The 69391-nt window shown below is 45.5% G+C and overlaps 2 protein-coding genes across 4 annotated transcripts; both read right to left on the bottom strand.

Annotated features, from left to right (window-relative positions):
• Positions 1–20412: 20412 nt before the first annotated feature.
• LOC143788886 (protein shisa-4-like) lies at positions 20413–49758 on the bottom strand. Of its 3 annotated transcripts, none has more exons than XM_077278808.1 (5): positions 49598–49758; positions 41331–41493; positions 40815–40936; positions 37995–38135; positions 20413–22336 (listed from the first exon to the last, which is right to left on the bottom strand). In XM_077278808.1, exons 1-5 carry the CDS (start codon positions 49653–49655, stop codon positions 22302–22304), a joined length of 519 nt encoding a protein of 172 aa, XP_077134923.1. In that variant the 5' UTR covers positions 49656–49758; the 3' UTR covers positions 20413–22301. The 3 variants fall into 3 exon arrangements, with proteins under 3 accessions (XP_077134923.1, XP_077134922.1, XP_077134924.1); XM_077278807.1 differs by having other exon boundaries at positions 37953–38135; XM_077278809.1 differs by having other exon boundaries at positions 21462–22336; positions 37953–38132.
• Positions 30190–35679, bottom strand: LOC143788166 (uncharacterized). The gene is made up of 6 exons (XM_077277593.1): positions 35635–35679; positions 33105–33164; positions 32950–33024; positions 32433–32628; positions 32117–32279; positions 30190–31360 (listed from the first exon to the last, which is right to left on the bottom strand). Exons 1-6 carry the CDS (start codon positions 35677–35679, stop codon positions 30346–30348), a joined length of 1554 nt encoding a protein of 517 aa, XP_077133708.1. The 3' UTR covers positions 30190–30345.
• Positions 49759–69391: the final 19633 nt, after the last annotated feature.

Here is a 69391-nt window from a genome sequence, read left to right on the forward strand (position 1 = left end):
CTCGAGATAAATCAAATTCTTGTGATCAGTCAAGACCACCACACGATGTTTAGCTCCCTCGAGCCAATGTCGCCACTCCTCAAATGCCCACTTCATAGCCAACAGCTCCCGATTACCGACATCATAATTCCGCTCGGCAGGCGAAAACTTTCTTGAAAAGAAAGCACATGGCTTCATCACAGAGCCATCGGGGCTTCTCTGCGACAAAACAGCCCCCGCTCCAATCTCGGAAGCATCAACCTCCACCTGGAAGGGAAGTGAGACATCTGGCTGACACAAGACCGGAGCCGAAGAAAACCGGCGCTTCAGCTCCCGAAAGGCCTCCACAGCCGCAGGAGACCAATTAGTAACATCAGAACCCTTCTTGGTCAAATCCGTCAAAGGCTTAACAACGCCAGAAAAATTAGCTATGAAGCGACGGTAAAAATTAGCAAAACCCAAGAACTTCTGAAGACTCTTAACAGATGTAGGCTGCGTCCAGTCATGAAGAGCCTGAACCTTGACTGGGTCCATCTCAATAGTAGAAGGAGAAAAAATGAAACCCAAAAAAGAAATCTTCTGGACTCCAAAAAGACATTTTGAGCCCTTCACAAATAAAGCATTGTCACGCAGGACCTGAAAGACCATCCTGACCTGCTTAACATGAGACTCCCAATCATCCGAAAAAAACAGAATATCATCCAGATACACAATCATAAACTTATCCAGATATTCACGGAAGATGTCATGCATAAAGGACTGAAAGACTGAAGGAGCATTAGAAAGTCCAAAAGGCATCACCAAGTACTCAAAATGGCCTTCAGGCGTATTAAATGCAGTTTTCCATTCATCACCCTGTTTTATACGCACAAGGTTATACGCACCACGAAGATCTATCTTGGTGAACCAACTAGACCCCCTAATGCGAGCAAACAAATCAGTTGACAATGGCAAAGGATACTGAAATTTGACCGTGATTTTATTCAAAAGGCGATAATCAATACAAGGTCTCAGGGAACCATCCTTCTTAGCCACAAAAAAGAATCCTGCACCAAGAGGGGATGAGGACGGGCGAATATATCCCTTCTCCAAAGACTCCTTTACATAACTCCGCATGGCAGCATACTCCGGCACAGATAAATTGAAAAGTCGTCCCTTAGGAAACTTACTACCAGGAATCAAATTTATAGCACAATCACAATCCCTATGAGGAGGTAGAGAATCTAGCCACAGCAGCTAGACACACGGCAACAACAAAAAAAAAAAAAATTTCTCAAGGCTTCTTTTCTCCTGCCATGCAATTAATACTTTAGGGGCCGGCTGTACTGTTATGATCCTTAATGGCCGAGGATCACGAATAGACCAGCAAGTGAATAAACTAAGGACAAGCTCTAGGGAGATGGTAACTGGACTGATCGCAAATCTGAACCTATCCAACACAACTAGAGGTAGCCGGTGAACGTGCCTAAAAAATTCCTAGACATCTCGAGCCAGCCTGAGGAACTAGCTACCCCTAAAGAGAAAGAAAGACCTCGCTTGCCTCCAGAGAAATAATCCCCAAAGATATAGTAGCCCCCAACAAATATTAACGGTGAAGTAAGAAGAAGGCACATACGTAGGGATGAAATCAGATTCAGCAAAAGAGGCCCACTAGTACTAGAAAGCAGAAAATAGAGCAGGGGTCTATGCGATCAATAAAAAACCCTTACAAAATATCCATCCTGAGATTTCAAGAACCCACGCACCAACTAATGGTGTGTGGGGAGAAACTCAGTCCACTAGAGCATCCAGCAAGCGAGGGAATCACATTTTAGCAAGCTGGACAAGAAAACATGATAAACACTGCTGATCAAAAAATGAGCAAACAAAACTTAGCTTGTCCTGGATGGACTGGGAGCAAGGTAGTCAGAAGGAATCTGAGCAGCACTGATTACATCGACAGCCGGCAACAAGTGAAAGCAAAACAGAGCTATATAGGAACCTCCCAGAGGATAATGAACCAGCTGATAGCCAGAGACCAGCAGGATAACAAACAAAGCCACCAGGGGGAGCCCAAAGCAAAAGTCACACCATACCACCAGTGACCACAAGAGGGAGCCTGAAAACAGAGTTCACAACACATAACTGCCCGTGTGATGTAATTATGCAAAATGGGCAGCATATGCACAGCACATTAATAATGACTTTCATTATTCATTTCAAGTCAATGAATAGACAAAAAAAAGAGATCACACATGGATTATCACCAGTATGGCTTCTTTTTTTTTTTATGGATTCATTACAATTATTATGATAGAAAACTGTAAGTGGCATTTTATTACTTAAAATGTTGATGTTCAAAAATGTCATATGGATGTAACAAAAACAGATATACAGATGACATGCGGATTGCATGAATATGACAATATGGTCGAAAACTGGTCTGTTTTTTCTAGAAGAAAAATGGCCGATTTTGCATACATTCGTCTGAGCTTGGTCTAATATAACATTGGCACAATATAACATCAGGTCCATGATAAATGGTGAATCCGCATACATCTCAACCCCATAGAAAACCTTTGTAGGGAGTTGAAAGTCCGTGTTGCCCAGTGGCAGGCCCAGAACATCACTGCTCTAGAGGAGATCTGCATGGAGGAATGGGCCAACATACCACCAGCAGTGTGTGCCAACCTCGTGAAGACTTACAGAAAATGTTTGACCTCTGTCATTGCCAACAAAGGATGTATAACAAAATATTGAGATGAACTTTTGTTAATGACCAAATACTTATTTTCCACCAAAATTGGCAAAATAAATCTTGCCAAATCAGACAAGGTGATTTTCTGGATTTGTTTTCTCATTTTGACTCTCATAGTTGTGGTCTACCTATGATGTCAATTACAGGCCTCTCTCATCTTTTTAAGTGGGAGAGCTTGCACAATAGGTGGCTGACTTTTTTGCCCCACTGTGTGTTAGTTCACATCGCGGCACTTCAGTCTGACATTCAAAACACATCTTCAGCAGCGTTTCCTCAGGCTGCCACCCATCCTGACACTGAACTGGGTTGGGATGCCGTTTGAAATGTGTGATAGCGGCCATATTCATCCCATTCTAGGAAAACCCCTCTAACAAGACTTGTTTTGAAACCAGAATAGCCAAAGCAAAATATCATTCTTATCCCTTTACTTATACTGTATTTTAGGCTGCATTCACACATCCATATATATTGTCCGAGTACTGTCCAATTTTTTTTAACCCAAAGATGGTCACTTATCCATTCATACATTTGTGAAAATCATGGATCCATGAAAAACTCAGAGCATGTCCTATACTGATCTGATGTTGAAGATCAGAGTAGTGCACGGTCCAATGTTAAAAAAATATATATATATGGCAACCCACTGACATTTACAAGGGGTGTGTGAATGCACCTTTTTCATGGAGGCATATCTTCTGTGGAAAGAGCAGACATAGCAAAAAGATAATTATTAATAAGTCATGATGATTATTTTGAAATGCAAAGTGCTTCAGAATTTGCAGAAAATGTTGATGTTTTATAAACAGATCATTATTATATGTGTAGTAAGTCTGGAATCAATGCTTCTAGTGGAAAATGCAACAAAACAAATCAATTTATTAGAAATTTAGCATAAATCCATGAGAAAAAAATTGCCCGCCCCCTTTATAAAATGCAAGGCATGTAACATTACAATCTAGGTCCACGGCAGGCTATGGAGCGTGTTTTGCTGATCGGTACAACGAAACATTGTAATTCAGTCCTGTGAATGAACTATGGTGACCAGACAGGTGGTTTTCAACTAAGACATGGAAAGTGAAAAAGTTTGCAAACAGGAAATAGTTGATTGCCAAATATATTCTTAATAAAGTAAAGAAGGGGGAGGGGGGTGTTTGTTATGCTGAAAGTAGCAAGAGCGGAGCAATCTAAAGCTACATTGTGCAGGAAGTGGTGAAGCCGTGCACTGAAACATTGTAGACACAGCACATTGAGGCTTCATAACTCGGGCTTCTTCAGCCCAGCACACATCCTGGGCATTGCCAAGTGTCACCCATGGTGGTATAACGCTCAACTTCAAGTTGTGAACACCCAATTCTTTGTAACATTGAACCAAACCTCATTTTCTGATCTCGGCTTTCCTCCAGAGTGCACGGTGCACTGCAAACTAAAGAGAGCATGTCAGCTCTTGCCATGTATGCAGAGGCGTAGCTAGGGTTTCGGTTCAGGGGGGGCGAAGCTTCTGAGTGGGCCCCTAACCAGGTGACGCGCCCTAATAGTGGAGAACCTCAGCAGATGATGGCGCTATTACTGAAGATAATCTCTATATAACGACAAACATGGATATTACAGCCATATGGTCAGTGGTAAATACCAGCCCTACAGAACATATAAGAGATCACTGCAGTTACAGATAATGACTTACCGCTGACGTCCTTTCTGATGGAATCATTCACTTTTCCCGTCTTTTTCATCTGGCCCAGACCAACATGACAACTTCTTCCAGCCAGGACTTGTCTGCAGAGAATACAACAAAGACACGTTTCACTTCTCATATTCCAGCCCCATCACCATCTATACCCAGCCTGCACAAACTCCTCATCCTGCTGATACCCCAATACTGAGCCGCTGCTGCTGTATGTGTCCCTATTACTGCACCTGATACCCCAATCAGGGCTGCCACTACAAATTTCGGGGCCCCATACTGGCAAAATTTTCGGGGCCCCCTTGAGACTCCACCCAGGCTCCACCCCAGCCCCACCTCCACGCTCCACCCCTCAAGCTGTCCACAGTCCCACCGCTCTCTCTTGGAAAAACTCCACTTCTCACCTATCACACATTAACAGTTCCCATCACCAGATCACACATATAGCTGGCAGCTTTTGTTTTGGCAAAAGGTTTTTTAACCCGCCACCATAACACGGTAGACACTTTTGGCCGGGTCCTACTCTACTGTAACCTACTAAATATTTGTTAAAATATGCAATACAATTTAGGTATATTTTTATTTATTTTTCAATTTTTAAAATGACCAATAATATCACATACAAGGAACAAATACCGCTACACCATGACCAGACCACATATTACCACAAAGTGACCAAATAGCGCATACAAGGAACAAATACCACAACACCATGTCCAGACCACATATTACCACCACATAGTGACTGAATACTACAATTCTGATCAGTAATAATAAAAAAACACAATACTATCACCATCAGTGCCATTATACACAGGAGATCTGTACTTAGTATGCAGTGTCTGTGTACAGGTAATACAGTGATCATTGGTGATATTATACATAGGAGCTCTGTATATAATGTATAGGTAATACATTGATTACTGGTGACTTTATACACAGGATCTCTGTATATAGTATACAGTGTATAGTGTCAGAGTATAGGTAACACACTGACTCACCAGTGACGTCTCTAGGTGAAGTCTTTCATCTTTCATCCAGCACAGACCACCATCACTTTTTCCAGCCAGGGATCATCTCTGCAGGAAATAACACAGTTATCTCGAGCTCCGCTTGCAGAACACATTACTTAATTTTTCCCAACTTCTACATGACACCACATAAAGAAAAAGAGGCGACATAGTATCACTCTACACAGTAACAGGCCTGCCCCCCCCCCATTTAAAACAGTATACTAAAAAAATAAAATAAATACATCACTGCAGTAATAATATACCTTAATTAGCCCCTATGGTAATATTCCCCATCCTGGCCCCAGGTGTGTCTCATTTCTGGTTCCAGCCGTATGTTCTCCCATCCTGCCCTCATGAGTATCCATTCTGCCCCATATGATCTTCCCATCCTGCCCCATCTGTCTCCATCGTATCCATCCTGCCCCATGATCCTGCACGATCTGTCTCCACTCCTGCCCCATCTGTCTCCAATTTTGCCCCCCGTGTCTCCAATCATGCCCCCATGTCTTTCATCCTGCCCCGTGTCTCCATTCTGCCCCCTATGTCTCCAATCATTCCCCCATGTCTGTAATCCTGCCACGTGTCTCCAATCATGCCCCCAGTGTCTCCATTCTGCCCCATCTGACTCCAGTCATGCCCCCAGTGTTTCCAGTCATGCGCCAGTGTCTCCAGTCATGCCATGTCTTTCATCCTGCTCCCTGTGTCTCCATTCTGCCCCGTGTCCAGCATTCTGTCCCCGGGTCTCAGTCTGCCCCCGTGTCCAGCATTCTGCCCGTGTCCAGCATTCTGCCCCCGTGTCCAGCATTCTGCACCCGTCTGACAGTCTGCCCCTGTCCAGCATTCTGCCCGTGTCCAGCATTCTGCCCCCCGTCTCACAGTCTGCCCGTGTCTAGCATTTTGCCCGTGTCCAGCATTCTGCCCCGTGTCCAGCATTCTGCCCGTGTCCAGCATTCTGCCCCCGTGTCTCAGTCTGCCCATGTCCAGCATTCTGCCCCTGTATCCAGCATTCTGCCCGTGTCCAGCGTTCTGCCCCCCCGTCTCACAGTCTGCCCGTGTCCAGCATTCTGCCCCTGTGTCCAGCGTTCTGCCCCTGTGTCCAGCCCCCCCGTCTCACAGTCTGCCCCGGGCCCCCCGGATCGCCGCTCTCAATAAATAATTAAAAAAAACCAAAGTTCTTCTTATCTGGCTGTGCTCCTGCGGCGAATCTCTCTCCACGCAGCTGAAGCGCACACTCGCCGGCGACTGACAATGACGTCAGACGTAGTCGACGTGCGCGCTGCAGCTGACATCAGCTGCCAGCGTCCGATTGGCTGGCGGCTGTTAACTATTGACGTTCGGGCGCGGGCCCGCACATCAATAGCGTAAAAACTGCCGCAGCACTGCTAAGGGCCCGTTTTATCATGCCGGTAGGGGCGCGGTGAGCAGATGAGACAGGGCCTGATGCGGGCCCCCTCTGCTCACCGGGCCCCATACGCCAGTCAGGGCAGTAATGCCCTGATGGCAGCCCTGACCCCAATACTGAGCTGCTGCTGCCGTATGTGTCCCTATTCTTGCACCTGCTGTGTGGTTCTCTGTGCCTTCTAAATTCTAAAGCACCCCTCTATAATATAGTACTGCCGCGTGCAAGTGCCCAAGAAAGCAGTGCTCACATTTTGCTCCCTAGAAAGTAATATTGCCCTGTGTGCCCCTTTGATAGTCACAGTAACCTGAGATCCCCTATAACAAGAAGTGCCCACTTTACATTTAATAATGTCCCGAGTCTGCCCCCTGTACAGCATAATGCCCCCTCACTGTATAGTACCATCCACACAGTATACTGACCCCTTAGTAGCCCCCAAACTGTTTGATGGCTCCAACACTGTATGATGGCCCCTTCACTGTAATCTCCACACTGTATGATGGGGCACTAGATGGCATCCATATAGTATAGTGCACCAGATCATCCTAAATATAGTATAATGCACTCCCCATAGGTCTCCATATAGTATAATGCACTCCCCACAAGCCTCCATATAGTATAATGCACTCCACATAGGACTCCATATAGTATAATGCACTCCCCATAGGCCTACTCTATAGCACAAGGCAGCACCCATAGGCAGACCCTGTAGTATAAGACAGCACCCCATAGGTAGACCCTTTAGTAATAAGACAGCACCCCATAGGCAGACCCTGTAGTATAAGGCAGCACCCATATAGGCAGATCCTGAAGTATAAGCCAGCCCCCCATAGGCAGATCCTGAAGTATAAGGCCGCCCCCCTATAGGCAGATCCTGAAGTATAAGGCAGCCCCCTATAGGCAGATCCTGAAGTTTAAGGTAGCCCTTTTATAGGCAGATCCTGAAGTATAAGGCAACCCCCTGTAGGCAGATCCTGAAGTATAAGGCAACCCCCATGAAAAAAAACAATAAATACCTCTCTTCCTCCTTGTTCCAGCGGTGCTCCGACCTCCCGCTCATCTTCTGACAGCGGGCGCCGGGTGGTGACGTCATCACGCCCACTGTTAGTGTCGGCGACGCCAGACAATGATAGGGGAATGATGGGAGGAGTGCAGCGCTCCTTCGCTCATCAGTGCGGTGACAAGCGGGGGGCCCACTACTGGCACCGGGACCCCCCCCGACCTGCTCAGGGGCCCCATAGTGGGCGGCAGAGCAGGGAGCTCGATTCTCCCTGCTCTGCCACAGAAGGTATCGGCGCGCTGCGTGCGCCGATAGTTACTGTAGCGTAGCTCCGGGTAGGCCCCCTCTGAGCACCGGGTCCGTACATGCAGTAGCGTAGCTACCAGGGGGTGCAGAGGGGGCCATCCTCTGCCCCGATAGCTACGCTACTGCATGTACGTCTTGTTATTTCTTGGGTAACACAAGTATTTACCAACCATGGAAAATATTTTCATCCTGCTTTTCTTCCAGGAAATCTATGAATGAATTGACATGATCATTCTTCTCAACGAGGGGTGTCCTGACCAAATCGGGCACAGCCCAATCAAAGCAACGTCACTCAGTGTAGAGACACGCCTTATGGACAAGAATAGGAGAATCCAGTTGTCAATCTATTCATCCACCAACATGTGAAATAATAGAGTAACGACACGGACGGAGAATTTAATAATGGCTTTATGCTATGGGATCACAGCAGATTCTTTCTTTAAAGGTAAAACAGTTCTTAAAGAATAACTTTCGATCCCCAGCTGTCCGGTCTGTATACTCTTTTTCTTCCTCCTCTGCCCAGGAGATGTGGTATGATCAGACCATGCTCCTGTACGGTCAGACACAGCCATTACACAGTACACAGCAGGGGCACATTTATAAGATTATCACAGCACAGGAACATTTTTTTAATTTTTAATTACTTCCTAGTGTGAACCTTATTTTCATTCCAAGATCTAGTGAATAAAATTTTAACTTTTGTTCCTTTGAAAACCCATTTAAGAGTGGTGTATGAAACACCAATCTTCATACAATGCCTACAGATTTTTAAAGGGACTCTGTCAGCGTAGAATGACTGTTCAAACCAAGCACCAGAGCTTGGTGCACTATCCCACCTACTGGTTTTTCATCTATCTCTGCCCTTCTCTTGCTCTATAAAGAGAGAGCTGTCAATCAATGTAGAATAGGCGAAGATAGAAAAAAAACAAGTAGTTGGGAAGGTGCACCGAACTGTTTGGCCGCACGAAGGGTGCATTGAGCGCTTGTACTTCATTTGAACAGTCATTCTGTGCTGATATGAGTCCCTTTAAGAAAAGATGCTCCGGATTTATTATTTTAAGGGAATACAAGACATCGCAGGAGAGAAAACAGGCCAAAAGTCTACGAGAAATTCTTTCCAGAAGGGTAAAATAAAAAAACCAAGATCAATTGTGGATTCAGAATAACATCATGTCTGCAAATTGAGATTTGGGTCTTAAAAACAGATGTACCCTCATCAGACTGTTGGGCTGCTTCTTTATTTCATTTTTGCCAGTTTTCTGGCTTTAAAAAGTTAAATACTTTGTGACTTTTTACCCTGGCTACTTTTCAATAATATGGCAATACTCAGATGAGTGCGGCAAACATACAAAAATGTCACTACAATTTCCTCCAGAAAATGGCATAAATTATAACAATCAGTACAAAGCACTTAATAAATTTGACTTACTTTAGTGGACTTTTCTTCAAAACTGACTTAAAAAGGTGTTGTTGCCTTCCAGGGAAGTTGGCCGCAAACTGTGTAAAACACTTAAAAATACTTAGCAGGTAATCACCATTCCTGGTGTCAGAGCCAGTTCCCACCACCCTTCACTGGGTCGCGCACCAGCTCCCAGCCACTGCTCGAGTCCTGGTGATTTTGCTGAAACAGTGACCTCACAGCAGCACACATCAATGCTCTAATCAATCACTGAGCTCAGAGGCTGTGCCAAGGTTAAGATCATCGCTACACCAAAAGCACCAAGACCGTAGCAGTAGTTGGGAGCTGGTGATTGACCCAGAGAGGAAGAGTACTTTAGGTATTTTACAGTCTGGGGCCCACTTTTCTGAAACTGGGCAACTCCTTTAAGAAATGACAGTCTTGATGAATGTTCACATTGGTTTAGCATGACAAAAAAGAGAATTAATCACTGTAACGACACAGCATTTAATCTTAGTTAGGCCAGACGTCCATTTTCAGACGGCCAAGAGACATATGCTATTGCCTGAACGTTGATTATTGAATGTTTTTCTTCGGTTGGTCAAACAGACTGTTGTCATACGAGTCTGAACGTTGACTATTAAAATTGATGTTTGTGAATGGCTGCTGTTTACCTCTTATATAAGCTCCTACAAGTTATCGTGTTGATATCCTTGGAAGACAAGGACAAAGGGTCATTGAACAATCAATGTTTGCTAATATGTTGATTACCCATTGTACCAGGCCATGCAGTTTGTTGACTGCAAACATTGTGGGATAAACTATGAACCCTCGAACAATGAGAGATGAGCTCCTGCCACCTTCCCCCAATCCTGTGGAAAAATGCCTGAATAAGAGCAGTGAACTGCCTGTTTCCAAAAAACATTCTATAAGACAGCAGCCAGGACACCATGGCTCCATCAAGACTCTCTGCAGAACAGCAGCCAAAGCACCATCAAGGGGAACACAGATTTGACATTCTACAGGAAGCCAGCTTAAGGGACCATGGCCCTAGCTGAAAGAATACAGATCTGTTTAATTTACTATCAATGAACCCATGCAGATGTTTGGGGAAGCCAGGATTGGGACCCTCCAGTCACTTGGCCCCATGGATACATTTGGAAAAGCGAAGATTGGGACCCACCGGTCTACATGGAGATGTTCAGAGAAACCAGGTTGTGATCCTCTGATCAATTGGCCACTTGCCTCAGTGAACTGTTAGCTTCCTAAGATTGTCGTTATCTCCTCTCAGTGCCAACCAAACTCAGGATGCCACTTCAACGTCGCTATCCAAGCAAAGGATTTTACAAATGTGCTGGTGATCGTTGCAACACATGTGAATTTGCTGCAAATAAGAAAAAAAAAATTGTCTTCCATAAGGCACAGTACACACTCGTTCATCAACTGCAACTCAGGCCAAGTTGTTTATTGCATCGAGTGCCGTGCAGGCAACCTCAAGTACACTGGTTGCACAGCCAGAAAATGAGCAAAAAGGATTGCTGAACATATTGCAAACATCAAAAATAACAAGTCAGTAGCATAGCTACCGAGGGGCAGAGGGTGCGGGCGCCCCGGGCCCGGAGCTCTGAGCGGGCCCACCCGGAGCTACGCTACTGTAACTGTACATTATGCGGCAGAGCAGGGAGTATCGATCTCCCGTCTCTGCCGCTATGGGGCCCCTGAGCAGGCGGGAGGGCCTGGTGCCAACAGTGGGCCCCCCACCGTCATCGGAAGATCAGCTGTACCGGCATTCAGCCGATACAGCTGATCGCATTGATGGGAGAAATAGCGCTGCGCTCCTTCTCCCATCATCCCTCTGTCAGTGTCGGCGTCTGACGTCGCCGACACTGACAGCGGGCGCGATGTCACTGCCCGGCGCCCGCTGTCAGCGGGAGCAGCGCAGGAACCAGGAAGAGAGGTATTTATTTAGGGGGCTGCTGCCTTATTACAGGATCTGCCTATGGGGGCTGCCTTTTTACAGGGTCTGCCTATAGGGGTGCTGCCTCATTACAGGGTCTGACTATGGGGGTGCTGCCTTATTACAGGGTCTGACTATGGGGGCTGCCTTTTTACAGGGTCTGCCTATAGGGGTGCTGCCTTTTTACAGGGTCTGACTATTTAGGCTGCCTTACTTTTCTCCGCGGTATCCCCATGGGGTATGGTTCTGATAAAATAAAGTAGCTTTTTTAATATGTATGTTTATCTGTTTCTATTTTGTTCTCAATAAAAGAAATTGAAATTCTATTCATGGTTGGCTTCTTTAAGATGGCGGTAATTTGACCGTCATCTTTGGGTGTTTTTCTTACTACAGGGTCTGACTATTTAGGCTGCCTTATTACAGGGTCTGACTATGGGTGCTGCCTTATTACAGGGTCTGACTATGGGTGCTGCCTTATTACAGGGTCTGCCTATAGTGGTGCTGCCTTATTACAGGGTCTGACTACAGTGGTGCTGCCTTATTACAGGGTCTGACTATATAATATCAAAATGGCGGTATTGTATGGCAACATAACGTGAGTAGAATAGTTATATACTCTAACTGTTGCACACTTGCCGGACTAAAACCAGTCGTTGCTATCAAATGCAAGGGGGATGTGGAAACCACAGAAAAATGACCAAAAGAGGAAGACTATACTCAAAAAAACTCTTTATTAAATGCAAAATACATATAAATAATGACAAAAACCAGACAAAAATGGAACAAAATGGAGAGATGGTGCAGGTCACAAAAGAAATGCTACGGTGCAAACACACGACGTGCAGACCGGGAAATGACCCCAAAACCAGGGAGAACCAAAGTGGTACCACCACAACCTGCACGTCATTGGGTGGTTGCCATGGTTTGGCGATGCCCCTGCATGACGTCGCCACCGCTGCGAGCTACGAGTTGCCTTGGTGATGCCTGCGTCACTTCCGGAGCGCGCTGCCGCTGGTACTGGCGGTGCTGTATATAAACCCCGGCATATTGGTCATCTGACACGCCCCCTGACGAAGGAGTTTACCTCCGAAACGCGCGTCGGGCTGACGTGCAGTCCGTGGATCTGGTACACATCCGTGAGCCACCCGGACCAGGTAATATATACCGAGGCAGCTTTGTCTGCCTAACATGGAGGTTGTGGTGGTACCACTTTAGTTCTCCCTGGTTTTGGGGTAGTGGCTCCAGCGATGGCTGGTAGTAAACAGTAGCATAGGCAGTCTGGTCTTTCATAATTGGTTACCCTGGACATTTAGTACCTTTTTGTCCTCCATATACATTTGTGTAGTATTTTAACCCACTGTGGTATCTATATGGTTGAATTATGTGTCCTAGGGTACAACAAAATGACAAATTGGTATGTGCTACATAGATATCAGCCACTTCGGCTTGTTTGTGGTATCCCCTATACTAACACCTTATAATTATAACAGGGAACCATTTCCCGGTCTGCACGTCGTGTGTTTGCACGGTAGCATTTCTTTTGTGACCTGCACCATCTCTCCATTTTGTTCCATTTTTGTCTGGTTTTTGTCATTATTTATATGTATTATTTTGCATTTAATAGAGTTCTTTTGAGTATAGTCATCCTCTTTTGGTCGTTTTTCTGTGGTTTCTACATCCCCCTTGCTTAGGGTCTGACTATAGTGGTGCTGCCTTATTACAGGGTCGGACTATGGAGGTGCTGCCTTTTTACAGGGTCTGCCTATAGGGGTGCTGCCTTATTACAAGGTCTGCCTATAGGGGGCTGCCTTATTACAGGGTCTGACTATGGGTGCTGCCTTATTACAGGGTCTGACTATGGGTGCTGCCTTATTACAGGGTCTGACTATGGGTGCTGCCTTATTACAGGGTCTGCCTATAGGGGGGCTGCCTCATTACAGGGTCTGACTATGGGGGTGCTGCCTTATTACAGGGTCTGACTATGGGGGTGCTCCATTATTACAGGGTCTGACTATGGGGGCTGCCTTATTACAGGGTCTGCCTATAGGGGTGCTGCCTTTTTACAGGGTCTTGACTATAGGAGTGAACCAAAACCCTAGCTACGCCTCTGACAATAGTATATACTTAGGAGCGGTAAAACATTTCACCTTTATACACAAAGGAAATCTTATTTATTTATTTATTTTTAAGCCCTTTAAAAACAAAATTCAAACAACCAATTCGTGGAGGAAATTGGCTAAAATCTTTAGCCCTCAGGGGCATTTTGGATTCTTCACTTGGACACTAAGCTTTCAGAAGGAATGAACTATAAAAACGACTTCTTGTATTAACTAATCAATTTCATATTAATTAGCAATGTCAATACAGTATATATATATCTAATTGTCTAAGGGTCACTCTGTCCTGTCTCTGTCCTTCTCGCTGTCACGGATATTCATTGGTTGCGGCCTCTGTCTGTCATGGAATCCAAGTCGCTGATTGGTCTCGGCAGCTGCCTGTCATGGCTGCCGTGACCAATCAGCGACGGGCACAGTCCGATTAGTCCCTCCCCTACTCCCCTGCAGTCACTGCCCGGCGCCCGCTCCATAATCCCCTTCCCCTCCAGTCACTGCTCACACAGGGTTAATGGCAGCGGTAACGGGCCGGGGTGTAACGCACTCCATTACCGCTGCTATTAACCCTGTGTGTCCCCAACTATTTACTATTGACGCTGCCTATGCAGAATCAATAGTAAAAATGTCATATTAAAATAATAAAAAAAAACCATGCTATACTCACCATCCGCCGCCTTTCACGCTGCTAGTGACGCTACGGTGACCGCTCCATGCAAGCAGCAGGTTCCGGTCCCAAGGATGGTATGCCAGAAGGACCTTCCATGACGTCACGGTCATGTGACCGCGACGTGATCACAGGCCCTCCGAGAAGGACTTTCCATGACGTCGCTGTCACATGACCGTGACGTCATGGAAGGTCCTTCTGGCATACCATCCTGGGACCAGAAGCTGCCGCCTGCGGTCGTCACGGTCATGTGACCGTGACGTCATCACAGGTCCTGCGCGAGAAGGACCTGCCGTGACGTCACGGTCATGTGACCGCGACGTCATCACACCCTGGGACTGGAAACTGAAACCTGCACCGCACACAGGGCCAGGACTTCAACGGGCCTTCGGAGGGTGAGTATATGTTTATTGTTTACTTTAACTCTGTATACTACGTGGCTCTGTGCTGTAAACTCCGTCGCTGTGCAATATACTATGTGGGCTGTGCAATATACTACGTGGCTGGGCAATATACTATGTGACTAGGCAATATACTACGTGGACATGCATATTCTAGAATACCCGATGCGTTAGAATCGGGCCACCATCTAATATATATATATATTTTTTTTTTATACACCGCATCAGTTTTAACATCCCAGCAATTGCTTTACTTAATATTGACCATGTGATTATTATATTTTCTTTACTTTATTGCATCACTGAAATCAGTTTGGTAAAAATCGTTCTGAAATCACACACACCAAAATGGAATCAGGTTTAACTAACAGTGATTGGTCTTCTCTATGTATATAACTAAACTCTTTATAAATTGAACTTTTATCATCTGGATGGCAGTTCTGGACTTTAATCCCCCCCCCCCCCTTCCAATCCCATGTTTGGCTGCAATCACCAGCAGGATCGGCACGTTCCGGATATCTCCAACCGAGATCTCCAATTGCAATGGTGTGGTGAGCTAATCCCTACATTTTTCCTTTCACAGTTGGGGTAGTCGGCCCTGGAAGCCCCGTAGTTGCAGCTGATCTAATCCCAGGGAGTCAGCGGAAGGGTGTCATTTTGTACCATCTTAGGTATTGTGCTAGGACTGTTCTATATGTTATCTGTTGGTGGTTCAATAAAGTATTGCCAAGCTGTGTTGTCTTACCATTCTGCCCGTGGGAAAGCAGAGTGGGCGTTCAGTGGGATGAGCCCTGGTCCATGCGATCTCAGGCACCCACTGATCCTCATTTCTCCACAATCACTCTTATATAATGATCGGAGGGACATGAAAGGAATGACGAGTATGTAACATTTATATTTTAGGCTCCGAAAATAAATAGGACCATATAGGCATGAGAAACAAGTTTGTGCCCCAACTGTAATAAAACTGGTGCAAAAGATTGTAGTCAATTTCCAAGTACCCATTGCCTCTGAGCTGGATTTTTTTATGATATGACAGATTACATATTGAGATCTCTGGCCGAAAAATTTTGTTCTGGTTACTGACCATTCAAGCATTTAGTAGTCGATACTAGACTTCATTAATAGGACCTTCCAACATGTCTCAAGTCTTAGGTCACACGATTTTCAATATCAGTGCAGCATTATTCATTTTTGATCCATCGTTCATTACATTCATAGTAGGTGTGTCGAATGGGGGTATTTAGTGATATCTGAATGTAATGACACCTATACAAGAACAGCAGGGAGTCCATCTTGTTATAATAAAAAAAATAGAATTCTTAGACGATAGTAGTATATCGAATAAAAGAACCATCCACATTTATTGTCAAAAAACTAGTTTAACAGAAATAAAATCATATATAAATCAGGACACAGAAATTCAACAGAAAAACAAACTAATTTCCAGCAAGGTGAATAAAAACTTATTTACAAAACTCTACGTCATACAGAGACATTTTGCTTCAGGCGCTTCTCCAAAGTTGCTTCCGTTTAGATCTCCTGTCAGATGTTTAACCCCTTCATGACCCAGCCTATTTTGGCCTTAATGACCTTGCCGTTTTTTGCAATTCTGACCAGTGTCCCTTTATGAGGTAATAACTCAGGAACGCTTCAACGGATCCTAGCGATTCTGAGATTGTTTTTTCGTGACATATTGGGCTTCATGTTAGTGGTAAATTTAGGTCGATAATTTCTGAGTTTATTTGTGAAAAAAATGGAAATTTGGCAAAAATTTTGAAAATTTCGCAATTTTCACATTTTGAATTTTTATTCAGTTAAACCAGAGAGTTATGTGACACAAAATAGTTAATAAATAACATTTCCCACATGTCTACTTTACATCAGCACAATTTTGGAAACAATTTTTTTTTTTGCTAGGAAGTTATAAGGGTTAAAATTTGACCAGTGATTTCTCATTTTTACAACAAAATTTACAAAACCATTTTTTTTAGGGACCACCTCACATTTGAAGTCAGTTTGAGGGTTCTATATGGCTGAAAATACCCCAAAGTGACACCATTCTAAAAACTGCACCCCTCAAGGTGCTCAAAACCACATTCAAGTAGTTTATTAACCCTTCAGGTGTTTCACAGCAGCAGAAGCAACATGGAAGTAAAAAATGAACATTTACCTTTTTAGTCACAAAAATGATCTTTTAGCGAATTTTTTTTTATTTTCCCAAGGGTAAAAGGAGAAACTGGACCACGAACGTTGTTGTCCAATTTGTTCTGAGTACGCTGATACCTCATATGTGGGGGTAAACCACTGTTTGGGCGCACGGCAGGGCTCGGAAGGGAAGGAGCGCCATTTGACTTTTTCAATGAAAAATTATCTCCATCGCTAGCAGACACCATGTCACGTTTGGAGAGCCCCTGTGTGCCTAAACATTGGAGCTTCCCCACAAGTGACCCCATTTTGGAAACTAGACCCCCCAAGGAACTTATCTAGAAGCATAGTGACCACTTTAAACTCTCAGGTGCTTCACAAATTGATCCGTAAAAATGAAAAAGTACTTTTTTTTCACACAAAATTTCTTTTAGCCTCAATTTTTTCATTTTCACATGGGCAACAGGATAAAATGGATCCTAAAATTTGTTGGGCAATTTCTTCTGAGTACGCCGATACCTCATATGTGGGGGTAAACCACTGTTTGGGTGCACGGCAAGGCTCGGAAGGGGAGGCGTGCCATTTGACTTTTTGAATGGAAAATTAGCTCCAATCATTAGCGGACACCATGTCGCGTTTGGAGATCCCCTGTGTGCCTAAACATTGGAGCTCCCCTACAAGTGACCCCATTTTGGAAACTAGACCCCCCAAGGAACTTATCTAGATGCATAGTGAGCACTTATAACCCCCAGGTGCTTTACAGAAGTTTATAACGCAGAGCCGTGAAAATAAAAAATAATTTTTCTTTCCTCAAAAATGATTTTTAGCCCAGAATTTTTTATTTTCCCAAGAGTAATAGGAGAAATTGGACCCCAAATGTTGTTGTCCAGTTTGTCCTGAGTACAATGATACCCCATATGTGGGGGTAAACCACTGTTTGGGCGCACCGCAGGGCTCGGAAGGGAAGGCACGCCATTTGGCTTTTTGAATGGAAAATTAGCTCCAATCATTAGCGGACACCATGTCGCGTTTGGAGAGCCCCTGTGTGCCTAAACATTGGAACTCCCGCACAAGTGACCCCATTTTGGAAACTAGACCTCCGAAGGAACTAATCTAGATGTGTGGTGAGCACTTTGAACCCCCAAGTGCTTCACAGAAGTTTATAAATGCAGAGCCATGAAAATAAAAAATAATTTTTCTTTTCTCAAAAATGATTTTTTAGCCCACATTTTTTTATTTTCCCAAGGGTAACAGGAGAAATTGGACCCCAAAAGTTGTTGTCCAGTTTCTCCTGAGTACGCTGATACCCCATATGTGGGGGTAAACCACTGTTTTGGCACACGTCGGGGTTTGGAAGGGAAGTAGTGACGTTTTAAAATGCAGACTTTGATGGAATGGTCTGCGGGCGTCACATTGCATTTGCAGAGCCCCTGATGTGCCTAAACAGTAGAAACACCCCACAAGTGACCCCATTTTGGAAACTAGACCCCCCCAAGGAACTTATCTAGATGTGTGGTGAGCACGTTCAACCCCCAAGTGCTTCACAGAAGTTTATAACGCAGAGCCGTGAAAATAAAAAATAATTGTTCTTTACTCAAAAATTATGTTTTAGCAAGTAATTTCTTATTTTTGCAAGGGTATCAGGAGAAATTGGACCCCAACAGTTGTTGCCCAGTTTGTCCTGAGTACGCTGGTACCCCAAATGTGGGGGTAAACCACTGTTTGGGCGCACGTCAGGGCTAGGGAGGGAGCACCATTTGACTTTTTGAACGCAAGATTGGCTGGAATCAATGGTGGCGCCATGTTGCGTTTGGAGACCCCTGATGTGCCTAAACAGTGGAAACCCCTCAATTCTAACTTCAACACTAACCCCAACACACCCCTAATCCTAATCCCAACTGTAGCCATAACCCTAATCACAACCCTAACCCCAACACACCCCTAACCACAACCCTAACCCCAACACACCCGTAACCCTAATTCCAATCCTAATCCTAACCCTAATCCTAACCCTAATCCCAACCCTAACCACAACTGTAACCCCAACACACCCCTAACCCTATCCGTAACCCTAACCACAAGCCTAATCTTAACCCTATTTCTAACCCTAGCCCTAATTCCAACCCTAACTCTAATTCCAACCGTAACCCTAAGGCTATGTGCCCACGTTGCGGATTCGTGTGAGATTTTTCCGCACGATTTTTGAAAAATCTGCAGGTAAAAGGCACTGCGTTTTACCTGCGGATTTACAGCAGATTTCCAGTGTTTTGTGCGGATTTCACCTGCGGATTCCTATTGAGGAACAGGTGTAAAATGCTGCGGAATCTGCACAAAGAATTGACATGCTGCGGAAAATACAACGCAGCGTTTCTGCACGGAATTTTCCGCACCATGGGCACAGCGGATTTGGTTTTCCATAGGTGTACATGGTACTGTAAACCTGATGTAAAACTGCTACGAATTCGCAGCGGCCAATCCGCTGCGGATCCGCGGCCAAATCCGCTGCGGATCCGCAGCCAAATCCACACTGTGTGCACATGCCATAACCCTAACCCTACCCCTACCCCTACCCCTACCCCTAGTTCTAACCCTAGTTCTAACCCTAACCCTAGTGGAAAAAGAAAAAAAAATATTTTCTTTATTTTATTATTGTCCCTACCTATGGGGGTGATAAAGGGGGGGGTTTATTTATTATTTTTTTTATTTTGATCGCTGTGATAGAACCTACCACAGCGATCAAAATGTACTTGTAACGAATCTGCCAGCCGGCAGATTCGGCGGGCGCACTGAGCATGCGCCCGCCATCTTGGAAGATGGCGGCGCCCAGGGAGAAGACGGACCGACTTCGGGAGGCTCGGTAAGTATGAGGGGGTGGTGGATCAGAGCACGGGGGGGGGAATCGGAGGACGGGGGGAGCGGACAGGAGCACGGGGGAGCGGACAGGAGCACGGGGGAGCGAACAGGGGGACGGAGGGGGGTACCGGACAGAACGGAGGACTGGAGAGGAGATCGGGGGCGGTGGGGGGGCCAGAACATGATTTCCAGCCATGGCAGATGCTATTGCAGCATCGGCCATGGCTGGATTGCAATATTTCACCATTTTCATAGGTGAAATATTGCAAATTGCTCTGATTGGCTGTTGCACTTTCAACAGCCAATCAGAGCGATCGTAGCCACGTGGGGGCAAAGCCACCCCCCCTAGGCTGAAGTACAACTCCCCCTCTCCCTGCAGATCGGGTAAAATAGGAGTTAACCCTTTCACCCGATCTGCAGGGATGCGATCATTCCATGACGCCACATAGGCGTCATGGGTCGGGAAGGGGTTAAATAGAATTGGGGAAGATGTAAGTAGCAGATTGGGCACATTTGATGCCAAAAGTGCACGTGGGAGTGTTTCCGACCTCATACTATTACTTTGTTAAGCATTTCCACTAATTTGTCATCTGCATCTCTGCCATCATATCTGGGTAACAATGCCAGAAAAGTTGTTTGGGGACCCCTTAACATGCCCCATGGCTACGTATACATGAAGTCTTATTGCTGAGTTTTTGGAGCAGAAGCTTGAAGTTTTTGAAATTTGGGAGGAAGATTTGAAGAGTTTTATCTAATTAAAAAAAAAAAAAAAAAAAAAAAAACTTAGGGTATGTGCACACAGTTTGTTGCATTTTTGCGGAGCAGCTCCTCATCAAAAAACCTTTGGAAACTTTCTCCAATTGAAAAGCTTTTTTTTAATTTTCCTGAAAAAGTTTTGAAAAACATCTGGTGGAAAATGGAAAGTGTATGTCACTTCTTTGAAATGGATCCTTAAGGAAACCTCTCTAAATTAGGTACTGTCAAATCAGTAGGTTCCAAAAAAACTTCAAAAACTCTTCAGGAAAAAAAAATATATAGAAAAAACACCTTCAAAAATTCCCCAAGGGTATGTGCACTAAAACATCTATTGCAGGCAGGTTCCACCCAAAATCTGCCTGAAAAAAAAAAAAAATAAAAAATGCTGCAAAAGTGCCCCCCAAAAATTAACATAATGCCAAACAAAATGTCAAAACGAAGTTGTGCACGTTACTCCTTTTAACCACTTCAGGGATTGGAAAAGTTGAATGTTAAAAAATGACACACATTCTTCTAGCACCTTCTTACTTAACATTAAAACGTGAAAACTCGTCCAAAACAAGAGAATTTTCTGAACCAGTTTCTGCTTAAAAACTCATGGTTTTTGAAGATCTCAAAAAACTATATGCTTTTACCACTCAACTCTACGCGAACACTGTGGCCGGTTCAACATAGACAGTATGGCCACCGATTTCCTGTCCTCCAGCAAAGTCCAATTCAGACATGTGAATGGGAATCCAAGAAAAGGACATTAAGGCACATTTTTATTTCTACAACAAAGCCACAACTCGCCACATTCCCTGACAACTAGAGATTGTCAGCTCATGCTGAAAGTTGTGGTTTCTACCAAGGTCAAAGGAGACTACTGCTCTTATCTTCTCAAGACAATAGCAGAAGGAACAGCAAATCAAGGTCATACTCATCTCTTTCTGCAGTAAAAAAAAAATTCCCTCTAGATTATTTGGTAAAAGGCAAATATAAAAACATTCTTTTCTAGCCATTCCTTATCCAATGGTTTCTTCCTACACCAAAAATAAATACACCACTTGAAAAAAATCTTAACGTTGATAACTGCTGCTATAAAACATCAAGAGAACACATCATGCTACAATTATGGTGCAACCAGCAGCATGAAGGTCACGAAACGTGTCATGGAAGATCACGACCATTAGTGGCTATAATGTATTTCACACGTAATACTAAATACATGGAACGCTATAGGGACTGATTTGCAGTAAGAAAACAAAATGCTATCTATATAGTAGCTATTTTTGTGGGGTTTCACTGCGTCGTTCAATTTTTTTAATGTTTTTATCCCTACAAATTTAGGTATTTTTATCTTTAGTTGTAATTGGTCCACAACAAGCATGTCATCCTGATCATAGAAAACTAACCACTATCCAGCTGCAAGAAAGGTAAACTCAATTTCTTGGGTTATGGTCCCCTTGGGCTATGACTCCCCCATTTTTGTTCTTCTACTCCAACTTCTATCTGACACCTACCGTCCATTATCAATCTTTAGTTTTTCCCCACCAGCATTCCTCCCCCATTCCAAAGCTGTAGAAGAATTCTTTGCAGTTGTGTTATTTAATGGCGGAGACCCTGTATCTCCTGGGATAAAGGCGTCCAATACTGCCAATATCTGGGTACGTTTCCTCTACATTCATGGCTTGTTGCATTATACAGGTTTTACAATTTTTTCCCCCCCAAGCGACACGTTAAAAAAAAATATTTGAGACAAAAGAATTGTGCAAAAGGGCACAGAAACAATAAAACAATGGGTACAATAATTATTGCACTCAGGCAATCCTGGAACCAACTAAAAGATGTAACTTTTGTCTGAGTGAAGATGAAGTCGTATCTGTTGTCCATCCAGAGTACAAGTTAGCTCTGTTTATGGCATTTCTTCAAAAGCCTTGTTATCTGCACCTGTAGGAAGAAGATGGAGTTAGGCAAGTGAAAGCTCAGGAGATGTTAAAAAAAACAACAAAAAAAAAAAAAAACACAACACGGAATATTTCACTTGTCCAACATTAAAAGGTCCAAGTATCAACCGAGATGTTTGGACTTATATGCCTCATGACCCAAAATCAATAGCCTCACATATACCTATGAGGATGTTGAGTTTAGGACCGCGAGGCCCGATACAGGACCATACTTGGACCATGAATGTTGGATGTGTTAGGCTAAGTTCCCACTATGAGTTTTTGCTGCCGCATATTTTTGTTGCGCAAAAAAAAAAAAAACCCGCAGAGTATTACAGTTCCAGCAAAGTAGAGGCACAGCATAAATTGACCTGCGGTACGCGCTTGAAACCTGCAAACTGTCAATTTCTCTTGAGATAAATATGCATTTTATTTGCGGATTTCCGGATAGACTTCTATGAAATGAGGAAAATCCACAGGTAAAAAAAAAAGTGCAGTAAAAACCTATGTAATCTGCACATGACTGTATCAATAAGGTTTTAGAAAAACAAAGTAATATGAAGTTTCCAAAACAAAGTTTTATTTAAAGTATAACATACGACAAGAAGACAAAAACTGCATGTAAAAAAAGAAAATGCACTAAAAAACGCAATTAAAAAAACAAAATTTAGCCAATTGGTGCAGAAATGCTGTAGAAAATATGCAAGATAAAAAAAAACCAATTACTTGTGGGAACTTAACCTTAAACTGACCTGTGGGTAAAATCCCTCCCTGTATGATCTCTGTTATTTGGATGGAATGAACACCACAGCATGAGATACAAAACAAGAACAAAACAAACTTAAAACAAAAATACAGCGGTGTACAGGGCATCATCTGGTTAACGTTCAGAACTTAAAGGGGTTTTCTCACGAACAAAGTTAATGTTGAAATTGATATTAATCAATAGATTTTGGAATAATAACAACTTCCACAATTGGATGTGTTTATTTCAGCACAGGAACATTTTATTTAATCTTATACATGTGCCCCTGCTGTGTACAGTGTACTGTCTGTGTCTGACCGTACAGGAACATGGTCTGATCATACCACAGCTCCTGGGCAGGGGAGGAAGCAAAAGAGTATACAGACATTAAGGCAGGGGACCACAGCTGATTCTTTCGGTGAGATAACACATTTTTTAAATCAGGCAGCGAGATGCTTTATTTAAAAAAAAAATATATGTATATTTGCGATTCCATGCTGCAATGACTGTATACTTTTTTTTGCATCCTCCCCTTCCCCGGAGCTGTGGTGTAATCAGACCATGTCCCTGTACATCAGACACAGCCATTACACAGTACACAGCAGGGACACATTTATAAGATTTAGGGTATGTGCACACGTTGCAGATTTCCTGCAGAACTGCAGCTTTTTTTTCCACGCAGAAACGCTGCAGATCCGCAAGTGATTTACAGCACAATGTAAATCAATGGCAAAAAAAATGCTGTGCTAATGGTGTGGAAAAAACTGCATGGAAAACGCAGCAGATTCAAAAAAGGACCATGTCAATGCTTTTTGCAGATCTGCTGCGTTTCTGCACCCATTCCATAATAGAAATTTGCAGGGGTAAAAAAAGGAAGAAATCCGCACAAAAATCTGCAACCTGTGCACATACCAAAAAAAGGCGCAGATTCTGACCTGCGTTTTCTGCCAAGAAATTCAGAATCTGCACAGAAAATTCCACAGTCACATCTGCAACGTGTGCACATAGCCTATCTCAGCACAGGAACATTTTATTTAAACACATCCAATTGAGGAAATTAATATTATTCCAAGATGTATTAATTAAAATGTAACTTTGTCGTTGGGTAAACCCCTTTAAGGCCACGTGCACAAGGCGTCTTTTAGACAAGGTGGTACTCTCATAGTCTTTGAAGTAGAAGACCAAGAGTGTTTTTTCTAAAAGTCCCTCTCTTTTTCTTATACATTTTATATATCAAATAGTGATGCCTGAAAAATGGACCGATCACAGATTTTGAAGGCTGAAGCAGTTAAGACGTTAGAAACGACAGAACATGTGCACAGCAAATTGTTTTGACATTGCAGTGCGTATGTACATTATTTTTCATTGCTATTGAGCGCTTTTTCAGGTGTGGAAGTGGAATCTGCCCGAAAAAGATGCCTGTGCACACGCCCTCACAGAATAAAGGATTTTTGTTTCGCCCAATGATGCACGCCCTTTGGTCTTTGCTGTAGTATGTGCTGAACCAAGGCAGAGCCCATGCATAAGAGTCCGACAATCATCTTTATTTTCAGTGAGACAATTTTTCTTATATTAAAATGGAATTTGTCAGCAGGTATTTGCTATGTAATCTGAGAGCAGCATGATGTAGGGGCAGATACCCTGATTCCAGCAATGTATCACTTAAAGCAGTTGTGATAGGATCACGATTTTCTCTGCTGCAGATCTAGCAGAGCTCTGAATGTCGAGCCCTTTATAATCCCGTCTACACCACTGCTTAGCAGCTGTCAATGCACAGTGTTCACAGAAAACTGGTGTGGGCTGGACCAGTAAGCACGAGATATCTAGTCCAGTAGCAATAATCTGCTGATAAAACACTGATTTTTTTAAAACAGCAAAACCCAGCCTAGTAAGTGACACATCGCTGGAATCAGGGTCGCTGCCCCTACATCATGCTATTCTCAGATGACATAACAAAAACCTGCTGATACCTTACCTTTCCATAGGGAGAAAAGAAGAGTTCATTTGGGTATGAAGGAATAAAGCGGAATTTTATTGAAAGTTCACGTTACATTTAAATACCAACAGTATACATAAAAAGATCCAATAAAGTGACACATGTGCAAAGCAAGAAAACAGTTCACTTGATACTCTGCTTTTTGCGGAGGTTTGCGCCATACCAACCTGCCTGTGCCGTACTTTGCTATATATGCACTTTATACTTGGATAGACTACTAGGCACTAAGGGGTTGAAGCAGTTGGAGGTTTCTGGGTGCCCTGTTTTCTTGCTTTGCACATGTGTCACTTTATTGGATCTTTTTATGTATACTGTTGGTATTTAAATGTAACGTGAACTTTCAATAAAATTCCGTTTTATTCCTTCATACCCAAATGAACTCTTCTTTTCTCCCTATGGAAATGTTGCTTTGAGTGGGTATACTGCTTCCTTGTATGGGCTAAATGGTAGCCTATCAGGTGGTTTAAATAATGTTTAAGAGGTTTTTCTGGCTATTAATATTTTCTGTGTTTTTCACAGTCATCCTCTATGTCGATATGGACTTCCGTGCCCGTGACCAGACGTGGCGCGCATTAATTAATGACACTGTGCAGGACGATATACAGGGGTGTTCTGTAGGAACTGACAGGAGTACACAAGATACTATTAACAAATTTAAGGACTTGATTAGGAAAAGGACACGTATCTGGTGGAATCATGCATTTTTAGAGCAATACATACAAAAAGATCTGATACCCCGTGGTTTACGTGTACAAGTCTTCCCATCTTTTCCTGTTGAAGACGAATTATTTAAAAACAAATGGGAGATGTTGACCAACACATGTTCCAAAGGTTTTTTGGAATTATTAAAAAACCTGAACCAGGACTCCCTTATTTCCTTGGAGAGTGAGATTGAGGAGCTACAGGTAGTCTTACGTAGGGATATGACGTCTGATGCCCTCAAAAAACTCAATGAGGAAATGGACTCCCTCTGTCAGAAATGGGCGAATGAAATTCAGTCCACTAAAAGTAAGAAATTTCAGAGGGATGTGGAAGACAAAAGATTATCACGGGTCTACCGATGGCAGAACAGCAATGATCGGTCAAGGTCTCGATTTAGAAATGCAACGTATTCTAGGTCACGATCTACTTCCGCCAGATCCAATTTGTCTGGAGACGATGAAGTGATGTCTAAGAATGCCAAACAGAGTGGAGCTTCAGGAGGCACAGGAAATAATAAACGAACAACTAGACAGACTGCCAAATCTAAAACTAATGTAGCAGCACCATCCGACTCCCAGGGGGGGCTCCAGGTAGTCAATTTATCCTCGTATCAACTTACAGATGCCCAGTTACAGCTTTTGTCTAAAGGATTTTCTTTTTCCCCTACTAATTCATTTCATTATTTTACAGCGATAAAGGATCTGCACCTGTTCTCCCGGAAACTGCTATTGAAAAAACTACATCAGAAAAAGAATCTTTGTGAACAGATGAGTGAGGCCGAGAGAGAGACACTCCAGAATTTGGAGGACCTCCTTAATGAGCAGGTTGGTCCACATACTAAGAGATTCCCTACCTCTTCCCTGCCCAGATCTACCAAGTTCCCCCCCTTGTCTCTGAGTCCGGCGATTGAGGTCTTCACCAAATGTGTTGGTGAGGACTTCAAAAAACTCTCAACAAGGAGACGCCATGATAATTTGACTCACAAAGAACGTTTAGCTTTATCTCAATTACAATCGTTACCAGATATTGTCTTTAAACCAGCAGACAAGGGGGGGAACATCGTGATCTGGCCACAGGAAAAATATGAGCGTGAGGCCCTCAGACAGCTGAGGAATCCCGAAACGTATTCTAAATTATCTTATAATCCTCTGGCTACTTTCTCTCTCGACCTACAAGGTATTTTGGTTCGAGCTCTGGATAGAGACATTATTACTAAACAGGTATTAGAGGGCCTAACGGTCAAATTTCCTAAAATTCCAACATTTTACCTGCTCCCTAAGGCTACGTTCACATTTGCGGTGTGCGCCGCAGCGTCGCCGCCGCAACGCACAACGCAGACAAAAACGCAACACAACGCATGCACAACGCTGCGTTTTGCGCCGCATGCGTTCAACGCATGCGGCGCAAAACGCAGCGTTTTTTGTAAACGCAGTTGCGTTTCCAACAAAAAACGCAGCGTTTTGCGCCGCATGCGTTTTTTGTGCAGTGAGTCATTCTTCATCCCACCCACCAAAAAAAGTGTCTACACAATAGATAAGGGCCACCAATGGCTAGAAGAGGGTTGGTGTTTATGTAATTGTGTATATATACCATGGCAGACATGAATTCCTCCCATTTGCTGGTATTCATGATGGAGCGTCCCTTGGACAGTGTTATCATGGATATGGAGATGGATTTAGCCTTGGCTCATGCCTATGCTGTCGCCTGTGCTCATCAAAGAGAAAGAGAAAAACGGAGATGGATTCATCGCAGATTTTGGATACACCCTATCTTGGAAGTCCGGGAGAGCCGTGGAGCATACCATAGCTTGTTTGGCGAACTGAATGAGAACCTGGAGAAGTATTTCGAGTACACCAGGATGTCTCAGGAGAGCTTCCGGTATCTTCTGCGTCGGGTGGAAGGAGCCATCAGCAGGCAGGATACTCAGCTCCGGAGAGCTATATCCGCAGAGGAGCGGCTGCTGGTGACTCTACGGTATGTAGCTGTTTGAATGACTTGAGATATGTTCGGCTACGTTCACATCTTCCCTTTTTTTTTTTTTTTTTTTCTTAATTTTTGTTGGGGGTGGTATGGTCAATGTACTTTTAGGCTGTGTTTCTACGGTCAGTAAGCTTGTTTGACGCTGCAGCGTCAAACAAGCAGCGTCCAGATGTTCCAGCATAGTGGAGGGGATTTTATGAAATCCCGTCTCCACTATGCGTGGAAACCCGCACGCGGAGGCCCTGCGACTCCGGACATGCTGCGCGTCTTTTCAGAACACAGCATGTCCGTACACCTTGCGGGGACGCAGCGTCCCCGCAAGGTATATCACAGGGCCCTACGGCGAGGGGTGCGATGATCCCGGATGTGTACTGTACACATCCGGCACCATTGCGTCCCAGGAAGGGGGCGGGGCTTATCGCCGACCGGCTTCGCCGCTGCAACGATAGCGCCGCGTCTCCGGACAGTGGAGACATACCCTTATAAATTGCAATGTACTAATGTAATTTCTTTATCTTCTTGGCAGTTTCCTGGCTACCGGAGAGACCTTGCGATCCCTTCAATTTCAGTTCCGGATTGGAGTCTCCACTCTCTCGGGAATTATTGCTGAGACCTGCCGCGCTTTGTGGGATAACCTCCGGGAAGAATTTTTACCCGTCCCTACAAGCGATATCTGGTTGGCCAACGCCGAGAAATTTGAGGAAGTGTGTTCGTTTCCAAACTGTATTGGCGCGGTGGATGGCAAGCACATTCGTATTACCAAGCCAGGGAAAAGTGGATCCCTTTTCTATAACTACAAAAAATATTTTTCCACTGTGCTGATGGCAATTGCCGGTGCGGACTGCCGTTTTCTGGCAGTCGACATTGGTGCTTTTGGCCGGTCAAATGACTCGCGCACATTCAAAGAGTCTGATATGGGCCAAAAATTATATGGCAACAATTTCAATTTCCCCCAGCCACGACCTCTTCCCCACACCGAAGGCCCTGCGATGCCATTTGTTGTGGTTGGGGATGAGGCATTCCAAATGTCTGCCAACCTATTGAAACCCTACTCAAGTCGGGGCTTGGACCACACGAAAAGGGTGTTCAATTACAGACTGTCCAGGGCCAGAAGGACTGTGGAGTGCGCCTTTGGCATCCTTGTCTCTAAATGGCGGATATTAGGATCCGCCATTAATCTGAAAACTGAGACAGTGGATGAGGTGGTGAAGGCGTGTGTGGTTCTCCACAATTTTATTCTGTCCAAAGAGAGACTGAACGTTGATCTGGATGAAACCATAGCCAACCCATTGCCCAATTTCCATGATCATCCTCTGAGGTCAAGCGTGGAAATTGCGCAGATGAGGGACCGTTTTGCGGCCTATTTTGTGTCAGATGTTGGCCGTCTGTCATGGCAAGATTCAATGGTGTAATAAACTGTTGGACTGTATTCTGGTGTGACTATGCTAAAAATAGTTCACCAATGTAAATGTGCCTTATCTAAAAAACTTGTAAACCTTTGTTTTTAAAATGTTGTGTTTTAATAAAAAAAATTTCTTACGTTTTCTACCATGCTTCCAAGACAAAATTTATACCATACCATATTTATTTGTTTGTCAGATCGCCGTGTATCGTTGTGTTTGACAGCAAAATCAACGATACCAGCGATGTTTTACACTGGTAACCAGGGTAAACAACGGGTTACCAAGCGCATGGTCGCGCTTATGTTTACCGTGGTTACCAGTGTTAATTGTAAACTAAAAAATAAAAATAAATATACTCATCTTCGCGTCCCCTGGCGTCCACTTCCTGCACTGAGTGAGCGCCGGCCGTAAAGTGAATGCACAGCACAGCGTTGCTGTGAGGGACGTCACTCAGTCAGTGCAGGGAAGCTGACGCCGGGGGATGCGATTGTGAATATTTTTTTTTTTTTTTCATTTTACACTGGTAACCAGGGTAAACATCGGAAGTGCGCCCTGCGCTTAGCAACCCGATGTTTAACATGGTTACCCGGGGACCTCGGCATCGTTGGTCGCTGGAGAGCGGTCACACAGACAGCTCTCCAGCTCCCAAATAGCGATGCTGCAGTGAATTGCATCGTTGTCTGTTTTGCTGCAGCATTGTTAAGTGTGAAGGTACCTTTACAGTATGTGTCCACGTTCAGGATTGCATCCTGAATTGCTCAGGTTTTTTCATCAATATTTGTAAGCCAAAACCAGGAGTGGAACAATTAGGAAAAGTAGAATAGAAACATATGCTCCACTGCTGTATTTATTACCCACGCCTGGTTTTGGCTACAAATATTGAATTAAAATCCGGACCAAATTCGGATGCAATCCTGAGCGTGGACACATACCCTTTTTCTTTGAAAATAACTCATACACTTTAGTGTTTGGAAACACCTCATACAGCAATGAACGACACCCAAAGAAACGGTCAAATTAAAAAATCCAAAAATACTGTCTGACATTGCATATATGAGGCGTTTGAAGCACAAATAAACGGCGCACGGAGTGAATTACCGAGCATTGTACTTGAAAAGAAGACCAAATATTGTATACAAAAAAATAAATTTTTATTGGGGGGAAACAGAAAAAAAGGGAAAAGCAAATTAGGGGGTATCAACATCCGAGGGTGGATCAACATCCGCTACCAGCGGTGACCGGTAGCTTCGAGTTCTGGACCTGAGAGTGGGAGTGGTAGAGGAGGAGGAGCCGCCATACTGAAGGAGGCTTGAGGGCAGGTCCAAACCCCCCGCAGGGTACACTGGGGAGACCGCCTCGTCAGTGGAGGAGGGAGGAGGCAACACAAGCCGCCTTCTTTTTTGGCTTGGTTGGCCCTGGCTGCTCCTGCTGTGGCTAGAGCCACGACGAGATGGTGTGTGTCCTGGAGCAGCCAGAACCTGTGCCTCTGGGTGTGTGTCTGTGTGCCTCCTCTTATGTTTTCTTTTTTTTTTTTCCCTGCCTTCGGCGGCATCTCCCCCAGAAGCACTCCTACGGGAGGATGAGGGCCTGGCAGGAGCAGGAGTGGGCCGCACACTGGTATGGTGGCTGTGGTGGCGTCGCCCGGCACTTGGACCAGGGTGGGGTGGCTGGAGTGACTCTGCAGCAGTAGTCGGAGTCACGCTAGCCAGCGACGGCACTACGGGCAGTGTCGCTGACTGCGCGACCCGAGACTGCTGCAGAGCCCTCACGTAAGAATTGTGGCAGTCCTGCATCACCGAAATCTGGAGTTCCGGCGTAAGGTTTTCCACCATGCCCTTAGCAATTGTGCTTAAAAAATGTTTTGCCGGATTTGTGAGCTCGGCTTCCAGGATTTCAAGGCGCCGTCCCATACTGGACATTTCATCTCTCAACGCCTTGAAACCGTTCTGGAACACCGTGCCCAAGTGCAAAAATTCAGGCATGACTGACCTGTCCGAGGCCCGCTGGCGCTGTCGGGAATTCCCGAACGAAGGTGCGCCAGAGGCCTCGGGCAGGGGAAAACCTGACGTACCGGCAGCCGGTTCTCCAGATGATGGTGGTGCAGGCCTGCTGTCGCTGTGGGATGGCTGTGACGGCTCAGATGGCGATCCATGAAGTTCCGCTTCACAGGGGGGAGCTCGCTGGAGGGTGCTGCTGTGTGTCCTGTGAAAAGATAATGTAAAAATTAGTCTTCAATTAATAAACTATCACATACGCCAACTCCTGTAAAAAAATGTTCATTACATGACACAACAAAACATTACAATCCCCTGTCTCTCACTCTGTGTGGCCTATAATAAATTGCTGATTGTTATCGCCAGCTGACCATTAGGGCTCACGATAACAATCATGGACATACCGACGGCAGAAAATGACTGTACATTCCCTCTGCCAAAGGCAATGCATACCCCTGTCATATTTTGAAAAAATTTTGGTGTGAAATAATAATTTCAAGATGCCGTCTATGTCTCAAAAATAATAGAAAATTTAAGGTCTATAAAAAAAAAATTTAAAAAAAAAAACAAAAAAAAACTTTGCTGATCTGATCGCAGGAATGTCCATGACGTTAGGATCTTGTGATCGAGACGTCATCATTATTCCTGCGATCAGAACTACACTGACTCAGAACGTAACCTGTCATGGACTACAAGGACTCTCGCTTAACCTAAAAAAAATACCGTGGATGGCCAATATGCTACGCTGACTACATTGATGGCCAAGACACTATGTGCCTGGGAAATGTACTATGTGGATACGTGGCTAGAACGTGTACTATGTGGCTGCGATATAGTGGCCTGCAAACATACTATGTGTGTGGATGCACAATGTACGTGGCTGGGCAATGTACTATGTGGCTGTGCAATATATGTGTCTGGGCAATGTCCAATGTGCAATATGGTATGTGGACAAAATACTTACTGTCGGCGGCCAAGGATTGGTCTTAGGAACTGTAATTGTCGGTTGTATTTATATGGAACCGACTTGGCCGCAGCAGCACCACTCCTCGATTGCTCCTCCTCAGCACGCAGCCCCTTATTGAAACGGTCCTTCATGGATCGCCATCTGGTCCTCAACTTTGTCACTGTGAATGCAAAGAAAAAAAAAGGTTACATATGTAGCATTTTAAAATGATAAAACAACCGTGTGTGATGCAAAGTTTAGGCGTTGATAGCATCACACACGGTTGTGTTTATCCTGGCAAGATGGGTCATAGCAGCGTATCAGCAATACTCACTAAAGGTGCCTTTGTCCTTGGCGGAGGCACTGTCAAAGCCATCCCACAGCGACTTTGCCACCTCTGCCCACAAACGCCTAGAAACCACCTGGTCCATGTGCCGGGGGTCACGGCTGTCCCACAACGGGCCACGCTCCTGGATGCTGGAGATCAGGAGCTCCACATCGATACTGTCCCTGTGGTCCCGTTGTGAAACCTAGAAAAAATAGAAAACAAAAAGGTTACAAATAGGCAAATATAAACAACCATCATCAGCACCTGGCATGATTTGTACCTTTGCCCTATCCTTTGCCATTTTATGTATGTATATTGATGGTTTCTAAACCTGTATTTTTGAATGTTTTTGTGCAGGGAGTTCAACTGTATGTTACCTTCCCCCAAATACTTGCTGCCCTGAAAAGCTATATGTAATTAAGCTTAGTAAACAGCCCTAGTGAAACCAGGTTGCTCCTAATGTTCCTCCCAGCAGGATGCCACAAAAAAAAAAAAGATAAAAAAAAAAACAACAAATACTCACTTGCCGGCCTGACGACCCATCTTGGCACCGATCTCCCTGCTCCCGCTGTGTGCCTTCCCCCTCACTTGAAGAAGCCTGTAAAAAAATGTATACAAAAATTAGTGACAATGCTACAAATGGCAGCGAATAGTAAGCAACTGGACATAATTACTCACCGCACTCCCCCTCGCCGATTGGCCAGATGCTGGAGAACTCGCCATTATTGCAAGTTTGCTCTGCAATGAAAAAATGAGCAAAAAATCACATTCAAAGCAATGCCACATACAATAAAACATTAAAACAACCACAATTGACTGTTGACTGATAGGACAATGCAAACTCAAAAAGCGACACCACAACGCCATACATTACAAGAGAAGACAATAGAAGAAACAATACAAGAATAGACCCAAACAAAATTAAGCAAAAATAGACACCTATGTCCAAATTTAAAAAAAAAAAAAATACAAAAATAAAGAGGAAAAAAAAAGGCACAATGAAATAGCAAACTGCACGCCATACTTTACAATAGCAACAAGACATGATCCAAAACAACACCATCTGGTGACATCTACCACAGAAATACATCTGAAAAAGGCGATAAATACCATTATAGATAATAAGCAATAAACATTACAGGACAATATACAGCAACCCAAAGAAAAACCATAGTCAAATAGAAAAGAGAACACAAGAAATTTTTAAAAAAGGGCCCAAACTAAAAAAAAAAAAAAAATAAATACTACACACTTGGCTATGGAAACATTAAAGACAGGAGATATATATATGGAAGCCATACAGAAAACGAATGGCATATAGCAGCACGGAACAATACAATACAAATGAAACATCATAAATGTAGCCCCCCACCAGCAAGAAAAGACACTCAAGGAAAGAAAAAAAAATGCCAACAGCATAATAAAACCCAGCAAGACATGAGCCTAGAAAACGCCATACGGTTACCCCAACAATAGAAGCCAGAAAAAGACATGCACCACAAATTTTACAATAAAAAATCTTACAAAAAAAAGGCATTGAACATCCGCATGACACAAGAACAACCAAAATATAAATCCAAAACCAATCCAAACCCAGCAAGGCCGCACACAAGAAACGCCAGCATATATCAGAAACACATTAAAAAAAAATGTTATTATTCAATAACAACCTACAGTGCCATAACCGTACAATATCACAGAGCAAACATTGCACAAATTAAATCAAAAAAAAAAATAAAACACAGAAAAAAAATTATGCAAAGAGAAATATATACTTACAGGTTTGGAAAGCAGGTTGCTCCTCTCAGTGTCTTGTGTGGATAGCCTGGTGAAAGACAATGGCAAACCCCCACCCCTTTTTTTATATATATAGTGCTTTTTTTAAGTGTCTAGACAAAGTCTAGACAATGTTTTGCATTTTTGTAAGAAAAACGCATGCGTCGTACAACGCATCACGACGCAAGTACTTGCGTCGTCTGCGTTGTCAATGCAAGTCAATGGGAAAAAAGGCGCATCGACGACGCAAACACGACGCAAACACGACGCATGCGTTTTTTAAAAAGTCTGCGCCGCCCAAAAAATGCAACATGTTGCGTTTGCCGCGCCCTGGCAGGTGCGCCCTAACGCCGCATGCGGCGTACGACGCACCACAACGCATGACAACGCATGTACATGCGGCGCCATGCGGCCCCAATGTTAAAGATAGGGCCGCACGACGCATGCGGTGCGTTGCGGCGGCGACGCTGCGGCGCACACCGCAAATGTGAACGTAGCCTAAGATCCACAAGAATGCCCTCGACCCCCCTGGACGTCCCATTGTGTCTGGTATTGGGGGTCTTTGCAATCCGATCTGCCAATTTATCGACTTTTACCTTAAACCACTAGTCGAAACATTACCGTCATATGTACGTGACACAACGGACGCCTTGGCGAGGGTCGACGGCATTCTTGTGGACCATAATACCCCGATGGTAACGGCCGACGTGGAAAGCCTGTATACCTGCATTAACCATCAACATGGCCTAGATGCGGTCCGCCTCTTCCTGGAGGCCTCCGACCGTGATGGCCCGTTATGTGATCTCATTCTGGAGCTGCTGCACTACGTCCTGACCCACAATTTTTTTGTTTACAAAGATCATTTTTATCTACAGAGGCGCGGCACAGCCATGGGCGCGGCCTGTGCGCCCTCGTATGCCAATCTCTTCTTGGGTGCCTGGGAGAGATCTATCTTTGGCGACGAGGGCCCACGGGCCGCCTCCCATGTGCTGTGCTGGCATAGATATATAGACGATGTTTTTTTCTTGTGGGACGGGACGGTGCAGCAGCTGGGAGAATTTATGGGGACGCTGAATCAAAACTCTTTAAACATTTTTTTGACTTATAATTATGATCTCAAAAAAGTTAATTTTCTAGATGTCAGCTTCGAAGTGGACCTGGATAGGTCCATACAGACAGATGTATATAGGAAGCCAACATCTGTGAATTCTTTGATTCATGCGTCTTCAGCTCATATTCCATCCACGATACGGGCCGTCCCGGTCGGACAGTTCCTCCGGATGAGGCGGATCTGTTCATCAGACGCAAAATTTGAAATGCAGGCCTCCGATCTTAAATCTAGGTTTGCTGCGCGGGGTTATTCAAACCGGTGCATCAAGCAAGGATACCGGAGAGCACGGGCGACTCCACGTGGCAACCTTCTCAGAGGTACCAGAGCTCGACCAACCACCACTGATAATGGACCAATTCGGTTCATATCGACGTTCAATCACGAATGGGAGGACATGCGGCAGATCCTATTAAAACACTGGTCCATCTTGAGTGTTGAGCCCTCCCTGGGAGAATGTTTGGGTGATTTCCCTTTGATGACTGCAAGAAGATCCAAAAATTTAAAGGATCTTCTTGTTAGCAGTCACTATGTGCCTACTACGAAGCATCCATTCTGCACTAAAGGCCCAACGTTAGGTTGTATACCATGTGGTCGCTGTCTTGCCTGCTCAAATGTCCTGCGCTGCTCCTCTTTTCAGTCGTCCGATGGTAAAAAAAATGTTGACATAAGACATCGGATTTCCTGTAGCAGTACAAATGTGATATATTACGCTACATGTGGGTGCCACAAAATTTATGTGGGACTCACATCAAGGGAACTTAGAGTCAGGGTACGGGAGCATGTGCGGGACATTTGTGCGGCCAAGACAGCGACCGATATTACCCTCCTTAAAACCATCCCCCGGCACTTTAGGCAGTATCATAACTGCGAGCCATCTTCATTTAAGGTGAGGGGGATAGATTTAATCCACCTTGGCATTAGAGGGGGGGGATTATAAGAAAGTGTTGGCGCAAGTCGAGGCAAAATGGATCACGCTACTAGATACGTTGACCCCTAGGGGTCTAAATGAATCTCTGTCCTTTTCCTCCTTCCTGGGACCTTGATTGTCCTTATGTCCTTGTGCTCCTGTCTTAGTCCTATGGACTGTTGCTTAGGGTGTTTTATTTTATTTGTTTTAATTATTTCAACTTGTTTTTATATGTGGTGTAATGTTGGTTTATTTATAATCCTTGCAGCAGGACCTAGCAGTGGGGGCCACTCTCTCTACCCTCTTAAGGGATGTGACAGGGACATCAATCCAGACCTCTGCTCTACTTTCTTAACTGACCGAAGGTGCCTGGGAGAATCATTGGCGGATACTGATGGAGAAAGGATCTATTGCTGATGACTACGCGATTTATGATCCTGTATGACAATGATCCGTCGATTCCCATCGTTCCGCTCGTATACTTACAGGACGTTTATACCTTTGTATTCTCCTCTTTACCCTTCCTCTGTCCATATTTGTCTTACCCTATATTTGGGTCCGAGTGGTTGTGCGCATGCGCTCTGCTGCCTGGGATTCCTGTGGTGCGGCGGTGCGTCTCTATGCCTTCCTCGCATGCCTGGGGCTTTCCTCCCCACGCATGCGCAGTTATGCATGACGCTCCCCGGCACTTCTAGGACCTGTGGCGTGCAGCGCGCATGCGCCGGTTTTGACCACCCGTGATTGGCCCTGATTACACATGTGATCAACCCTTTGACCTCAAAAGGTCCTCTTGCATTGATTTTTTCACCTCCCTTGAGAAAGCGGTCTGTTGGGGACGCGAAACGTGCGTCGGGGGGCTCTTTCTACACCCGGCCCCAGAAATTCCTCCAACCTATACCCGTGGTAAGTGCTGGCTGGCCCTATATGTTGTTACTTAGTACTTTGTTCACTTGATACTCTGCTTTTTGCGGAGGTTTGCGCCATACCAACCTGCCTGTGCCGTACTTTGCTATATATGCACTTTATACTTGGATAGACTACTAGGCACTAAGGGGTTGAAGCAGTTGGAGGTTTCTGGGTGCCCTGTTTTCTTGCTTTGCACATGTGTCACTTTATTGGATCTTTTTATGTATACTGTTGGTATTTAAATGTAACGTGAACTTTCAATAAAATTCCGTTTTATTCCTTCATACCCAAATGAACTCTTCTTTTCTCCCTATGGAAATGTTGCTTTGAGTGGGTATACTGCTTCCTTGTATGGGCTAAATGGTAGCCTATCAGGTGGTTTAAATAATGTTTAAGAGGTTTTTCTGGCTATTGATACCTTACCTTGTATAATTAAAGGGAATCTATCTAAAATACAGTTGCTCACCCTAAAGAATCACACTGAAGGTGCACACCCTATAAATGGCATTTAATAGGGGAAGCTGGTGTGATGTATCCTTATTTATTAGCATTTTCATGAGTTCCCTAGGGGGACTACATGGGCAATGAGATGGGAGCATTTCATGAGCACATTCAGAAGTTGTTTCCAGGTGTCCAAACGTCATGTAAAACTAAAGATTATTAACATAGGCCTGAACGTGGACGTTTTTGCATCATCATGCTTGTGGCTGCAAAATATGGACATACAGCATGCAAATAAGAGAAGCCGACACAATAACGACAAATAGGGAAGGTTATCTTTGGCCATGCTTGGAAATACTGCATACTGACTAAAAAGCCTACTTACCACCTTATTTAGTTGGATAGCTGGCATAGCCACTTGGCTCACCTGGATATGGTGGTGGACCTTGTCCAGCATACATAGATTGGTTTGCCACCGGCATGTATCCTGTAGCCGGTGTGGAAAATGGCATTTGTACCATGGGCTGCTGACGAACATTAGTGACTGTCATGCTAGTCACATGAACTGCTGAAAAGTCAAGGGAAAATGTATTATTGTAAAAAAAAAAAATTATTAAAATTACAGAACTAAGGTTTCATTACATAATGAACCTGACGGCTGTTTAATAATGCCGAATGTACGGGCTTCAAAAAATACTGACAGGCTCTCATTACCAAAATCTCTAAGCGTTGGAGCACCAGAATAAGAGTCCACTGAGCTTAACTATGTGCAAGGAAGGCTCATTCACACATGCGATATTCCATATACGAGAAAAACTGACAGAGTTTCATCAGCAAATTTTGGTCAGTTTGATCCGTTTTTCTCGTCAAAAGGAAAAAAAGAAAAATATTCCTGATTCTTCTCATATATAAGAGTTTGTGAAAATCAGACCACAAACGGATGACATCCAAGAGCGGTTCGATTAATTTCACAGATCTATAGACTCGCATTGCCATTTCCTATTCAACACTCGGATCAAAATCTGACAGGTCTACGTGATTTTGCACAGACCACTTGGTATGTGGAAAATCACAGACATGTGAACAACCCCATTCACTATAGTAGGAGAAATACAAATACTGTTCGCACATGAAAAACAGACATCTGAAAAAAAGTCTTCCTCTTTAGACCTATCAATCAAGCCAAGCTGTGGAAGGAGAAACTGGAGGAAGCCACCCAGTGGACAAATCTATGAGAGCCCGACACTTATGCTGAAGGGGTTTCCGGTTTCAGAAAATCCAAATCCCCTATGCTTTATATCATCCTCAAGAGGTCCAGCTCAGAGTTTCTCCCGGTGTTTGTTATCGACAGCGCTGCAGGCCACATCGGCGGCGCTGCAGGAAACACTGACAGCGCTGCAGGACACATCGGCGGCGCTGCAGGAAACATTGACAGCGCTGCAAATGTAGCATCAGTGCTGCAGTCAGTGGCAGAGACTCAGGGTTGGACCTAGGGAGATCGAGTAACCCCTAAGGACAGAGGGATTCTGAACCCGAGAAACCCTTTTAAAGCTTTAGTGCTCAATGAAGAAGTTGTTTGTCTTTAGTTCCTGACTTCTGTGGTTTTAGGCAGCAAGACATAGCATAGTTGAAAGGTTCCCCATCCATGGGATTGTGTCTGTCAAGTAGTAACCTATATACACTCACTGGCCACTTTATTAGGTACACCTGTCCAACTTCTTGTTAACACTTAATTTCTAATCAGCCAATCACATGGCGGCAACTCAGTGCATTTAGGCATGTAGACATGGTCAAGACAATCTCCTGCAGTTCAAACCGAGCATCAGTATGGGGAAGAAAGGTGATTTGAGTGCCTTTGAATGTGGCATGGTTGTTGGTGCCAGAAGGGCTGGTCTGAGTATTTCAGAAACTGCTGATCTACTGGGATTTTCACGCACAACCATCTCTAGGGTTTACAGAGAATGGTCCGAAAAAGAAAAAAAATCCAGTGAGCGGCAGTTCTGTGGGCGGAAATGCCTTGTTGATGCCAGAGGAGAATGGGCAGACTGGTTCGAGCTGATAGAAAGGCAACAGTGACTCAAATTGCCACCCGTTGCCACCCGTAGGCCTAAGAGCATCTCTGAACGCACAGTGCGTCGAACTTTGAGGCAGATGGGCTACAGCAGCAGAAGACCACACCGGGTACCACTCCTTTCAGCTAAGAACAGGAAACTGAGGCTACAATTTGCACAAGCTCATCGAAATTGGACAGTAGAAGATTGGAAAAACATTGCTTGGTCTGATGAGTCTCGATTTCTGCTGCGACATTCGGATGGTAGGGTCAGAATTTGGCGTAAACAACATGAAATCTTTGGGATGTGGTGGAACGGGAGATTCGCATCAGGGATGTGCAGCCGACAAATCTGCGGCAACTGTGTGATGCCATCATGTCAATATGGACCAAAATCTCTGAGGAATGCTTCCAGCACCTTGCTGAATCTATGCCACGAAGAATTGAGGCAGTTCTGAAGGCAAAAGGGGTCCAACCCGTTACTAGCATGGTGTACCTAATAAAGTGGCCAGTGAGTGTATATGGAATGCTAAAAATATATATATCACAAAAGACACCTTTCTTAAAGGAATCCTTTATTTATCAGATCCGTAATAGCGTAGTTCTATAAAATGCCTCTCGTGCGTCAATCCATTTACCACTGTGTGCCACTAAAACTACTAGTAATAGCAAAATCATGTGTTTCATAAAATCAGAAATATGTCAGGACTGTTTTACCATTGAATATACTGGTATGATTATATATGCCTTAAAACAATAATAAAAAAAGTCGAACTGTCCATTTTGTTTATATAGCTTTCCATAGACAGTCGGGACCCAGATCCTGCTCGGCCCTCATCTAATTGTATGTCTGCTGACACATAGGAAGGTGAACTACAAGAGTTAGGTACACCTTGTCGTGGTGAGATGGCTTTTACACTTTTTTGATCACAGCAGTGTTAACCAACTACCCCAATGTTATTTACATGTAGTATTCATTTACTACAGAGTATTTGCTCATTTTGTTTTCACCTTCAGTTCTGTCTTACATGGCCAGTGTGAATGTGCGCTTATGCATTGCACTTATGAGCCAGAGCATATGTTGGTATTTTTGGGGTTTTCCATTACATACATTTTCTCTAAGCTGTGTCTTAAGTCCAAGCTTTGTAACGTACAAGCCAAGCAGCTCTGCTCTACATTCAGATTAGATTTACTTACGCTGTGAACGCCGTGGACAGCAGAGTCCAAAGCACATGCAGAGAGATTTACAGCAACAGGCGATAACGCCGGCAACAAGAATAAAGAAGAGTACGATGCCACATCCAACCACAAAGTAAAGGCTATTGAAAAAGGGAAAAAAATAAATAAAAGCTTAATTCATTTAAATACAATTATATATGCTCCGCCCTACTCAATTCTCAGTTTATTTATATACTTCATTATACATGCTTCGTCATATTCAATTAAATTTCTCATTTTTAATATTATATAAAAAGTATTAAACCCATCAGAAGAAGAATTATTCATGAAAAAAAAAAAAAAAAAAAAAAAAAAAATCACAAGTATGGAAGAAACACACACTAAAAAGATACCCATAAGGAATTTAGACTGTGAGCCCCAATGGGGACAATGATGATGAATGATGTCAGTATAGTGTACTGGAATTAATGGCGCTATAAGAGTAAAATAATATTAGAAGACCATAAGTCTTGATTGCAAAAGAATGTAAATTACTTGTTTAAAATGCACATGAATTGGGACTGGTCCAGTTGGGTGCCCGGCAGAATGTTGCAGTATCGGTTTGTGCAGGTTCCGGCGCAGAATGAAAGGACACAAGTCTGCCCTCGATGGAGAGTAAAGTCAGATCCCACGTAAGGTGCGCAGTCATCACCGATAACTAGAAAATTAGAAAATATACAAGAATTACATAAAGCTTCACAAGTATTACATCAACGGACAGCATTTGTGGTTACCGAGAGCCCACATATTACTTTTATTTCTCCAATTTACAGCGGGTGCGGTGCGCAGGACAGAAGAAAATGTTTTTACTTCTCCATTTTCTAAATTTAGAGAATCCTGCCACATAACAGATGTGAACAGACGAAAGGGAAACATCTGTGCCCCCAACCCTTCAATCAAGATTAAATATTGGATCATATCAATGAAGGTAAGGTCAGAAGACAAATACCGGGGGGTCCACTCATACTAGATTACACACCATGGGTTGTATTGATCTTCGCAAACTTGAGTCACTGCTGCACATAAGCCATTTCAGAAGGTATATATATATATATATATATATATATATATATATATATATATATATATATATACACATATATATATATATATATATATACATACACACACACACACACACACACACATACATACACCGTATTTATATTTTGGAAGCTATATGTGGGAGGTGCATATGGGGTTGCAGGCTATTTGGGAGGGTAAATGTGGGGTTGCATGCTATAAGTGAGGGTGGGGTTGTAGGCTGTAGCTGTGGGGGTACATGTAACATGTGAGGGTACACATGTAGTTGTAGGCTATATGCGGGGTTGCAGGTTATATGCTCCCTTTAAGAAAGAAGAGAGCGGTAGTGTGCATGATCCAAGGCTCTTCAGATCAGCAAGGCAGTCGGACCCCCCAAGCAATTGTCCCCTATCCAATGAACATGAGAACAGCCCTTTAAGCAATAGAACACTATAGTACTGAAGCTGGGCTGCAACCGAGAATGCAAGAGCTAATATTTCATTGCCTCTCCAATGTGTCCACCTTTAGGCATGAGTTTGACTTAAATCATACCCGTTGGAAGTTCAATTTGCATATTTTCCCCTGCAAAATTGTGATTATTGGCAAATATACGCCAACAAAGTCCCCCTCCATTATCATAGTGATGCCACACAGATCACTTCCCCAGTGACAGGGAATGAGAAGACAGCAACACAATAGCCACAGCTCGGTATCAGTAGCCATTTCTCCATAATTTTTTAGGTCTTCACATTCTGCTCACTCAGTTTAGACAGCACTTAGGATTACGTTTTTTATTTTCTGCAGCTCCCTATTAATGAAAATTAGGCTTTTATTCTAAACACTCTTTTTTTATGTTATTTTTTGGCAATCCATCTACTTCAAAGGGTTAATCCTGGCCTCTAACTTCAGGAGCTCACTGCTCCCCTGTCTCCAGGCTTCCTGTTTTCTGGTGGGAGGTTAGGCTTCTGAAGACTGACAGTACAGGACAGCAGCAGAAGTCTGAACTATGCACTCCTCCATGCAGCAACCTACCAGCTTCAGAGCAGCGCTTACAAGCTCTAACACAAAGCTTTCACGAGCACGCTCTTTAAATAGGAAACGGACCACCTCTTAGTAGACTGCAGAAATAGCCGAAAACCTAGCTAACAAACTGTACATGAAAGGGGGTTGTCCACTACTCAGACAACCCCCTACTCAAGCCATACCCTTCCCCCTTTTAGAATAACAATACCCAATCATTTCCAATGTAATTCCGGCGGTGTCGATGCCATCTCTCCTGATCGTGTAACATCATGCGAACCCTGCAGCCAATCAGCGCTGCTTCACTTTCTTCGCCTTCAGACAAATCGCTTACTAAGGGACTAAGAGACACTGCTGCTCTCTTCCTCCGGATGTATGAGATACGTCCGAAGGCGGGGAGAGTGAAGCAGCGCTGATTAGCCGCATGATCCGCGTGACTTCACACTTATCGCCAGGAGAGAAAGCATTGACCCTGCTGGAACTACAGTGTTATTTTAAAAGTGGGCAACGTATGGACTTAGAAGGGGTTGTCCGAATTGTAAAAATCCCTCCATTCTTGAAAACAGAAAGGATTTTTAATAAGAGAAATTGTAAAGTTTCTTGATTTTACAAATACTTTGCAATTTTACTCATTTTACAAAGTGAGAGAAAACCCCTTTAACTTTATATTTATCAGTCACGATTCAGCTTGGATGAATATTTACAGAGCTCACACTTTACTTTTTATTTTGCCATAACAATGAGTTCAGACAAGGAATAATTTTGAAGTGCAAATTAAATTGCAGTGGTGTCCTACAGAAAACATGCTGAAGGCCATGATAAAATATCAGTCATCCTCAAATATTCGCAGTTTCTGCCCTGTGAGAATAATATGCAGTCCCAATAAATGTAACCATATATTTGTACTTGTATGAACACGTTGATTTTCCAGGTCATATTCATAAAGACTAAAGACTGATACTCACAGACACCAGCTTTAATAAGATAGGTGCACCGAATTTATTCGGAGGCAAAAACCTAATAAATTTGGTGCATCTATTGACACCCACAAGCCAAATAGTAAAATCGGCGTCAAACAAAGGGTAGTGTACATTTGGGAAAAAATGTATACCAATTTCTGGCATAAATTATAGTGAATTTTCTTAGCTATGAAAAGCTGCGAACCTTCAATTTGCCAGTAAGTTGTTGAGAGACGTGAAAAGTTGGGAAACGTTGCAACCGATGAAAAACCCTGTCCACCACAAGTGGTCGTGGATTCAGCCGCATAGAGAACCTCAACATGGGGATGTACACCAAGCCAAAGCCAGCACAAATTTACACCTGCTCATTGGAGCCATAGGTATAATTTTCAATCCAAATTGCACATTTTTTTTGTTTTTATTTTTGTTGAGACAAGTGGCTTTTAAATAAAAATTGGTGCAATTAGCTACAACAAAAATAGGTTTAGACTTGCTGCTGAAACATCAGTCTTCATAAATGAGGATCTAAATATTCCAAGACTACAAACTTACTTGACACCAGTAATGAATTTGCTGGCAGTGTTACAGATACAGTCCCAGAAAATCCTGAGTGGTTCCACATTAAAAAAAAAAAGATGCTAAAGTTGCACGAGTTCACTAAGGGCTCATTCACACGTCAGTCTTCTTTTAAAACACACAAGAAAAACTGACCGAGTTTCATCAGTGATCTTGGCCAGATTTTCATCAGAGTTTGATCAGTTTTTCTTGTACGTGGAAAGAAGAAGAAAAGTGACTCCTATCTAACATGGCATGGAGTGCCGTCAAAATTTTTCACGGACCCATAGACTTGCATTGCCTATTTTGAACCCACACTCTGATCAATATCTGAGATAAGAGATTTTGCAAGGACCAATCAGTCCTCAAAAAAAAAAAAAATCAAGGACATGCGAACAGTCCTATTCATTATTACAGGCACGAATGTCATCTGTGACAAACACTGATAGCACACATATGCAAAAAAACAGAAGTCTGAATGAGCCCTAAATTGGGATATTTCCAGGTGGGTTTGGAGCCACTCCAGGGTGGGATTTAGAGGGATTGTCCACTACTTAGGGTACCGTCACACAGTACCATTTACATCGCTACGACGGCACGATTCGTGACGTTGTAGCGATATCGTTACGATCTCGCAGTGTCTGACACGCTACTGCGATCAGGCACCCAGCTGAGAATCGTACGTCGTAGCAGATCGTTTGAAACTTTCTTTCGTCGCTGTATCTCCCGCTGTCATCGCTGGATCGTTGTGTGTGACAGCGATCCAGCGATGCGTTCGCTGGTAACCAGGGTAAACATCGGGTAACTAAGCGCAGGGCCGCGCTTAGTAACCCGATGTTTACCGTGGTTACCAGCGTAAAAGTACAAAAAAAAAAACCGTACATACTCACCATCTGATGCCCATCAGGTCCCTTGCCGTCTGCTTTCCGCTCTTACTGTCTGCCGGCCGGAAAGTGAGAGCAGATCACAGCGGTGACGTCGCCGCTGCGCTCTGCTCTCACTGTACGGCCGGATCTCAGTGAGAGCAGGAAGCAGACGGCAAGGGACCTGACGGACATCAGATGGTGAGTATGTACGGTTTGTTTTTTTTTACTTTTACGCTGGTAACCACGGTAAACATCGGGTTACTAAGCGCGGCCCTGCGCTTAGTAACCCGATGTTTACCCTGGTTACCCGGGGACTTCGGCATCGCTCCAGCGCCGTGATTGCAACGTGTGACCGCAGTCTACGACGCTGGAGCGATAATTATACGACGCTGCGACGTCACGAATCGTGCCGTCGTAGCGATGTAAATGGTACTGTGTGACGGTACCCTTAGACAACCACTTCTTGATCTATAGATAGATAGATAGATAGATAGATAGATAGATAGATAGATAGATAGATAGATAGATAGATAGATAGATAGATAGATAGATAGATAGATAGATAGATAGATAGATAGATAGATAGATAGAATCTATACTCCCCTCCAGCCTTGGGGCCATTGTGGCCAAGATTTCTGGTGGTGCTTAAAAAGGTTGTCCACTACTTTTTCCACTGATGACCTATCCTTTAGATTGATGATCTGCCGGGGTCTGACACCCGGCACCCCCGCTGATATCTGTGTTGGCCGCAAGTACTCACTTGCGGAGCATGCCGTCTTCTGATAATGGCCGCCGCAGGGTACTGCACATTCATCTCCTATTGAGTTGAAAAGGAGGCAAATGTCCAGTACCTGGCCGTGGCCACTATAAGAAGACAGCCAGCTTCGCAAGTGAGTACTTCTGGCCAACACCGATAACAGCTGATCGGCTGGGGTGTCAGACATTGATGACCTATCCCAAGCATAGGTCATCAATTAAAAAGTAGTGGACAACCTCTTTAAACACCTCTCCTGGGACCATCCTCAGTCTGCCCCAGAATGTCCACTTTTGGAAAGGGTCATCATAGACACCAGCCCTTTCAGGTGTTCCCAGGAGATCTGGGACAGTTGCCAACTACACATACATCAACCTTTCTATGACCCCAGTCAGGACCCTTAGGGTACAGTTACACAAAACTATTTACCAACGATCACGACCAGCGATACGACCTGGCCGTGATCGTTGGTAAGTCGTTGTGTGGTCGCTGGGGAGCTGTCACACAGACAGCTCTCCAGCGACCAACGATGCCGAAGTCCCCGGGTAAACATCGGGTTACTAAGCGCAGGGCCGCGCTTAGTAACCCGATGTTTACCCTGGTTACCATCGTAAATGTAAAAAAAAACAAAAAAAAAAACGTACATACTCACATTCCGGTGTCCGTCAGGTCCCTAGCCGTCTGCTTCCCGCACTGACTGAGTGCCGGCCATAAAGTGAAAGCAGAGCACAGCGGTGACGTCACCGCTGTGCTCTGCTTTTACTTTCCGGTTACAAGCGAACGCATCGCTGGATCGGTGTCACACACACACCGATCCAACGATGACAGCGGGAGATCCAGAGACGAAATAAAGTTCCAAACGATCTGCTACGACGTACGATTCTCAGCAGGGTCCCTGATCGCTGCTGCGTGTCAGACACAGCGATATCGTATGGATATCGCTGGAACGTCACGGATCGTACCATCGTAGCGACAAAAGTGCCACTGTGAGACAGTACCCTTAGGCTATGTGCACACGATGCAGATTTGCTGCGGATCCGCAGCTGATTTTTCCGTGCAGAAACGCTGCAGATCCGCACTGTAATGTACAGTACAATGTAAATCAGTGCGGAATTGCTGCGGATTTCAAAGAAGTGCATGTCACATCTTTTGTGCGGATCTGCAGCGTTTCTGCACCCCTCCATGTTAAAATTCCTCAGGGGCAAAAACCGCAGAAAATCTGCACCAATTCCGCATAAAAAAAAAAAAAAAATTGCACAAAATCCACATAAAAACCGCGGCAAATCCACGGCTGCGGATTCTGCCAGGAGATGCCAGGAGATGCTGATTTTGTGCAAAAAATTCTGCACCTCTTTTCTGACGTGTGCACATAGCCTTAAGATGTGCACTGGGACTGCACTTAAAATAGTCTGGAAAAATACCCGGTATTCTGTATTTGTAAAAAAAAAAAAAAAAATGATATATAAAGTAATCAAAATTGGTAAACAAACAAAAGAGAAAAAAAAACACAAAACAGCAAATGGTTCATGTATAGGCCTCTTTCACACTTCAGTCTTCTGGCGTCAGTCAAAATCCGTCGTTGTGGATCCGTCAAAAACGGATCCGGTTTTTCGACGGATCCGTATAGCAGAAACGTTGAAAAACAGGATCCGTTTCTTTAGTTTTTTTGACGGATCTGTTTTTTCATATCTCCAAATGGGAGGCTCCCAAACGTGATTGGCTACTGGAAAATAATGGAAACCTATATATTGAGTGTTTTAACGCCCCATCTTTGAGAGGTTGAAGAGCAAGTGGCAGAAATGGAAGGAGTTATAGCAAATATTGTGACCATCTATGCATCTATCCATCAGGCACGTTGCTGGCAGGCTTCTTGCTGGCACATTGAGGAATGAAGCCACATGACAGGTTTAGGGTATGTGCACACGTTGCGGATTTCCTGCGGATCCGCAGCGTTTTTTTGCGGTGCAGAAACGCTGCAGATCCGCAAGTGATTTACAGTACAATGTAAATCAATGGTAAAAAAAAAACCGCTGTGCTGATGGTGCGGAAAATTCCGTGCGGAAACGCTGCCGATTAAAAGTAGCAGCATGTCACTTCTTTTTTGCGGATCTGCAGCGTTTTTGTACCCATTCTATTATAGAAATCCGCAGGGGTAAAAAATGCACTAAATCCGCACCTGCGTTTTCTGCCAAGAGATGCAGAATCCGCACCAGAAATTCCTAAGCCTAATCCGCAATGTGTGCAGATAGCCTTATATAGATTTGAGGCTGTCTGGCCAATTGGCTACTAAATACAGATTTGGAGCATGCTCAGTCATTTGACGGACAGCGACGGATCCTGCGCTCATAGGCTACTTTCACACTTGCGTTTTTTTGAATCCGTCGTTTTGGGCAAAAAACAGATCCTGCAAATGTGCCTGCAGGATGCGTTTTTTGCCCATAGACTTGTATTAGCGACGGATGGCCACAGTCGTGTCCATCGTGCAACGGATCCGTCGTGTTTTGGCGGATAGTCGGCACGAAAAAAACGTTCAAGTGAACGTTATTTTGTCCGTCGCGTCCGCCATTTTCTACCTCCGCCCCCTCCTTCCCGGACTTCAGAATGGGCAGCGGATGCGTTGAAAAACTGCATCCGCTGCCCACGTCGTGCACAAATTTCACAACGTGCGTCGGTACGTCGGCCAGACACATAGCGACGGACCCGTACCGACGCAAGTGTTAAAGTAGCCATAGGCTTCCATTCTAGCCAACGATGGACGCCGCTGGATCCGTCGTTGTCCGATTTTCTGACGCAGACGAAAAACATTTCTTTGTACGTTTTCTCCAGACGACGGATAAACAAATTCCGACGGATCCAGCGCACGACGGACAAAACGTGAGGTAATCCGTCGTAATATAAGTCTATGAGAAAAAGACAGATCCAGAGGGCAAATTCGCTGGATCCGTTTTTTGTTTTTTTTTCTTCACAAAACGACAGATTTTGGACTGAAACTAAAAGACTTAACATTGTTCTGTTGCTTTCAAGCCAACATCTGTTTGCAGCATTGCTTGCCACAAGACAGCAACAGGGAAAACACAGCCAAAAAGACAAACACCATTTTTCTGAAACTGTAACATCCATAAACGTGGTTTACAAATACAATCACAAGTGTCCAGGAAAAAAGGGGCCTTAGCGGTCATAATATACTAGGAGCTTATTGCAGACCTTCTCTACAGGACATGCACTACCTATACTTTCAGTATTAGGCCACGTTCACATGATCAGTATTTGGTCAGTATTTTATATCAGTATTTGTAAGCCAAAACCAGAAGAGGAAACGTATGAAACCACTTCTGTATTTATCACCCACTCCTGGTTTTGGCTTACAAATACTGAGGTAAAATACTGACCGAATACTGAAGGTGTGACCGTGGCCTTACTGTCACTGTATGCGCAGTCGATGATCCCGCACCAGTCAGTGCAAAGTGATGCGGAAACCATTATTTTGCAATGACTCCTATACTTTGCCCCCTCAGCCACGCTTTCCCGCCACATGATATGGATAAAACTTACAAGGAGCGATAGAGTCTGTCCAGCGATACCCACCTAGCGGGGTGCCCAGCAGGCACAGAGCAGCCACCAGCAGGACCCCCTCTGAATGCATAATGGACGCTTTTTGCAGAAATCCTGATCTTCGTGGTGGCCTGTGTTCTGTGCTGCTTTCTGTAACCTTCCTGCTTGCTGTGCCCCTCCTACAGTGAGCTGAGGCACAGGGAGGAGAAGGATGGATGGGGGGATGAGCTGACTATTAACTGTTTGCATGCTATGTTGTTAGCTACCTAGTCAATGAAAAATGCTTAGGGTGCAGGCAAAAATAAATGTAAAAAAAATAAAATAAAATAATAACGCCTAGGAAACAACCAAACGTTGCTAAAAAAATTGCTAAAAATAAATATATAGACAGCAGTGTCAAAACGACTTGGAAGACGAGAAAGACGTTCATAACTGCGTCAGGCTTCAGAAGCTGTGAAGCCACTAAAAGATGAGATTTTTCCATTTTTCAAGCGGCTTCTGTGTGAAAGCTGCTCACTAGTTGGTGTATAAAGTTAAAATAAAAAAAGATGTTGGCAGGAAAGATGCTGTGAAAACAACCAAAAAGAAACCAAAAGCAACGCTGCTCCAAAAGTCAGCGGGTCTGCCGTCATATCATAGACGGCGAGCGCACATAATATGCGCACACAATGTCTTTTTCAGGCGAATTCTTCATATAATCTGCCTGAAAATGTGCAGCATAACTGCTGCAAAAATAAATATAATGCACAGCAATGTAAAAGCGACATTGCTGTGTGCAGGAGTCGTGTTTAGTTATTTTGTTTAACCACCTCAGGGTCGTCAGTATAGGAGAAACTTTGTAATTTATATCTTTCTTTATCCGTAACAGAAAAACACTGATGATGAAACACTGATGGTAAAAACGGACACAGGGACCAAATACTGATGACACAGATGGTAAAAACGGACACAGGGACCAAATACTGATGACACAGATGGTAAAAACGGACACAGGGACCAAATACTGATGACACAGATGGTAAAAACGGACACAGGGACCAAATACTGATGACACAGATGGTAAAAACGGACACAGGGACCAAATACTGATGACACAGATGGTAAAAACGGACACACGGACCAAATACTGATGACACAGATGGTAAAAACGGACACAGGGACCAAATACTGATGACACAGATGGTAAAAACGGACACAGGGACCAAATACTGATGACACAGATGGTAAAAACGGACACAGGGACCAAATACTGATGACACAGATGGTAAAAACGGACACACGGACCAAATACTGATGACACAGATGGTAAAAACGGACACACGGACCAAATACTGATGACACAGATGGTAAAAACGGACACACGGACCAAATACTGATGACACAGATGGTAAAAACGGACACAGGGACCAAATACTGATGACACAGATGGTAAAAACGGACACAGGGACCAAATACTGATGACACAGATGGTAAAAACGGACACAGGGACCAAATACTGATGACACAGATGGTAAAAACGGACACACGGACCAAATACTGATGACACAGATGGTAAAAACGGACACACGGACCAAATACTGATGACACAGATGGTAAAAACGGACACACGGACCAAATACTGATGACACAGATGGTAAAAACGGACACAGGGACCAAATACTGATGACACAGATGGTAAAAACGGACACAGGGACCAAATACTGATGACACAGATGGTAAAAACGGACACACGGACCAAATACTGATGACACAGATGGTAAAAACGGACACACGGACCAAATACTGATGACACAGATGGTAAAAACGGACACACGGACCAAATACTGATGACACAGATGGTAAAAACGGACACAGGGACCAAATACTGATGACACAGATGGTAAAAACGGACACAGGGACCAAATACTGATGACACAGATGGTAAAAACAGACACACGGACTAAATAATAATGACACGCTGTTGGTGATAAAGGACACATGGACCAAACACTGATAATAATCTTTATTTTTTTATTTTTATATAGCGCTAACATATTCCGCAGCGCTTTACAGTTTGCACACATTGTTGTCGCTGTCCCCATTGGTGCTCACAATCTAAATTCCCTATCAGTATGTTTGTGGAGTGTGGGAGGAAACCAGCGTACCCGGAGGAAACCCACACAAACACGGGGAGAACATACAAACTCCTTGCAGATGTTGTGCTTGGTGGGGTTTGAGGCTGCAGTGCTAACCACTGCTCCACCGTGATGACACAGATGGTAAAAATGGACACACGGAACAAATACCGATAACACACTGATAAAAACAGACCACACACTGATGGCACCGACACCGGTTTTTTCACATACATGTTTTATACGGACGTGTGAAGGAGGTCTAGGACAGTTTTGTGGGGGAAGAAACTTGTTACGCTAAGGAAGTGAATCACAAATCTGTAATTTTTCCTGTTTCTGCAACTCTTAGGCTATGTGCACACGTTGCGTTTTTTACCGCGGAACCGCAGCGTTTCTGCAGCTGCGGGTCCGCAGCAGTTTCCATTGCGTTTACAGTTACATGTAAACCTATGGAAACCGCAATCCGCTGTGCACATGCTGCGGGAAAAAACGCGCAGAAACGCAGCGGTTTACATTCCGCAGCATGTCACTTCTTTTGTGCAGAATCGCGGCGATTCTACACACATAGGAATGCATTGATCCGCTTACTTCCCGCATGGGGCTGTGCCCACGATGCGGGAAGTAAGCGGATCATGTGTGGATGGTACCCAGGGTGGAGGAGAGGAGACTCTCCTCCAGGCCCTGGGAACCATATTTCTGTAAAAAAAAAAAAGAATTAAGGCTACGTTCACATTTGCGTTGTGCGCCGCAGCGTCGGCGCCGCAGCGCACAACGCAAACGAAAACGCGGCAAAACGCACGCTAAAACGCTGCGTTTTGCGCCGCATGCGTCCTTTTTGGCCGAAAGTTGGACGCAAAAAAAATGCAACTTGAAGCGTTTCTTGCGTCCAACACTTGCGGCCATGCGGCGCAAAACGCAGCACAACGCATGTCCATGCGCCCCCATGTTAAGTATAGGGGCGCATGACGCATGCGGCGCCGCTGCGGCGCCCGACGCTGCGGCGCTGACCGCAAATGTGAACGTAGCCTAAAATAAAAAATAATGATATACTCACCTCTCAGCGCTGCACGCGGCCGTCCGGTCTCAGGGTTGCTGTGCGAGCAGGGCCTGCGATGACATCGCGGTCATATGACCGTGACGTCACGAAAGTCCTTCTTGCACAGCATCTTTGGAACCGGACCGCTGCGTGCAGCGCCGAGGAGATCGGGACGTCAGAGGGTGAGTATAACCATTTTTTAAATTATTTTTAACATTACTATTGATGCTGCATATTGCTGCATATGCAGCATCAATAGTAGGAGTAAACCCGCAGCGGAAACTGCAAAACAAACCGCGATAAATCTGCAGGGATAACCGCAGTGGTTTTGCCCTGCAGAGTTATCAAATCCGCTGCGGGAGAACCCGCAGAGGACCCTCCCTACGTGTGCACATAGCCTTAGGCTACTTTCACACTTCCGTCGGTACGGGCCCGTCGCAATGCGTAGGGCCGACGTACCGACGGACACTGTGAAATAACTACAAGACGTGGGCAGCGGATGTAGTTATACAACGCATCCGCTGCCCATTCTGCAGTCCGGGGAGGGGGGGGGCGGAGTTTCGCATGCGCGGTCGAAAATGGCGGATGCGACGCACAAAAAAGTTACATGGAACATTTTTTTGTGCCGACGGTCCGCCAAAACACGACGTATCTGTCACACGACGGATGCGACGTGTGGCAATCTGTCGCAATGCGTCGCTAAGGCAAGTCTATGGAGAAAAAACGCATCCTGTAAGCAACTTTGCAGGATGCGTTTTTTCTCCAAACGACAAATTGCGACATACACCATAAGACGCAAGTGTGAAAGTAGCCTTAAAAGACGCTATGACTTAGGCTATGTTCACACGATCCTTTTTTCGCTGCGGAATTTTCAGGTCCTGATTTGTGAAACCCGCAGTGCAAAACCTGCGGTGGTTTTCACTGCGGTTTTCAGTCCTTTTTCTACTGCGGATTCCACTGCGGGTTTCCAGCTGCATTTTCCTATTGGTGCAGGTGGAAACCCGCTGCGGAATCCGCAGAAAGAATTGACATGGTACTTCTTTTTTTCCGCAGAAAATCAGCGCGGATTTTCCAGCGGAAAAAAGGAACGTGGGCACAGCGGGTTTTTTTTTTCCATAGGGTAACATTGTACTGTACCCTGCATGGAAAAAAGATGCGGATCCGCAGCTGCAAATCCGCTGCGGATCCGCAGCAAAAACCGCATCGTGTCAACATAGCCTAAGCGGGAAGGACAGAGCCTTCCACTGCCCAACACATGTACTAGAAGCTACGCCAGAATTAGCTGATGTAGATTTGACTGTCTGGTGCAGAAATTTCTTACCTTACTCCAGTCAAGTTCATAACAAAATTGCCATATAACCTTAGACACCAGTCCTAATTATTTAATGTTTCCCTTTGCCTGAAGAAGCCCAGTGCAGGGTCCATGCAGCCAAACACAGAAGTGTCTACGATTGGTAGTGCTACAAACTCTTATTATACTTGTTCTTTCTCTTGGATCTTTTCCAGCCTTACAGTTTGGTAATAGACTGTATGAGGAAGCGTCCATGCTCCATTCTCCATGCTCCCTCCTTTTTGTAGGCGTGATGCTTCTATCCAGCAGGAGCAGCAGATCCTGAGAATTCAGGCCCTAAGTTTCGTTTCTCTGTTTTCTCTGTGGCTTACAGGAAATAGGCAGCATCTTATGTTACCTGTTTCCTCACTACAGAATTTTCTCTTGTCCTTTGTTCAGCGTAATGAACGATGAGTCAATTCTACATATTCAATGCCAACATATTATCTTCCCTTTTTGCAGCACTTTGTGCTTTTAGTTTGGAATAGTCCATAATAATTACATTGTTTAACTTATTCATTACACCTTTATCACCTAAAAGCACCTGAAAAAGCACAAACTAAAAGCACAAAACAATGAACACATGCATTTCAGTGTAAAAGGTGCAGCGCCCCAGGGTCCTAGTCGTTGCAGTAATGTCTGCCCTGCAAAGGCTGCCTCCTTCTGAGCCTAGGGAGCAACAGTCTCTATGCCTTGCTCCAGAGACCGGCAGGACAGCTAATTCCAAGTTACTGATCCGCCCTATACCCAGGAGGCACAGTGGCAACTTGTGGGGGCCGGGGCGTGCTAGAGTCCCTGTAAAAAGCCTCAGGCCATCAGTCATACGGGTTTGTTCCTATCCATCTGGGGGACAGAGAGAGAGACATAACATCTAGAACATCTACAACAGTTGTGAGGACCTTATGAGAGGCTCAGCAGTAAGGTACTACAACACCCAGGCGCTAGAGGAAGGCTATTACCTGGATAAGGGGACTCTGGATTTGCCTTCAGACAGACCGGACTCTGCCTACCCTGTGATCTAGTGCTCTGGACTGTGGATACTGAAGCCTTCAGTAACAAGGTAAAGAGACTGCAACCTTGTGTCCTCGTTCTTCACTGCGCCTCACACCATCCACCATCTACACTCTGGGAAGCCCTGGGGATACACTTCACCTGTGGGAAGGTATACCATCTAGCTGCCATAACATCACCCCAGCGGACCCCTTAAAGCAGTGTCGATCACCCTGACCGAATACCACAGGTGGCGTCATGAACATATCCCTTTAAAGACCTTTCCCCCCTTTTACAACAGACGTCCCTAGGGCCACGGACCGGGTCAGCCACCGTGACATCCCCCTTGAGAACCGAAGGGCCCGGTTCCGAGTACCCCCACTGCCCTACGGGGGCGATCCAACTTTTGGCGTCACGAACAGGATCTACTTAAGCCCGCAAATGTGCGCCTAAGAACTGTGCCAGAATTGTATTTGAACTGTGATTTGCTAAAGGACTGTGTATTGCAAAAGACCGCCAAAATTCCCGCCAAAACTGCCGCCATTACAGGGCCACGAGGAGCGCAGGAGAAGGGCGTGCCAACATGGGAGGAGACTACCAAAGCGGTGCCAAAAGTGGCGACCGCCCCCTCCGACTACTGCTACGAGACGAAGACGTGCCCAACACCCAAGGAGGTCCGCCCCCTTATTGGCAATGGCGGGAACGAGGAGAAGGAGCTCCGCCCCCAGAAAATGGAGGAGCAGCGTGCATGTGCGGTCGCAGACCTAGGAGCAGAGATGGCGACCAGTGGGTACCTGAACGACGACGAAGTGACCCAGGAACATTCCAGGCGATCGGAGGCGAACCCGAACTCGCTGCTACTGGAGGATCCGGACTTCCTGGAGTCGCAGGCGGAAGAGTCGAGCCACCAACATCCGGACGCGGAGCCGACAGCAGTGAAGAAATGGAAGTCGGAGCTGTGCAGGAAGATCGCACTGGAAGAGTCGCGGTCCGGGCAGCAGCCGACTCCAGCGTCCTCATCAGCGGAGCGGACCGGCATCGGTGGAACCACATCAGACGCAGGTACACAAAATGCCCCTGCCCCACCGACCGATCCTGCTCTAGCGACCACTCCTCCCCCAGCTGCTGATCCCGCTTCAGTGACCGCTCCTCGCCCGGACTGTAACCGAGCACCAGCCGTCGCCTCAGCTCCAGTGACTTCCCGCACCACTGACGAGACACCGTTCCCGCGCCTAGCGACCGAGGGTATACCACTGGACGTGAGCCCTGAGGGGGTGATCTTCTGCTGGGATGCCCCGAGAGATGGAGCGAACGGGTCCTATATCGCGATCCTCACCTGGGAGGAGTATAAACAATGCTTGCTCTCACACTGGAAAAACCGGAAGGAGAAAGAGCAGAGAGCCCAATGTAAAATACCGACTGGCAGGGCCAAACACCGTAAACCGCGTCCCGCGATGCGGGGGACAGTACTAGCCTTTCACCCGAAAAGGGGTTGGGGCTTCATACAGGAGCCGGGACTGCAAACAGAGGTCTTCGTTACCAGCTATAACGTGGAAGCCCATTTCCGGGATGGTCACCCTAACCGAAACTTGTGTAGCGGGGATAATGTGACCTATACCCGCCACTGGAGTGAGCAAGGTTGAGGCTATGTTCACACTTTGCGGTTTTTGCTGCGGATCCGCAGCGGTTTTGACGCTGCGGATCCGCAGCAGTTTTCCATGCAGGGTACAGTACAATGTTACCCTATGGAAAACAAAAAACGCTGTGCCCACATTGCGGAAAATCCCGGAAAAAAACGCGCGGAATTGCTGCGGAAAAAAAGAAGGAGCATGTCACTTCTTTCTGCGGATTCCGCAGCGGTTTTCAACATGCACCAATAGGAAAGTGCTGTTGAAAACCCGCAGAGGAATCCGCAGAAGAAACCGCAGGAAAATCCGCATTGAAAACCGCAGCGGTTTTGCACTGCGGTTTTTCCAAATCCGCTGCGGAAAAATCCGCACCAAAATCCGCAAAGTGTGAACAAGCCCTGATACTCCAAGAACGTTAAACGATGTGCACCTGCGGTAGCGCCACCTGCTGCAACAACTAAGACTAACGACATTACCCCTCTAGTCCCTGAACTAGCGGTTCCTCAAACCAATACCACTACTACTGTGTGCATCATTTCTACTACTGAACCTGCCACTGTGGCAAATGCTAAAGCTGACACCCATACTCAGGCAGCCAATGACTTAACCACACCTGAGAGACAAACCACTGACGTTGATACAGCATCAGATGAGAACTCGGATACAGACCCCCCTTGGATAGGAAGTATTCGTTACCGACTGGTGCCTTGCAATCTACTGTAACTAAACGTTGAGCACTGACTGTAAATAGTTCACATACTCTCTCTACTTTCAAGTACTGAACCCGTCCAGGGTTATTTCTTAAAGGGGTCCTCAGTTCTAGGAGGATCCCAGGAGTTTGCACCAGTTTTGCACAAAGTTTATCATTGCTCAAAGAACTGTGAATCATGAACTGCGCATGATCAGAAACTGTCCTTTGTAAATAGTTGGCACCTTCTTAAGGGTGCTTCCTACTGGTTTTACAAAGGAGCCTTTTACAGAGACTGCCTCTAACAGAAACTGCTACTAATCTTGTTGTAAAAATTACTTTGCTTCACAGACCTGAAGAAAAACCCGTTGGTGCGGCAGAATTCCGGGTCAGGATACAAGTTTTGTAGCCCACCCAAACCAACGTTGGGGGTTCGTCAGGGGTCCCTCGCATCACGTCACTCATGTTGCTAAAACTGACTTGAATATTGATGATGTGATTGATATGTTGCACTACCTCAGAAAAGACTTGAGTTTGCCCGTAAAGGGAATGCTCAATTATTGTACTTTGTCAGGGAGTTAATATATTATAGAGTTAATATAGCAGATAGCGAGTAATTAATTTGAATTTAGGTAGTATTGTGTTTTACATAGCTGATAGTATGTAGTTGATATTATAGAGTTAAAGTTAGATAGTCTAATATGATGTACTCTGAATAAATTGAAGAAAACGCAGTGAGCCCGTAGGGGTTGATAGACTGTTAAAGTAAGCCCGTGGGGGTTGGTTGATCATTTTCCACTTAAAAGAGAATAATTGTTTTGCACTTGAAGAAGAATAACAGTAATAAAGAAAATGTTAATTTGCACTTTGAGGTTCTACGTTAGTATACCCTTAGAGGGTACTTGCACTCAATAGATAGTATACCGGTACGGGTAATTGTGTTTCATAGCTAGTTATTAACCGTTTCCTACTTGACTTAAAGTCGTGCACATAATGTAAATATGTTCTTGTTTGTAACGTTCAAGTGTCCTCACCTCCCATAAAGGGAAGTTCAGTATATATTAACTTGTTTTATAGCATTTCAAAAATCTCTATGTCTTTCTGCTAATGTATTGTTCTTTTATTTTCCCAGTCCAGGAGTACTGGATTTAATGGGGGGTAGTGCAGCGCCCCAGGGTCCTGGTCGTTGCAGTAATGTCATTTTCCTCTAGGGGGGAGTGATGTTACATTTGAAGGCAATAAAGGAGATCTCTTTACCAGGTATCACAAACCATGCAACACACTTCACACTTCAGTCCACCAGGGAGAGCTATGCTCCTATTTATTAGGGCACTCTTGACAATTAGGTAAAACTGGTGGCCTGGATAGGAAGTTAGGCAGTTCCTGTCAGGCAGACAGAGGGGAAGGAGGAACATCTAATAGCTGCTGACAGAGTAGGTTCCTGACAGGGGTGGGATCCTGTCAGAGGCCTAGCCAGAAGGCCACGGAGCTGCGCCTGCCCGACGTGCAGCAGCATCCTAAGAAAGAGACACGAACAGCGAATTGTATTGTAGAGGGTGAGAAACGAAGTCATAGCAAAAGGAGAGGAAACCAGAAGGAGTTCTGCCCTGCAAAGGCTGCCTCCTTCTGAGGCGCAGGATCCGGTAGCCGGAACACCGAGGGAGCAACAGTCTCTATGCCTTGCTCCAGAGACTGGCAGGACAGCTAATTCCAAGTTACTGATCCGCCCTATACCCAGGAGGCAAGGTGGCAACTTGTGGGGGCCGGGGCGTGCTAGAGTCCCTGTAAAAAGCCTCAGGCCATCAGTCATACGGGTTTGTTCCTATCCATCTGGGGACAGAGAAAGAGACATAACATCTAGAACATCTACAACAGTTGTGAGGACCTTATGAGAGGCTCAGCAGTAAGGTACTACAACACCCAGGCGCTAGAGGAAGGCTATTGATTTCCACCTGGACAAGGGGACTCTGGATTTGCCTTCAGACAGGCCGGACTCTACCTGCCCTGTGATCTGGTGCTCTGGACTGTGGATGCTGAAGCCTTCAGTAAAAAGGTAAAGAGACTGCAACCTTGTGTCCTCGTTCTTCACAGCGCCTCACACCATCCACCATCTACACTCTGGGAAGCCCTGGGGATACACCTCACCTGTGGGAAGGTATACCATCTAGCTGCCATAACATCACCCCAGCGGACCCCTTAAAGCAGCGTGGGTCACCCTGACCGAATACCACAGGTGGCGTCACGAACATATCCCTTTAAAGACCTTTCCCCCCATTTACAACGGACGTCCCTAGGGCCATGAACCGGGTCAGCCACCGTGACATCCCCCTTGAGAACCGAAGGGCCCGGTTCCGAGTACCCCCACTGCCCTACGGGGGGCGATCCAACTTTACTAGCTGCTCATGTGTTTAAGATTTTCAGCATCTTTTAACCACTTCAGGCAGTGGCGTTCCGCCAATAGCGGAAGACAACGCGGCCGCTATGGGACCCGTAAGTTGGGGGCCCCCACCCTGCATCGTAGCTTCAACTGTATCTGTAACCTGGATGTTGATACAGTTGAAAACAATGGTGGGAGAGGGAACCGTCAGCTGACATTCCCTCTACCATCATCCCCCCTCAGTGTCTGAGCTCCTGACGTCTCACCCCATATCACTACAGCGAGCCCTCTGTGCCCAGCAGTGCAGAAGGTCAGAAGATGCGCTGCAGAGACCATAGCAGCGGGGAACGGGGAGAGGTGAGCACTTGTTTATTTATGGAGTGTAGCGCTGCTGCCGGCGCCCCTGCATGGTGTCCCCTTACCCCTATATTTAAAGGGAACCTGTCACCCCCAAAATCAAAGGTGAGCTAAGCCCACCGGCATCAGGGGCTTTTCTACAGCATTCTGGAATGCTGTAGATAAGCCCCCAATGTAACCTGAAAGATGAGAAAAAGAGGTTAGATTATACTCACCTGGGTGGGCGGTCCGATCCGATGGGCGTCACGGTCCGGTCCAGGGCCTCCCATCTTCTTACGATGACGTCCTCTTCTTGTCTTCTCCGGCGCAGGCGTACTTTGTCTGCCCTGTTGAGGGCAGAGCAAAGTACTGCAGTGCGCAGGCGTCGGGAAAGGTCAGAGAGGCCCAGCACCTGCGCACTGCAGTACTTTGCTCTGCCCTCAACAGGGTAGACAAAGTACGCCTGCGCCGGAGCCGCAGCGTGAAGACAAGAAGAGGACATCATCGTAAGATGGGAGGTCCCGGACCGCGACACCCATCGGACCGGACCGCAGCGGGACCGCCCCTGGGTGAGTATAATCTAACCTCTTTCTCATCTTTGAGGATACATCGGGGGCTTATCTCCAGCATTACAGAATACTGTAGATAAGCCCTTGATGCCAGTGGGCTTAGCTCACCTTCGATTTTGGGGGTGACAAGTTCCCTTTAAACAAACACAAAAATAATACCCCTAAAATATAACTCTTTAGGTAAAATTACCCATATATTAGGGTCAGGAAAAAAACACAATCATCAATAATAAAAAAAATTGAGATAAACCAGGTGAGGGGTGGACTCTCCCTTTCTCACCCTACCTTACCGCGGAGGTTGGCACACTAAGTTCAACATGGTGCCCCCACTCAACGTCCCTTATGACCCTAAAGGGAGGAACTAACAGAAAAAAAAAACATTTTTTTATTATAATAAAAAAATATAATTATTATTATACATTTTTATAGCGCCATTTGTTCCATGGCGCTTTACATGTGAACAGGGCAAATATAGACAAGTACAGTAAACATGAGTAAAACAAGGCACACACAAGTACAGGAGGAGAGAGGACCCTGCCCGTGAGGGCTCACAGTCTACAGGGGATGGGTGAGGATACACTAGGAGAGGGTAGAGTTGGTCATGCGGCGGTTCAGTAGACTGGGGATCACTGCAGGTTGTAGGCTTGTCGGAAGAGGTGGGTCTTCAGGTTCCTTTTGAAGGTTTCCGTGGTAGGTGAGAGCCTGATGTGCTGGGGTAGAGAGTTCCAGAGTATAGGGTAAGTACGGGAGAAGCCTTGGATGAGGTTGTGGGAGGAAGAGATGAGAGAGGAGTAGAGAAGGAGATGATTAGACAATCGAAGGTTGCGTGTAGGTAGGTAACGGGAGACCATGTCACAGATGTATGGAGGAGTCAGGTTGTGAATGGCTTTGTATGTAATTGTTAGTGTTTTGAACTGTAGCCTCTGGGCAATAGGAAGCCAGTGAAGGGCCTGGCAGAGAGGAGACGCTGGGGAGTAACAGGGAAACAGGTGGATTAGTCGGGCAGCAGAGTTTAGGATGGATTGGAGTGGTGCCAGAGAGCTAGAGGGGAGGCCAGAGAGTAGGAGGTTGCAGTAGTCGAGGCGGGAGATGATAAGGGCATGTACTAGTGTTTTTGTGGTTTCATGGTCAAGGAATGCACGGATCCAGGAAATGTTTTTGAGTTGGAATCGGCAAGAGGAGGCAAGGGCTTGGATATGTGGCTTGAAAGAGAGGGTAGAGTCAAGGATCACCCCGAGGCACCGAGCGTGCGGGACCGGGGAAAGTGAGCAGCCATTGACATTGATAGATAGGTCGGGTGGAGGGGAAAGATGATGAATACTGTTTTGCCCATGTTCAGTTTTAGAAAACGAGCAGAAAAGGAGGATGAAATAGCAGACAGATATTGTGGGATTTTGGTCAGTAAGGAAGTGAGGTCGGGTCCAGATAGGTAGATCTACGTGTCATCAGTGTAGAGATGATATTGTAAACCGTGGGATTCTATGAGCTGTCCCATGCCGAAGGTGTAGATGGAGAAGAGTAGGGGTCCTAGAACTGAGCCTTGGGGAACACCGACAGACAGGGGCGAGATGAGAAGGTGGTGTAGGAGAGGGAGACACTGAATGTCCGGTCTGTTAGATATGATGAGATCCAGGATAGGGCCAAGTCTGTGATGCCAAGAGATGAGAGAATCTGTAACAGGAGGGAGTGGTCCACAGTGTGGAAGGCAGAAGACAGGTCCAGGAGAAGGAGGACAGAGTAGTGTCGCTTGCTCTTGGCAGTTAGTAGGTCATTGGTCACTTTAGTTAGGGCAGTTTCAGCTGAGTGATGTGGTCGGAAGCCAGATTGTAACCGGTCAAAGAGGGAGCAGGAGGAGAGGTGGGAGGACAGTTCAAGATGGACATGCTGTTCCAGTAGTTCCAGTAGATTTGAGGCATAAGGGAGAAGGGATATCGGGCGATAGCTGGACACAGAGGATGGGTCGAGGGAGGGTTTTTTGAGGATAGGTGTGATTGATGCGTGTTTGAAGGATGAGGGGAAGACACCGGTTGTAAGTGAGAGGTTGAAGAGTTGTGTTAGGGTTGGGATGAAGACTTTTGCGAGGTTAGGGATGAGGTGGGACGGGAGCCGGTCAAGCGTGCAAGTGGTGAGATGTGATCTTGACAGAAGGATAGAGCGCTGATCATCTGTCATGGTGGAGAAGCTGGCTTTGGAACAGGGCTGAAAAGTCAAGAGGAGGGGCATTGGGGGCTGTGGGCCAAAGCTTTGTCTGATGTTATTGATCTTCTGCTTAAAGAAAGAGGCAAATTCTTCAGCCGAAATGAGAGGGGAGGGAGGGGGTGCGGGGGGACGGAGTAGAGAATTGAAAGTGTTGAAGAGCTGTTTAGGGTTGTGAGTCAGGGAGGATATGAGAGATGAGAAGTAAGTTTGTTTTTCGGCAGTGAGCGTGGGCTTGAAGCTGGCGAGGGACTGCTTGTATGCAGTGAAGTGTTCAGCAGATCTCTTCCATCGCCGTTCAGCGATCCTGGAAGCCCATCTCAGTTCTTTGGTCAGGCTGGATAGCCAGGGCTGCCTGCTGATTCTACGAGTTTTGCTATGCATGAGCGGGGCGGCCGAATCGAGTGTTGCTGTTATTGTGGTGTTATAAAAAGTGGCAGCAGCATCTTTGTCATGGAAGGAAGTGCAGCGCCCCAGAGTCCTGGTCGTTGCAGTATTGTCGCTCTTCCACAAGGGGGAGTGATGGTACGTCTGATGGCACTAAAGGAGTTCACCTGACCAGGTATCACAGTCACACACTACACTTCACACTCTGGCCACCAAGGGGAGCAAAAGGTTCTATGTATTAGGCCACTCCTCACACTCTGGTAAAACTGGGAGTCGGATAGGAAGTTAGAGAGAAGCTGATTGGGTTTTGCTCAGGTAACATCTAGTGAGAGAGAGAGAGTTGCTTGGGAAGATTCAGGGAGGTCCCTGTCAGGGGTGGGATCCTGGCAGTGGCCTAGCACAAGACAGATCGTTACGGAGCCGTGCCTGCGGTGGCATCCTAAGAAAGGACACAAAGCGAAGTATATTGTGGAGAAATGAGAAACGAGATCACAGCACAAAGGAGATAGAACCAGGAGGAGTCACAGCACAAAGGAGATAGAACCAGGAGGAGGCGCGTAGCTGGCGGCCGGAACGCCGAGGAAGTAATAGGCTCTACGCATTACTTTGCACTACGGCAGGGCAGTTAACTCTAGGTTGGCTGTCTTACCTTTACACCTAATGAAGACAACGGAGGCAATTGTGGGAGAGGGGCATCTCTACGGTCCCTATAAAATAACTCCAGGCCTACCCCGTCATACGGGTGCGTCCTATCCAAACCATCTGGGGGACGGAGAGAAAGAACAGAAACATACACGACAGTTGTGAGGACTATCCCGTGGTGCTCAGCAGGGAGGTACTACAACACACAGGCGCTAGTAGGAAGGCTACTGATTTCCACCTGCAAAGGGAACTCTGGATGTGCCTTCGGACCGGCCGGTCTCAGCCAGCCCTGTTAGCAGTGCTCTGGATTGCGGATGCCGAAGCCTTCAGTAAAGAGGTAAAGAGACTGCAACCCTGTGTCTTCGTCATTTACTGCGACCTACACCATTACCATCTACTCATCAAGGGAAGCCATGGGGACATACTTCACCTGTGGGAAGTTACAACATCTAGCTGCCATTCCATCACCCCAGCGGACCCCTAGCAGCGTCGGTCACCCTGACCGAATACCACAGGTGGCGTCACGAACACTTGACAAACTTTCACCTACACCTTTATTTGGGCGCCCTTTAGCAGGGCCACGGACAGGGTCGGGCCACCGTGACACCCCTAGAACTGAGACCGAGGGACCTGGTACCGAGTACCCCGCTGCCCTGCGTTTGGGTGCCGCTCCAGAAGCTATGTCTGTAAGAGGGAGAAAGGACTCAGAGAGTGAGTGTAGATTGAGGTGTTTGAGATTTCTGCAAGGGTGAGTGAGTTAGTGGAGTGGAGGTTGCGCACTAGGATGGGAGAGGGAAGAAAATGTCAGTAGGTTGTGGTCAGAGAGGGGGAGGGGTGAGTTAGTGAGATTAGTAAGGGAACAGAGGCTGGTGAAGATGAGGTCCAATGTGTGGCCATCTTTATGGGTGGCTGCGGATGACCATTGAGTGAGACTAAAGGAGGCAGTGAGCAATAAAAGTTTAGAGGCGGCTGAGGTGGAAGTGTCAATGGGGATATTGAAGTCACCCATGATGATAGTGGGGATGTCAGCTGAGAGGAAATGAAGTAGCGAGGTGGTGAAATGGTCAAGGAAGGTGGAGATGGCTAGTTCTGGGGGGCGGTAGATGACAGCCAGCTGGAGGTTGGAGGTGGAGTAGATGCGGATGGAGTGCACCTCAAACGAGGAAAGAGTAGCGGAGGGTGGTAGTAGAATTGGGGTAAAGGAGCAGGTATCGGACAGGAGCAAGCCAACCCCTCCACGACGTTTGTTGCTGGGGCGAAAGGTGTGAGAAGCATACTATAACTACTCCCACACAGGCGGGAACAATAATTATCAATGCCGACGGTCACTGCAAAGACGCCCGATTGCACAGGACAAAGTATGCTGCCACCAGCTCCTATTAACAGGTCCGGAGACAACCAAAATCAGTAGCGTAATTCACCTCAGAGGACACGACAGTTCGTTTAGAGCATGAAGAAACAAGCTAGTAATTTTATATTTTACTCCAAAAAAAGGTAGGCAGTGTTTACAAAGTATAAAAAGATATTATAAAGAAGACAAATCATGTGTACATTACAAATACAAATAAAAAGGGATTAAAATTGAAAAGAACACTTACATTTCTCTCAGATCATTTCAGATCATGGCAAACCACGTGGCTCTTGGGAGGGGCAACATCAAAATGCATCACAGAGCATCTCTCAGCTAGCTTCCTGGTCAAAAACTAGTGAAAACTGAGCTCCCAGGGTCTTATACCCCTTGATCGTGATATCACTAAGTGGGCAGAGCTATGGAATGCACTTCTACTTTCTCAGAGGGACTCAGAGGTATGGAACATTCACATCCACCGAAGCTCCAGGATGCAACCTCGTATAGCGACAACAGAACTATTATTGATCTTGTTTAGCGACTAGCATTCTATTAAGACCAAACATGATCTCTCAAGGCATAGCGAGTAAGCAGTAATTCGATTCTCCGTATCCGCTAGGCGCTGCGCCTAGAAAACGCACTACGTGATGGCCCGGCCGAAGCACATACCATATATATAACTCCCGTATCTCTGTCACTAATTGGGGTCAAGTTATGCCTTACTATTAAAGTTGTACATGAGCATGAGAGCTAGTGATGAGCGAATATACTCGTTACTTGAGATTTCTCGAGCATGCTCGGGTGTCCTCCGAGTATTTTTTAGTGCTCGGAGATTTAGTTTTCATTGCCACAGCTGAATGATTTACATCTGTTAGCCAGCATAAGTACATGTGGGGGTTGCCAGGTTGCTAGGGAATCCCCACATGTAATCAAGCTGGCTAACAGATGTAAATCATTCAGCTTAGGTGAGGAAAACTAAATCTCCGAGCACTTAGAAATACTCGGAGGTCACCCGAGCGTGCTCGGGAAATCTCGAGTAACGAGATATCGCTCATCACTAATGAGAGCACATGGGTTTCAAACAAAGGACTTCTACACACTACTGTCCCTATGCACAAGCTTTTCCTAGAGATGCTGGAAGCCATGATGGATTAGGATAGATGAAATCCCTACCTACTTTCCTAGTAAAAATAGAAATGTCTTCATTTTATTTTGCAGACAATTAATCGGCAAAAAAACCAAACAGGCCTCATTCAGAAGTCCATGATTTTTCATATGTGTAAAAAATGATACATTTTATCAGTGTTTTGGATCCAAGTTTCACCAGTAGTATTAACCCCTTAACGCCGATACGCCTTTTAACAGTGGCAGTTAAGGTGCCTTATTACTCAGCGCAGCCCCCCAGAGTCGGAAAATCTCGGGTTTCAAACATGATTTAGGTCGGTTTTTACTGTCCCCTGTCACAGCGATCACAAAAAAAGTCAGATTTTCCATTAATTTCTTTATCCTCTTATATGATCTAACATACCAGAGGAGAAAGAAATGGGTCCCACGAGCCTCCCCCCAGTACCTCCCCATCCCCGAATCTTCCTGCTCTGTCCCCCATCCCTCGATATCATCTTCCTGGAAGAAAATGGCGGGCGCACGCGCAGTGCTCCCGCCGAGAGCTGCCGACCAGTACCCGGCAACAATAGGAGATTTTTTCATGTACACAATTGTTTACAGTTTCCTAGGTTTATAATAGACATCTATCCATAATAATCAGATGCCGCTCTGACGGTCCATGTGGGATCCGATTTTTTTCTTGCACCCATAGGCTTGAATGTGTGAGTCTCATCCAAGACTAGGATGAAGGTCACGTTCATACGTTCAGTATTTGTGAGTTTTTTACCTCAGTATTTGTAAGCCAAAACCAGGAGTGGGTGATAAATACAGAAGTGGTGACGTGTTTCTATTAGGGTACGTGTCCACGGTCAGTAAACGCTGCTTGTTTGACGCTGCGCAGAGCTGCAGCGTCAAACACGCAGCGTCCAGATGTTCCAGCATAGTGAAGGGGATTTTTTGAAATCCCGTGTCCACTATGCGTGGAAACCCGCACGCGGCGGGCCTGCGACTCCGGACATGCTGCGCGTCTTTTCAGATCGCAGCATGTCTGTACACCTTGCGGGGACGCAGCGTCCCTGCAAGGCATAACACAGGGCCCTATGGGAGGGGGCGATGATCCCGGATGTGTACAGTTAACACATCCGGCATCATCGCGTCCCAAAAGGGGGCGGGGCTTAGCGCCGAGCGGGTTCGCCGCTCCAGCGATACCGCCGGCCATCCTGAACGTGGACACGCAGCCTTATACTTTTCCTCTGATTGTTCCACTCCTGGTCTTGGCTTACAAATACTGAGGTAAAATACTGACCAAACTGTGTGAATGTGGCTGAAAGTACAGTAGAATGTGCTGCAATTTTTTCCTCATGTACAGTCAGGAGGGTCGGTCCCATTCACCATACTGTTAGGGTATGTTTCCATGGTCAGTATTTGCTGCGGATTGGATGCTGCGTAAATCCGCAGCCTCCAATTCGCAGTGTCCAGATGTTACAGCATAGTGGAGGGGATTTTTTTAAATCCCATATACACTATGCGTACAAAAACGCAGGTGGCAGACCTGCATATACGCACATGCGGCGCGTCTTTATAGACCGCAGCATGTCAATTTATCTTGCGGAGACGCTCAGGCTCCGCAAGATAACTATCACCGTCCTATGTATAGGGTGCGGTGATTCAGCATGGTTCAATGAACACATGCGGAATCACTGCGTACAAAAGCCGGCAGCGCTTTGGATGAGGTGGGGATCTGCTGCATTCAAAGCCCTTCCAGTACACCACGTGGAAACATACCCTAAGGGTACGTTTCCACGATCAGGATGGCCTCGGCGCTAAGCCCCGCCCCCTTCTGGGACGCGATGATGCCGGATGTGTTCATTGTACACATCCGGGATCATCGCACCCCTCGCATAGGGCCCTGTGTTATTCCTTGCGGTGACGCTGCGTTGCCGCAAGGAACACGGACATGCTGCGATCTGAAAAGACGCGCAGCATGTCCAGAGTAGCAGGGCCGCCGCGTGCGTGTTTCCACGCATAGTGGACACGGGATTTCAAAAAATCCCCTCCACTATGCTGGAACATCTGGACGCTGCGTGTTTGACGCTGCGGCCCCACGCAGCGTCAAACACGCAGCGTTTCCTGACCGTGGACACATACCCTAAGGCTCCCGTCACACTAGCAGTATTTGGTCAGTATTTTACATCAGTATTTGTAAGCCAAAACCGGGAGTGGGTGATAAATGCAGAAGTGGTGCATATGTTTCTATTATACTTGTCTTCTAATTGTTCCACTCCTGGTTTTGGCTTACAAATACTGATGTAAAATACTGACCAAATACTGCTAGTGTGACGGCAGCCTAAGGCTACTTTCACACTAGCGTCGGGAAAGACCCGTCGCTGTGCGTCGGGCCGACGTTCCCGACGCTAGCGTGGTCTCCGCCGCACAACGGGGGCAGCGGATGTATTTTTCCAACGCATCCGCTGCCCCATTGTGAGGTGCGGGGAAGTGCGGGGAGGTGGGGGCGGAGTTCCGGCCGCGCATGCGCGGTCGGAAAAAGCGGACCGTCGGGAGCAAAAAACGTTACATGTAACGTTTTTTGCTCCCGACGGTCCGCTACCACACGCCCAAGCGTCGCAAAACGGACGCGACGTTTGGCAATGCGTCGCAAATGCGTCGCTAATGTTAGTCTATGACGAAAAAACGTATCCAGCAAGAACTTTTGCTGGATGCGTTTTTTCGTCAAAACGACGCATTTGCGACGTATTGCAGTTAACGCTAGTGTGAAAGTAGCCTAAGGAATATGGCAAGCTGACCTGGCATTGTTTTTTTACTTTATCTTTTTTGGTGCTTTTCCACAATAAAAAAACATGCATAAAAAAGCAGGGATAATTGAAGAAAATGTGCATAGATTTTACGAGCAGAAAAGCTATGGATTTCAGTTTAGAAATAGATGAGTAAAATCTGCAGCAAAGACACAACGTGTGAACCCAGCCTCCGAGAACCCTACCAAGGTCAGTCATAATATACCCTCAGACTGTGTTCACACATAATGTAAGTGCAGCCGTTTTTCTCTGCTGCTTTTTATCCGCAT

Source organism: Ranitomeya variabilis, chromosome 8 (genome assembly GCF_051348905.1).
Source record: "Ranitomeya variabilis isolate aRanVar5 chromosome 8, aRanVar5.hap1, whole genome shotgun sequence".
NCBI classification, from domain to species: Eukaryota; Metazoa; Chordata; class Amphibia; order Anura; family Dendrobatidae; genus Ranitomeya; species Ranitomeya variabilis.

What these genes read in the sequence shown, in the direction of transcription:
- LOC143788166 (XM_077277593.1), bottom strand. Translation starts at nt 35,679, where the DNA reads ATGAACCGAATTGGTCCATTATCAGTGGTGGTTGGTCGAGCTCTG. An exon ending in AATCGGCGAGGGGGAGTGCG is followed by an intron (nt 33,025 to 33,104) that starts GTGAGTAATTAT and finishes ATTTTTTTACAG; the next exon opens with GCTTCTTCAAGTGAGGGGGA. An exon ending in ATGGGTCGTCAGGCCGGCAA is followed by an intron (nt 32,629 to 32,949) that starts GTGAGTATTTGT and finishes TATTTTTTCTAG; the next exon opens with GTTTCACAACGGGACCACAG.
- LOC143788886 (XM_077278807.1), bottom strand. Translation starts at nt 49,655, where the DNA reads ATGCATTCAGAGGGGGTCCTGCTGGTGGCTGCTCTGTGCCTGCTGGGC. An exon ending in CCTGCTGGGCACCCCGCTAG is followed by an intron (nt 41,494 to 49,597) that starts GTGGGTATCGCT and finishes CTAATTTTCTAG; the next exon opens with TTATCGGTGATGACTGCGCA. An exon ending in CTGTCCACGGCGTTCACAGC is followed by an intron (nt 38,136 to 40,814) that starts GTAAGTAAATCT and finishes TTGACTTTTCAG; the next exon opens with CAGTTCATGTGACTAGCATG.